General features: G+C 38.9%; 2 protein-coding genes across 2 annotated transcripts; both read right to left on the reverse strand.

Annotated features, from left to right (window-relative positions):
- Positions 1–5,170: 5,170 nt before the first annotated feature.
- Positions 5,171–28,148, reverse strand: PTGER3 (prostaglandin E receptor 3). The gene is made up of 2 exons (XM_070746154.1): positions 27,042–28,148; positions 5,171–9,073 (listed from the first exon to the last, which is right to left on the reverse strand). The coding sequence occupies exons 1-2, from the start codon at positions 27,900–27,902 to the stop codon at positions 8,786–8,788; spliced, it is 1,149 nt and encodes a 382-aa protein (XP_070602255.1). The 5' UTR covers positions 27,903–28,148; the 3' UTR covers positions 5,171–8,785.
- Positions 28,149–32,067: 3,919 nt separating this feature from the next.
- ZRANB2 (zinc finger RANBP2-type containing 2) lies at positions 32,068–53,751 on the reverse strand. The gene is given in 11 exon segments (XM_070746155.1): positions 32,068–33,724; positions 34,153–34,297; positions 34,299–34,314; positions 38,902–38,982; positions 43,755–43,930; positions 46,207–46,344; positions 47,854–47,930; positions 49,724–49,806; positions 50,225–50,333; positions 50,419–50,471; positions 53,602–53,751. Coding segments are annotated over 11 exon segments (1,056 nt in total). The 5' UTR covers positions 53,658–53,751; the 3' UTR covers positions 32,068–33,602.
- Between the last annotated feature and the right edge of the window lie 18,338 nt (positions 53,752–72,089).

Here is a 72,089-nt window from a genome sequence, read left to right on the forward strand (position 1 = left end):
GCACATCACTTCCACTGCTTCGTTGACTGGACATGGGGTGGAGATGTACAACTGGGTATCATCGGCATATTGATGATACCTCACCCCATGCCCTTGGATGATCTCACCCAGTGGTTTCATGTAGATATTAAATAGCAGGGGGGAGAGGACCGACCCCTGAGGCACCCCACAAGGGAGAAACCTCGGGGTCGACCCCTGACCCCCCACTAACACCGACTGCGACCGACCGGAGAGGTAGGAGGAGAACCACTGAAGAACAGTGCCTCCCACTCCCAACCCCTCCAGCCGGCGCAGAAGGATACCATGGTCGATGGTATCGAAAGCCGCTGAGAGGTCAAGGAGCACCAGGACAGAGGACAAGCCCCTGTCCCGGGCCCGCCAGAGATCATCCATCAACGCGACCAAAGCAGTTTCCGTGCTGTAGCCGGGCCTGAATCCAGACTGCTGAGGACCTAGATAATCGGCTTCATCCAAGGACCGCTGGAGTTGAAGTGCCACCACCTTCTCGACAACCTTCCCCATGAAGGGAAGGTTGGAGACTGGACGGTAGTTATTAAGCACGGCTGGGTCCAGGGAAGGGTCCCTTCCAACACAAGTAATAAATAAACTAAATCCTGTCTTAATAATCTTGCAGATTTTTTTTAAAAAAACTCTTCCAGCTATAGTACCAAGATGGAATATGGAATCAGAATTAGAAGCAACCCTCTTTGGAACCAGAGTTTTATGCAATTATTGCCTGGTGTCCCTCCTTCCCTTGGTGGTGAATGTTGTTGAAATGGTGGTAGGAGATTAACTATGAAATTGTTGGATGAAGTGGATTTCCTGAACCCATATCGGTCAGGTTTCTGGCTGGGAAAAGAAAGAGACAGCATTGGTTGTTCTGGTTGATACATTCTGTTGCGACATGGATGTGATAGTGCCCCATCCCGAGCATTTTGGACTTTTAAAGAGTCTTGGTATTTTTATTCTGCTTTATGTGTTCTTCATTATTTAAGAACCTATTATTGTTTTTCATTTTTATATGTAAATATATATAACAAGTCTATTATCAGATGTTTCCTTCCTGGCCTTATGGCTGTAATAAATTGATTTGATGGGAAATAAGAAAAGTGTTGGATTTCAATAGATTTCAAAATAGGTTTCCCATTTGATTAGTATATTGCATAATCTCATTAAAATCACAGCGTTAAATCTAGATGTACATATGCATAGATTTATGGGTTTGAGATTTAAATAAATCATGATTTGTTTTCAGTGAATTTCCTTTCAGAATGACTAAATATAAAAATCCATTACTTTCCCAACGATAGTTCCTTACTTTCATAGCAAATATGTAGTATATACTAGTACATACAAGTACAGTGGTACCTCAAGATACGAACCCCTCGTCTTACGAACAACTCGTGATACGAACCCGGGGTTCAGAAAAATTTTGCCTCTTCTTATGAACTTTTTTCGAGTTACGAACCGGCATTCGGAGACTGCTGGGAAGCCGCGCGGCTGTTTTAAAAGGTGACAGCCGGGTGGCGGGGCTTCCCAGAAGCCTCCCGAACGCCGGTTCGTAACTCAAACAAAGTTCGTAAGAAGAGGCAAAATTTTTCTGAACCCCGGGTTCGGTTCGGGAGGTTGCTGGGAAGCCCCCCAGCCCGGCTGTCACCTTTTAAAACAGCCGCGCCGCTTCCCAGCTGTCTCCCGAAGCCGAATGCGGAAGTTCGGCTTTGGCGTTCGGCTTCAGGAGACAGCTGGGAAGCGGCACAGCTGTTTTAAAAGGTCGCAGCCGGCCTGGGGGGCTTGCCAGCACCCCCCCGAACCCCAAACCCGGGTTCGGGGTGGTGCTGTGAAGCCCCCCAGGCCGGCTGCGACCTTTTAAAACAGCCGCGCCGCTTCCCAGCTGTCTCCCAAAGCCGAACGTGGAAGTTCGGCTTTAGCGTTCGGCTTCAGGAGACAGCTGGGAAGCGGCACGGCTGTTTTAAAAGGTCGCAGCCGGCCTGGGGGGCTTCACAGCACCCCCCGAACCCCGAACCCAGGTCCGGGGGGTGCTGGCAAGCCCCCCAGGCCGGCTGCGACCTTTTAAAACAGCCGCGCCGCTTCCCAGCTGTCTCCTGAAGCCGAACGCCAAAGCCGAACTTCCGCATTCGGCTTCAGGAGACAGCTGGGAAGCGGCGCGGCTGTTTTAAAAGGTCGCAGCCGGCCTGGGGGGCTTGCCAGCACCCCCCGAACCCCGAACCCGGGTTCGGGGGGGTGCTGGGAAGCCCCCCAGGCCGGCTGTCACCTTTTAAAACAGCCGCGCCGCTTCCCAGCAGTCGCCGAAAGCCGTTTTTTTGTGGGGGGTTTTTGGTTGCACGGATTGACTTTACATTGTTTCCTATGGGAAACAATGTTTCGTCTTACGAACCTTTCGTCTTACGAACCTCCTCCTTGCACCAATTAAGTTCGTATCATGAGGTATTACTGTATATACTAGTGGTGTTTCAATTTCCCATTAGAAATGTAATTTAAGGATATAGTTAAGTGTCTCTCATAGTTATTTTTGTAGTTCATGTGTTATGGAAATATGTTTATTGTTTGTCTAGAGGATTTTTAAGTTCTGATACCTTAAAAATCCTTAAGAGTTGAGAGGTACATTGCAGGAAAGAAGGTTCATGTTGCATATGTAAATAACAGCTGTCTTTCAGCATTTCTGCAAAACTCAGACTTTTAATATCCAATGAAAATATCCAGTGAACACAAGAAGGGGGCACAATCTGAGGTTAGTTGGGGCAAAGATCAGAAGCAACATGATAAAATATTATTTTACTGAAAGAGTAGTAGATGCTTGGAACAAACTTCCAGCAGACATGGTTGGTAAATCCACAGTAAATGAATTTAAACCCGCCTGGGATAAACATATATCCATCCTAAGATAAAATACAGGAAATAGTATAGATGGACCATGCGGTCTTTTTCTGCCGTCAAGCTTCTATGTTTCTATGTTTCAATGATTTGATTTTTCCAATCACTGTAGGAGGATTTTCTCATGCCAGGATGGTATTTTCATACAAAAATTCTTAGAATGGACTTTTCAGAGATGAGAATTAAAGCTTTCATAAACATTAATGTATTGTGATTTTGACCATTCTGTATTAAAGTATGCTGTATACCCATGATGGTGAACCTATTTATTTATGTATTTGTTTGTTTGTTTGTTTATTTATTTATTATTTATTTATTATTTAGATTTGTATGCCACCCCTCTCCACAGACTCGGGGCAGCTCACAACAAAATGAAACAATTCATAACAAATCTAAATTATAGTTTAAAATATTTAAGAACCCCATTTACTAAACAAACATACATACAAACATACCATTCATAAACTGTATATGCCCAGGGGAGATGTCTCAGTTCCCCCATGCCTGACGACAAAGGTGGGTTTTAAGGAGCTTACGAAAGGCAAGGAGAGTAGGGGCAGTTCTAATCTCTGGGGGGAGTTGGTTCCAGAGGGCCGGGGCCACCACAGAGAAGGCTCTTCCCCTGGGGCCCGCCAACCGACATTGTTTAGTTGATGGGACCCGGAGAAAGCCCACTCTGTGGGACCTAATCGGTCGCTGGGATTCATGCGGCAGAAGGCGGTCTCGGAGATATTCTGGTCCAATGCCTATGGCATGTGTGCCGGAATGGCAGGCAGAGCCATATCTCCAGACATGTGAGCCCTCACCCGTTGCTCTTCTTGGTTCCCGTATGCCAGCCAGTTGGTATTCATGTATGCGGGCATAGTTCCCTCTAAGCTGAGCAGTGAGCAATCGCTCACTTAAAAATCATCATCAACTCAGAGTTTTCCAAACCTGCCCAGAAGCCAAGAGGGAACGAGTGAGAGGGAAGGAGAGAGAGAGGAAGAGAGGAAGAGAGAGAAACAGATAGAAAAAAGAGGGGAAGGAAAAGAGAAAGAAAAAGAATGGGAGTAAGGAAGAGAGAAAGAAAATCAAAATCTAGTTTGAAACTAGCTCAACTATTTAAGTGGCATTTTGATATTGATAGAGTTGCCCTATTATGAGCTCACTGTTATAGACACACAGTACAGTATTTTATTTTGAAATTCTCTGAGGCAAAACAGGGTGGGTTTTTTGTTTGTTTGTTTGTTTGTTTATTTATTTATTAATTAATTATTTCTGTGCCGCCAAGTCCCGAAGGGACTGCCGCTCAGACACTATACTTTTCCGCCCCCCCCCCCAAAAAAAAATTAGAGGGAACACTGTATGCGGGAGCATAAGAAACTGAAAGAGCAGCTGCCCAGTGTGCATGTACGCGCTGGGAAGATGATCTTCCAGTTTCTGGTGTGTGCATACGCACCGTTCAGCTGTTCTTCATACATGCATGCACGCTAGAAACCAGAGGTCCAGGAGGCTGATGGGCATGTGTGTACCAGAAGGTAAACTTCCCACATGCGCATGCGCTCCGGGGCAGTTGTTCTCCCAGTTTCTGGCACGCATGTGCACACTCCTGTTTCAGCACTTGGTGCCGAAAAGATCCACCAACACTGCTGTATATTATACTTATTCATATACAGGAGGTGGACCAAAAAATGGAAACACTTGACTTTTTGGCATCATGTTTGAACATGTTCAAATGAATCCAAACTTGACATATTTTAATGTTTTTTTAAAAAATTCTGTTATTTAATATGTTGTTTTAAACTACCTTTTTTTTTTTTACAGAAATTTAAAGAAATTGGTTATAACCTTCTAGAAATGGCAGACCTCTCAGACTTTCAAAGAGGCCAAATTGTTGGTGCTCGAATGGCAGGCGCTTGTGTAACAGAAAGTGCTCGAATGTTTGGCATTTCAAGAGGTCATGTCTCAAAAGTAATGACTGCTTTTGAAAGAGAAGGGGAAATGTCCTCAGCCAAGCACAGGTCTGGTCAAAAGCAAAGTTGTCTGAGAGAGACCGCCGGACTCTAAAGCAAATTGTTAGAGCAGATCGCAAGACCACAGCTCCTAAAATCACTGCAGAGCTTAATAGACACGTACAGAACCCAGTTTCCACAAAAACTGTTCGAAGGGAGCTTCACAAATCTGGATTCCATGGAAGAGCTGCAAGGTGTTTCCATTTTATTGTCCACCCCCTGTACTTTTCTGTGCATTTCTAGAAAGAAGATTGCCACACCACATATAATTAATCACAGATGATTAGTTTTTTTCATCCACAGGTCTGTTTATTAAATATATTTCATTCAAGGACACATTGCTTTCATAAATCAGCTTAAATATATAAAACTTTAAAATACATATAATACAACAAATTGACACTGTAAACCATTAAATAAAAACAGCAACTTAACACATTGCATGCAAGCACACCAAAAACCAAATTCCAAGTGGGATTAAAAAAAAATAGGCAGCAATTTTAAAAATGGGACCTGGGAAATGGAATTTCCAAAACCTATTATTTACAATTAAGTTCTCAAAATTCTATATGTTAGCAATAGGTTCAAAATAGACCTGTGCAATAAAATCCACATACTTGTTTCTCTTTGCAACAATGATAAAGAATACTATAAACATGACTGTCATTAACTAAGTACTGCTATACATAGCAACATAGACACACACCTTTTTAAACCTCTCAACTTAGATTAACAAAATAAAATAGCTGCATACATATAACATATTTTAGCTTAACATGACGTGATTCCTATAACTTGCTTAAAAAAAAAATCTAGATTCCTATGAATGCTAAATCATAAACCAGACAGCATATTTTAGCCAATTATGTGAGCCTTTGAGTATATTTTAAAATGTCATACATTTTTTTTAAAAGAGGCTAGTAAACAGGGTAAGTTTTATGCACAAGGGACTGGACATTATCTTTTTAATGAATACAAAAAGAGAAATGGAACTTGTTTCACAACCACATACATAACATAAAAGAAGCAATGAGTTAAGTGCCCTATGAAAATTTACATTGGAAGATAACAACAATTCTTCATAAATGCTAGATATGCCCAGACAATTCACAACCTGTTAGATCATCATTTGAAAGTTATTTATTGATATAAACAGAAAAACAGAATGGCCCAGGGCAAAAAACCCAACAACCCATCAGCTATTCCAACTTAAATATATTTCCATTATATTCTCCTCTATTCATTTTACTCTTCCAGTTGTTATTCTTCATTGTGTGATTATTAATATATTCTATCTTTCATTCTTATTTGAGATGTTCAGATTTTAATGGTATTTTAGGGGTATTTTAAAACACACTTTTACTTGTTTGCCACTTATTTGGCAGTTGTTCCATTTTGGCTACAATTCTATCAACTTTCAATATTCAGTACTCTACTGCTAGCCAAATAAATATAATTATTTTTCCCAAGACTCTCTTCTAATTTTACAGTACAAGAACAATTTCACTCCTAAACCCTCATTTATTTATGGAATTCCCATATAAATACAGACAGACTCCAACACAAATTGTGTCATATTCCATATGAGTTTTGTTTCATATGCATCGTATGACTATATAAAGGAGCAAGCTGCCTGCTAGTGAACCAAACAGCTGAGATAACTTATTATTGATGATTGGCCTTGAATAGACCTAGGAAGATATAACTCCACATTTTGGACAATAACCCTGACAGGCTCCAGATCTTTCTCATTTATTGTTTTGAATAAATGACAAGAATAGTAAGAACAGTACAACTCAACTGGCATTAATTTAGAATTGTGTAACTCTGGGAGGATGATTAATAATTGTTCTTCGGTCTGCAGAGTAAGCCTCCCTCAGTACCCTGTTTCTTTGAAAATAATTTTTGTACGGAGAGCTAAATCGTAGTTTGAAAAACAGGATTAATGGGAAAGTGTTTATAACACTTGGTTGTAAACTGTGGTAAGCAGAATTATGCTGGAATGGAGTGTTTGTTTAGGTGTTAAAAGCACAAGTGAAGGAGAAAGTTAATCTGTTGCTGAAAATCAGTTGTATTTTCAGAGTCCTGTTTCACTTTGTTGAGCAATGTAGATTATGAGCAAAACTTTTTCAAATTATTTCTGTGCTGCTGTTATTTATGTTCCTTGCTTCCAGCCTATCTGTCTCTAACTATCTTTTTGAAGTTTGTGGTATATTCTTTTTTCTAGCCAATCCAGAGGCTGACCTGAGCATTGGAACTTGGTTATGATTCCCATATATCACTATCTTTGGCTAAAAATAGTGAAATCCAACTCCAAGTCATCTGGAGCACATCATACATTGGAATCCTCAAAAATGACCATAATTTGGATTTGCGTCATAGAAAATAAAAAATTTTCTTTCAGAAAGACATGGCCAATGTACCTTATTAATGCCTAAAAATAAACATTCCTTGATTACATGGGCAAATTAATCTGGTTTTCTTAACAATAAATGCATTTCTACTTCTTTCCACAAGGTATTTTTCAGATTTCCAAATCTAACCTACAATGCTGTTTTTTGTTTCTTTTCTAGCTTTTAATTATTTCTTTTGAACAATATGTGAATGTTGTTCATGTCTACGTGCCTGCTTACTTCTCTAAGAACTAAATTCTATGGAGTCCATGCGTTATGCCAACATGTACATATTATGCAATGTAGAGTTCTCTAATTTAGTTTACTTAAGTTTTAGATTATAACTACTGCAATACATGGCCATCTGCCCAGTGATTGTATTGTCTAGGGGTGAATGAATTCAAAAGAATTGGAAGATGCCACATATAGATAGTCTAATTAATCCACATTTTTCTAATGGTCTATCTTATTTAGAAGGATGTGTAGTAAAAATTATACTTAATTTGCAAAATTAATATTGGATTAAAACATCACATGAAATATTTTAATTATAGTATGAGCCTATTATATTAACTATATTTAATAAAAATTATACACATATGTTAATATATATGTAATATGGATTGATATCTAGACACATTCATCTTTGAAATAATCGAGATTTTAGCCTGGTATTTCTATATTGATTTCAACAGAATATGAATTTGACTGTTTTAATTGGACCCAAGTGATGCAATACAGTCAGTAGGCATATAAAATAAATGGGCAATTTAATATAATTACTGAGAAAAAAGATCAGATATGTACTACTACATAAACAACTACGTCAGAATAATCTCTATTTGGAATTCAGCAACATATAAATATAATGGTATCATAAAATAGCTTACACAACACAGTAACATTTGGTTGGTTTAACATTTTTCTTTTGGCTGGGTTCTTAAAATACCTCTGAGCCCCAAAATCACACACTGACTTGGTGCAAGTTTGGAATCAGTCACATGTCCAATCAGATCCTCAATAGAACACTCTCAAATTTGGCAAGTTTTTACTAAATATAAAATTTGACACATCTGCAATATTGCACAGGTCCTGGACCTTATTTTTCAGACCCAGGAAACATGATTATTCCATGATGCCCCTGATATTGCAATAGCTTATTTATAGTTCTTGCCCCCAAATGTTCAAAAATGCAATGTTGATTACCAGAATTATTTTAATTGCTGGTGATTTCATGGACACACCATTTTCTTGGCAGCATTCGAGAACTTATTGGGCATGGCCACTTTCTGCCATTTTTTTTTAAAAAAATCCTAGTCTGGAGTCTTCATCTAATCAGGTTTACCCCTGCTTAGATCAATTTAAATTAGTAAATTTTAAAAAAAGAACTCCACTTAACCTTAGCTTCTCCGCAATTAATTTACAGACACAAATGGACATGTGCCAGATGTCCAGATTCACAGTAAGGAGAACACTTAAGCTAAAGAAAGTACTGATATGAAAGTTGATTCAAACTGTGGTGCGTCTGATTTTGTTGGGTAAAATGATACATTGCCCTTTCCATTTGTCCCGAGGGTAGCATGAAATGTCACGGGCTACCTGGTAACACTTCTGCACGAAGATCTTCCTAAGTAGCAAGTAAACCCAGGGGTCCAGGATCTGATTCAGTGAAGCCAAGCGGATATGGGTTAAGGAGAAATTGCATTCTGGCTGCTGTTCTGCACTTTGGGTTTGGTTACAGGATGCTCTGCATTGATTCAAAGGGTTGGGGTTAAAAGTCACGTTCAATATTGCCACCTGAAAAAAGAGCAAAAAGAAGTATGCTATTATCACTCAAGGCAATACTTTAAATCATTCTTTTACATAATATATTTTGCTTGTGCCCATAATTGAGACTAACATTCCTGTGGCTAAGTGAAACATTTGTTAAATAAATTTGCCCCATTTTATGACCTTTCATGCCCACAACTGTTAAGTGAATCACTGCAGTTAAGTTAATGACACAGTTGTTAAATGAATTTGGTTTCCCCATTGACTTTGCTTATAAGAACATCACAAAAGGGCATCACGTGACCTCAGGACATGACAACCATCATAAATATAAGTCAGTTGGCAATCGCCTGAATTTTCGTCACGTGGCTGTGAGGATGCTGCAATGCTCAGAAGTGTGAAAAATGGTCATAAGTTACTTTTTTTCAGTGCTGTTGTAACTTTGAATTATCAAAGTGAACTAACTGTGTAAGTTGAGACCACCTGTATAATAGTGCTATAAGGAATATTCTTCTGGGTTCAGTTCCAAGTGGATGCATGGAAGTTGCTTGGAAAGGTTTAATGGAGGACAGGAGCACATGGCATGAGTTCCTGAACTGAAAAGGTGGATCACATGCTTCCAGATGTTGGGTGAAGAGAAAAAGGGGCCCAAGATGCTGAGTTTCTTGTTTTATGCCCTCTCTTGGGCCACGCCCCGGGGGCCTCCTACTCCTGTGCAAGAAATGCACTCTGATTGGCTGTCAGATTCTCCATGGTGCCATGCAGGGGCAACTTTGTAGGCTGTGTTTTTGAATCCAAGTTTGGCTGAGTCTTGCTAGGTGATGGTGTAATGAAAGGGCTTTGGGCAATTCCTAATATGGCTGTCTGAAGGAGGTAGATCTTTGTTATGTAGAATAGACTGGTCCAGGCTATTAACAAAGGTGGGGGGAATGAATGAGCTAGGCCATTCTTTGATAGCAGATTGACAAAGATGGGGCTACTAAGAGTGAGTCTTTTTTTTTCTGCCTATAAGCATGTTTCCGGGGATATGCTATATAACATTCTGCCTTTTTAATATTTCCTAGGATATTTCATTTTTCTAGGAGAGGGGTGGGTGCCAGACTCCTACAACAATTAATAATATTAAGAGAGAACAATACTGTATTTCTGAATCTTGTGGGGAATGAATTAAAGAAGCACAATAGGACCGAGTAGCTCATTCAGTGATACACATTCTTCAAAAATTCTTCCTCAAGTTCCTTTGAGGCTAGTCTGAATGCAGAACCAAGAAAATTTAATTGCTCTAAAATTTAGTGTGAACTTTGATACATCAAAGCCAGAAGATCCTAAAGAAAGCCACAAAGAATCTACTCTAAGTCTTGTTTTTGTGGAACAAGAAAGGCATTTTGCGAGTTGAGGGGTTTGTGTCTGCTTATCTGTACCATCTTGTTTAACACACTGCTTTCAAGATGGGCAATCAGATAACTTGTATACCCTACCTTAGTTTCCTTTGCCAGAAACAGATACTGAGAAAACAGAAAAATATATAGTTATTATGACTAATTAACTACTATAATATTATCTTTCATTTGTCCAATCTTTTAAAACTGGTAGCCATCATAGGAAGTTGTAACAATTCACTCTACATAGTATTAAGTAGTAGTATTAAGTAGGGCCAGGCATTATTATACTTGGAGGGAGATCACAAAGTATTTCAAGGCAACAAAATACGGTGAAGTAAAAAAAAAAATCTATCAGGGATAAATCCCTTCTGCCAAAAATGTTTACAGATAGAATTGATTACAGAGGTGATGACTACACCATTGGAAGACTTGAAAAGACATGTTAGAATATCTTGGGATCATCTTGGAGAAGATCTTTGTGGTTGCTACAAAGAACTTGATAGAACAGGAATGTATAAAGTTTCCAGAAGGTGTGCTTGACTAGAAGGAAAATGTTTTCCCCTTTCCTTTGTTTTCAGTTACATCTTTTTCTGCTTTGCTAGCAAGTATCAGAATCTAAAATTGGGAAGGAGGAGATGGAATTCTCCTTATCCGTTTTCTTAATTCTCCTTTTATTGATAACTTTCTGAACCACATACACTTCTTTCCTTATAGGGCAGTTACTCCAGCCCTTCAGTAACTTTTGGTTGCTTTTTTCTAATACTTTCTCCAGTAGAATAGCAGAAAGAATAATTATAATTGTATTATATTTATATAGCTGCCTATATTAAATACATGACTTTGAGCTTATGGCAGTTAAAATACAAAATAATCCATAGTTTTTAATATTACATAAGTTAGAAAAACCTTGCCAATTAAAAAATATTTTTATTTTAACCCATCTAAATTCAGTCCTGTTATAAATCCAAAGTCTTCAGGGATAATCAATTTTAAAAAGAAATTCATTATTTCCAAATTACTACTTTTCTCTCAACTATATTTCAAATAAAGATATTTTGCAGGTTTTAAATCATTATGAAAACCAACTGAATCAGTAAAGAAATCATAGTGGAAGAAATAAATACATTCATATTTAATTATAACCACTCTCAGGGGGAAATTGCCTTTTCAGTTTGAATCATGAAAAAAAAATTAGCTTCTAGAAAATTATTAATCTAGTTTTAATGTCAAATTCCAGCTCCGTTAATGAGCCACATATCTGACAAACTGTATAATATCCTCAGGAAAATTAACTTTCTATTAACACCCATCATTCTAACTCTTTAAAATCTGAAGACTAAATAGGATTATCTCGTCGTTTGTCGTGACTCAGGAGAAGAGCCTTCTCTGTGGCAGCCCCGGTCCTCTAGAACCAACTCCCCCCAGAGATTAGAATTGCCCTCACCCTCCTCGCCTTTCGTAAGCTTCTTAAAACCCACCTTTGCCATCAGGCATGGGGGAACTGAGATACTCTTTCCCCATAGGCCTTTACAATTTATGCATGGTATGTTTGTATGTATGTTTGGTTTTATAATAAGGGTTTTTTAGTTGTTTTAATATTGGATTGTTATATGCTGTCTTTATTACTGTTGTTAGCCGCCCCGAGTCTACAGAGAGGGGCGGCATACAAATCCAATAAATAATAATAATAATAATAATAATAATAATAATAATAATAATAATAATAATATACCAGCGATGGACAACCTTTTCAGCAATGAGTGCTCAAATTGGAATGCACGCACCGGAGCCCTGGAAACCCAAAGACTGGCTGGCTGGCGCGCATGCCAGCCACCTGGTCTTTGGGTTTCTAACACTGGGTGCCAGTTTTGGGCACTCAGTGCCAAAGAGGTTCACCATCACTTCATGCCAGAAACCAGAAAAGCAGCTGGTCATGGTGCATGTCCCCACAGAGAGGGCTCTGCATGCCACCTCTGGGACCAGGGGTGGGCAGCAGGTGGGACGGGGTGGAACACAGTTACACTGGCGGAAATGAAGCTGTATGCCCAGCTCCAGCTGACTATCCCCCCCACCTCATCCTCTTCCTGTTCCTCGGAAAGCAGCAGGGAGACTAGCACCGGCAGGAGTTGCAGGGGGCCCTTTTCCTCCTGCCTCTTTTCTCAATAGCTGATCAGCACCCATTTGCCTAGCTACCCAGCCTGAGGCAGGGGTGACCCAGGAAGGAGAGTGCACGAAATGCGAAGCAAATTGTCACCCCAGAGAGCGACACTGGTGAGGTTGCAAGTCGAGGACTTAACAGTTCACTTGAACGATGATGATCGTTCAAGCCACTCCCACCTGGTCACATGGCCGGCAAGCCACTCCTATCCAGTCACATGACAATCAAGCCACACCCACAAAATAAGCCATACCCATAGTGTGGCAGTAAAAAATTTGGCTGCCCATTACTGTATGGCACGTGTGCCAAAAGTTCACCACCATAGTCCTATACCCTTAAATGGATCCTCAGTCCATTTTATCATAACCATGAAATTATATCAGTTAGATATAAACTTGCAGTTTCATTCTATTTCAGGAAGATAAGGAATATATTCCGATAAAAAGCTAAGTATACTGTATTTATTTTTCCATGAATTATTTGACATTCGCTTTTTTTTTTACCCTCAAGTACTTTCTGTAATTCTCCATTTCCTTCATAATCACTGGAAGCACAGCTGCCTTTTAATTTAATTCTACATGAAAGGGATAAAGGTAAATATAACCAGAGTTCAGACTATCAGATTCTATTGTTACGTAATCTTTCTATTAAGAAATTTGTTACAGAATATTCTGAACGGCTATTTTTTGTAACTACTATTAATCCAACTGTATTCTGTTCAAATAAATTAATACAATATAATACTGTATTACAGGTATCATGCAATGAAGCAAACCAGAGGCTATATTTAATTCCTGTCATGCAGAGATCACCTGCTCTCCTGCCTTCTTTCTTTCCCGCCTCCCTACAAATAAAAGCATTAAGTCATCATGTTGACAAATTTTTGAAACCCATTTTTTGTTATTAATTGCGCATGACTGTACAGTGGTACCTCTACTTAAGAACTTAATTAATTCGGTGACCAGGTTCTTAAGTAGACGTAAGTAGAAGCAATTTTCCTCATAGGAATCAATGTAAAAGCAAATAATGTGTGCAAACCCATTAGGAAAGAAATAAAAGCTCGGAATTTTGGTGGGAGGAGGAGGAGGAAGAAGAGGAGGAGGACAGTTGCTGCCCAGAGCGAAGGGAGCATTTCTTTTCTCTGGGTGGTGGCAGAGGTTTATTCCCTCTCCAAGCGCCCAGAGAAAGGAAAATGCTTTGTTCGCTCTGGACTGCCAAAGCCTCCTTAAGCACCACCAAAAGGCTCCTCTGGCAGGCCAGAAAAGCCCGAGATGGCAGGGATTAAAGGGGGAATGGCAGGAAACTGGCTGGGGTTTCGTGCCGCTCTCATATTTCCTGGGAAATTTTTACAGGTTCAGGTTCTTAAGTAGAAAATGGTACTTAAGATGAGGCAAAAAAAATCTTGAACACCCGGTTCTTATCTACAAAAGTTCTTAAGTAGAGGCGTTCTTAAGTATAGGTACTACTGTATATTGTACCTATGCACTAGCTGTGTTTGTGTAACATCTTTACATTGGTTACACCTGGGGCATGATGTCATGCAATAGCCAGTCAACTACAAGATTACCCAAGAGCAGTTTTCATTAAAAACATGCCCAGGGCTGCTTTGGCGAAAGGATCCTCCCCTATTCAGCAATGTCATGCAAACACAGTCAAAAGGTGTAGAACAGTTGCACAGCCATGCCAAATCAGTCTTCTGACAAAAAGAGGAGAATGTAAGGATACAAGCAGCCAGATTTTCTGTTACGAAATGCACTCAAGTGCAATGGCCCTCAGGCATCAACAAAGTTGCACCTCACATTAATTACAGGAAATGCTTACATCCAGCAGTTGTTCCAAATGAGAAAAAGAATCCCTCCTGCCCAGTTTCTGAAAATACTTCATGCATTTTCTCTCAGTTCAGTCCAACAATAGCCTGAAAAATATTGCTTCTGAGGACAGTTTGCATAACTTACTTATACAGTATGGTGAATCAAGAATTTGATGGCCACTATCCTAAATTCCAGTCCTGTGCTCTGGATATCAAACCGATTGAAAAGTGTTCGAGGATTAGTAGTGGCATTTAGGCTATTGGTTTGAACTGAGTTTGTCAATTTGGTTGCAAATGTTTTGTCACTCTTTGACGAGACATCTTGTGTTTTGAATTGTGTTCGTCTGTCAGAACACAGGTCTTTAACTACCTTTTTAAAAGACAGACAGACGAGCACAATTGAAAATGCACTGATGATACCTCCTTGAATGGTGATGAAATGTTTGCAAACTAATTGCTAAACTCGGAGCCCAAATCAACAGTCAACCAAACAAATTACTTGCATATGTTTTCTTTTGCCCCCATCCTATTCTTACCTTCTTTAGTTGCCTCATGAACCCGTTTGCTGGGTTGGGTTAGTTCTCTGTTATTGTTTCTTTCTTTCATTTTTTACAAGAATGTATCATGGGATGTCTTATGGAAACTGACTTTGCAGTCAGGGTCCCACCAGAGGGGAACTGGATGATGCTGAAGACGGGGTGGTATAGCATATGCTGTGTTAGGAGTGGGGAAGAGTGAGGTTATAACCAGGGTGAATGGTGATTGCATGTTTTTGGGTGCAGTTGGATTTGGAGTAATGCCATTTTTCTTTTTATAACTCTCCCCTGCTTTCCCCCCAGCCCTATCTGGTATATGCCTTGGTCTGACAAAAGGAAATGGATAAATAATTACCTAAAGCTTTACCGGTATTTTCCTGGCACAAGGATTTTGCAAAGTATTTCATATAGTTAATACCCAACTGCTCATTGGTGTTCCGAATAAGATGCTTGTGTTTCAAGCAATACCTATGGAGTCTCAATTCAACTATGAATTAAATATATTCTCTTCTATTAGCTAATGTAGTTTTTATTAAAATATTTATGATTCTTCCAGGAAGCTCCTCCAAAGTGATATAAGACTTGGAAATTAAATTACCGGTAATCTCATATGAATTTTTTTATAACCATCAAATTAAGCACAAACCATCTTTAAAATAAACTAGGAAAATTAGGATGCTTGGCTGCAAGCAGGAAGAGGGAGATTGTGATCCCGCTATATAGAGCACTGGTGAGACCACATTTGGAATACTGTGTTCAGTTCTGGAGACCTCACCTACAAAAAGATATTGACAAAATTGAACAGCTCCAAAGACGGGCTACAAGAATGGTGGAAGGTCTTAAGCATAAAACGTATCAGGAAAGACTTAATGAACTCAATCTGTATAGTCTGGAGGACAGAAGGAAAAGGGGGAATGTGATCAAAACATTTAAATATGTTAAAGGGTTAAATAAGGTTCAGGAGGGAAGTGTTTTTAATAGGAAAGTGAACACAAGAACAAGGGGACACAATCTGAAGTTAGTTGGGGGTAAAATCAAAAGCAACATGAGAAAATATTATTTTACTGAAAGAGTAGTAGATCCTTGGAATAAACTTCCAGCAGACATGGTTGGTAAATCCACAGTAACTGAATTTAAACATGCCTGGGATAAACATATATCCATCCTAGGATAAAATATAGGAAATAGTATAAGGGCAGACTAGATGGACCATGAGGTCTTTTTCTGCCGTCAATCTTCTATGTTTCTATTAATTCTACATAAAAATCCATAAAAATGAGTGGGATGAAACAAAATACAGGTAGTCCTTGATTACAACAGTTCATTTAGTGACTGTTCAAAGTTACCATAGCACTGAAAAGTAACCTATGACCATTTTTTTAAACTTAAGAAGCACTTTGTAGCAGCCTCATGACCATGTGATCAAAATTCAGATGCTTGGCAACTGGTTCACATTTATCACCATTGCTGTGTCCCAAGTTCATATGATCACATTTTGTAATCTTTTTGACAAACAAAATCAATGAGAAAGCCAGATTCACTTAACAACTCCTTTACTAATTGATCAACTGCAATGATTCATTTACCAACTGCAACAAGAAAATTTGTAAAATGGGGCAAAAGCTATTTAACAAATGCCTCACTTAACAGACATTTGGGGCTCTATTGTGGTCGTAGGTTGAGGACTACTTGTATAAAACCTAACGTTGTTTAAAACTCATTTAGAGTATATTTTACATTGTGTAGTGTACCTTCCATCTTTATGCATCATTTAAAACTAAAGGAAAGAAGAAAGGGAGAAGGAGAAGAAGAGGAAAAAGGCCCTCATCTGTTTTGGTGAGGAAGTCCCTAATTTGGACTTGGCTACAGAAAAAATATTAACAAAAGATGAGATTAGGAGAAGAAATAAAGTGTAGCCAATGCAAAATATGCTAGGAGTCAAAAAATCACAACAAAAAAATTGGTTGCACAAATCTGGGGAAAATAACCAAGGTACCGTATTAGCACAGTGATTACCATGTTTCCCTGAAAATAAGACCCTGTCTTATATTTTTGAACCCCAAAATATGCATTTGGCTTTATTTTTGGGGAATTCTTACTATTTTGGGGTGTGTGAAACAAGATAGGGCTCCTTTTTGTCTTAAGGCTGAGCATGAATTTAAATATTTTCAGGGAGGGCTTATTTTTGGGGAAGGGTTTATTTTCAGAGGGCTTATCTTCAGGGGATAGTTTATTTTCGGGGAAACATGGCCCGGTACATTAAAGAAGCAGGATTGGAATATTATGGTTTGAACATCAAATATTCCTGGATGATATAGAATAGAATAAAATTTTATTGGCCAAGTGTGATTGGACACACAAGGAATTTGTCTTGGTGCATATGCTCTCAGCGTACATATTTGGGGAAAGCAAGGAGTTTGATAACATGAGGCACAGCTACAAGACAATGATTTTTTTGCACATTAAAAGTGAGCTCCAGCTTTTAGCAGCTCCAACATTTGGTCATAGTTTTCCCATTGCTGTTCTGTTCATTCTGGAAATTTTATTTTACTTGAAAAAAAAGACTTGAAACTTTTTCTATTAATATGAATGACTAAATTTATTACTTTTTTTTACCTCAGAGTTTGAGGATAATGTGGAGATAAAGTGGTAGATTTGAGTTATGGAAATTATGGGAATTAAATTATGGGAACTTTTTTGTCCTCGAGGTACCTAAGTTTCCTTCACCCAGTCAGAAAAAGTCTCTTTTCTTTGTTGCCAACTTTTATCTCATATAAATTTTAACTGCCACAGGGTAAGGTTGCTGCTAGCACCAAATTACCGGTACACAAGAATTTTTTATAACAGCAAATGATCAAAGTTAATTTAGGAGACATGTATTTTTCCATTTGGATATCAACCTGCCAAATTCTCAATGAGAAACATTCTATGTTTCACTGAGGCTCTGGTTTCTATAGTGAAAGTCAGCATCTGTAGGAAATGTCAATATTCATACCAAAAGATAAAACCTTTTGGTGTTTGACATGTTTAAGAGTGTTCTTGTGTCACATCTACTAGTTATTAGCTGATTTAATGATTCAGCCAACATTTTGAAATGCAAAGGAGAATAATGAAAACAGCTGCTTATTTGCCTGTCTGATTGAAGTTGCAGTGTTATATGTGTGTATTAAATAGTCATTTCAAGAGCTTTAACTCAGTGCATGACAGATAGAATAGAATAGAATTGTTTATTGGCCAAGTGTGATTGGACACACAAGGAATTTGTCTTGGTGCATATGCTCTCAGTGTATATAAAAGAAAATATAGATTTGTCAAGAATCATGTGGTACAACACTTAATGATTGTCATAAAAAAATAACACGCTCAATCAGAATCATCTTAAGTCACCCGTATCGTTTAAAGAGATAAAAATAAATCTATTTTCAGATCATATTCTGGGTATTCTAGTTATCTATAAACATCCTTCAAGGTTCTCAAGAATTAATTGAGAGTCTACGGGGAGGGGCGTCATACAAATCTAATAAACAAACAAACAATAAAACTAGAACTGTAAAGACTGTTTTGTTAAATTCTAACCACATATTAGGATATATGTTTTCGGGATGAGGCTACAATGGATGAAGAATATAATTGATTAAATGTATACAAAAATAAATATATTTAGCTTTTAGGGTCTGGGAGATACCTACAATGAGTCAAAATTTCCTTATATGCTGAACCCTTTGTATACAACATCATGAGGAATGTGTAACAACGGTGGAGTTGGCACTGCAGCACACACAGTCTATCATTAGCTTTTGTCTTACCAATGGTAAGGAAAAATAGTCTCCAGAAATGTCATGTAATTCTTAAAGTTGTTGGATTGGAACAAGGAAGATCCATCCTCAGCCATGGAAAATAAATGAGTGATTTTGGGCTAGCTACTCTTTCAGCCCATCCTAGCTCACAAGATCATTGTTGTAGAGGAAAAGGAATGCATACAACATACATATGCATATGCTCTGAGTTCCTGGAGGAAAAGTGAGATATAAATATAACCTTATTTTGATCAAATAATTGGAAAAATGAGGTATAAATTAATAAAGTGGAACTGCAAAAAAAAAAAGGGCATGTAGTATACAGTAGTTCAAGCCAGACATATACATCTTATGGTCAAGGACATATTTCTGTCATACATATGAATGTAAGTATAAAATACCCTGCTCAAAAAATAAAGGGAACACTTAAACAACACAATATAACTCCAGGTAAATCAAACTGTCCAGTTAGGAAGCAACACTGATTGACAATCAATTTCAGATGCTATTGTATACAGTGTTTCCTCGATTTTTGCGGGTTCGAACTTCGCGAAAAGTCTATACCACGGTTTTTCAAAAATATTAATTAAAAAATACTTTGCGGTTTCCCCCCCCCTATACCACGTTTTTTCCTGCCCAATGACATCATATATCATCACCAAACTTTTGTCCACCTTTAATAAATATTTTTTTAAATAAAGAAACATGGTGAGTAATAATCTAAATGGTTGCTAAGGGAATGGGAAATTGCAATTTAGGGGTTTAAAGTGTTAAGGGAAGGCTTATGATACTGTTCATAGCCAAAAATAGTGTATTTACTTCCGCATCTCTACTTCACGGAAATTCAACTTTCGTGGGCGGTCTCGGAATGCATCCCCCACGAAAATCGAGGGAACACTGTACATTCAACTTTGTACGGAATAAAGTATTCAGTGAGAATATTTCATTCATTCAGATCTAGGATGTGCTATTTGAGTGTCCCTTTATTTTTTTTTGAACAGTATAGTATCATTTATAATGCAATCATCTTAATTCATCAAATCTATTGACAGTGTTTATCATAACCTTTAGGAAGCGCAACATTTCTTAGGCCTGCAGGGTCAGTTTACATAGCATCAGGGTTGGGTTCTAACTTAGTGCGCATGCGTAGCACCAAAAAACTCCCCCGAAAAAGCAAAAAACAAGATGGCGACTACATGCCAGAAACTCAGCTTCTGCACATGCTCAGAAGAAAATAAAAAAATATTTAAAAATAATTAAGTTTTTTCACATTTTTAAAAAATGGCAGTGCCCACGGACCGGCACTGACTGAATGGGTTACATGATGGCATCGTAATGTCACCAGTGGGTTGCTACTGATTTGGGTGAACTGGTCCGAACCAGGAGGAACCCACCTCTGAATGGCACAAGGGAAATGTCAGAATGAAATCATGGTTTCCTATGATATAACAGTCATTAGTCTCATTCGAGATGGTGATGAGGTTGAGGTTGAACAACTGGCCCTGTACTGGAACAATCTGGAGCTGAACACACTTAAAATTGTAGAAATGATACTGGATTTTAGATGAAGGCCTCCTATTCTACCACTTCTTACAATATTAGACAAGCCAGTATCAATAGTAGAGACATTAATGTTTCTGGGTTCTATAATCTCTCAGGAATTGAAATGGACACTTAACATCAAAGATGTCACCAAAAAAGTCCAACAAAGAATGTTCTTCCTACACCAACTCAGAAAGCTCAGACTGCCCAAGTGAGGTGCTGGGCCAGCTATTTCCTTTAGTAGTTTCCACCAGAATGTGAAAACAATGTGAAATACGTGTAGTCCTGTCCTGGCTATAATGGAATCAAGGTGAGCAAGGCATTTTATGCTAGAAGTACAGATGTAATATTATTCTATCCTAACATATATGCTACATTGGTATGCTACATCGGCTCCACCCAAGGAGCTGCTGATATAGTTCTATAGAGGAATGACTTCTATAACTGTCTGATTTGGTACAGCAACCAAACAGGACAGGTACAGGCTTCAACAAATAGTTAGCACTGCAGAAAAACAATTGCAACCTACTGAGGACTTGTATAGTGCATGAGCCAGAAAGAGAGCTGAAAAAATATCTATAGACTTTTCACATCCTAGAAATAAATTGTTTCAACTCCTCCTCTCAAGACACCACTATAGGGTTTTATTGCATGCTAAACAACTACACACAAGATCCCCCCCATGTTATCACTCTGCTAAATATTGTACTTAATTCACACAGCATTGTCTTATGCCTAAGAATATTTACCCATGTAGTAGGACTGTATTGTTATCATATTTCTCATCTTTCCTATTATCTTCTTCTATTGGTATATTATTATTATCACTTTGTTCCTTGTATGTACACCGACAGCTTATGCACTGGAGACAAATTCCTTGTGTGTCCTATCACACATGGCCAATAAGAGTCTATTAGTACTAGTACCGCTACTGCTGTTGCTGATTACTTAGTATTATTACTGTTATTGTTATTGCTATTGTTACACAAGAAATTAAACAATGTCGTTTGGCAGGACCCAGGAGAAGAGCCTTCTCTGTGGCGGCCCCGACCCTCTGGAACCAGCTCCCCCCAGATAACAGAGTTTCCCCCACCCTCCTTGCCTTTTGCAAGCTCCTTAAAACACACCTCTGTTGTCAGGCATGGGGGAATTGAAATTTTTCCCTTCCCCCTAGGCTTATAGAATTTATACATGGTATGCTTGTATATATGATTGGTTTTTTAAATTGGGGTTTTTTAGATTATTTTTAATATTAGATTTGTTTACATTGTCTTTTTTATTGTTGTTAGCCGCCCCGAGTCTTCGGAGAGGGGCGGCATACAAACCAAATAAATAAATAAATGAATGAATGAATGAATGAACAAACAAACAAACAAACAAACAAGACTTAAAACTACCATTAAAATATTTAGACTAAACAGGAAGTATCAGTCACATATATAGGCTAGTAGGCATTAGTGTCTGAATGCTCTCGCAAATCATTAGGTGTGCAATTTTATTTTTTCTGTGCCAAGAGCTGTACTTTGCCTCTGAATGGCACATTTCAGGGGGGGAAAAATAGATGGAGCAAGTTCAAATAGCCTGTCTTAAATCTACAAGCCATATTCATTATAATTTGTAAAGATTGGAAAATCACAATTTTACAATTTGCAATATTTGCAGGGGTATACATGTGTCAAATGAAGAAGGCAGTGTTGTGCCAATACAGTGCAAAATCTGTCCCTTTTATATGAGTGCCATGACGTCAGATACACATACAATGGGGTGGAGCTTTGGCTGTGATGCTGCTTTTAGCATTTTAATGAAAACATCAGATTATGCAGATGTCTCTGTTTACAGTCAAATTTGTACTGAGTAAAAAAAGAGCTGCTTCCCTGCAAAACCTGGAGGCTAGTCAAGATTAGAAAGCTAATTCATCTGTCAAAATGAATACAAGGTGCCATAATAGTCATAAATGGAATAAAATGCCACGAATGACATTTTGTTGTACTTATTTGTACAAATATCCCAAGCAATTTTTTTTTTTTTGCTGTCACTGGTAGCGAAACCATTTTGAAGCGATGTGTGTAAATTCAGTTTTTCTTTGCAAAGTGCTGCTAGGTTTGGAGAAAAGGCAAAATATTTAGTTTAATACAGATTATGCTTGCTGAATAATATAAACAGAGAGACATTCAGATTTAAAAACTCTCATTTATTTTTAGTCCAAATTAATCTATAACTGAAGTATAGTCAAACTGACTAGCTCTATGATTAAATTATCCTGCGATTTCTATGAAAAGAGAGATGGGACTGGGAACAAGTGGAAATGTGCCACAATGGACTGCAGACTAATCCACTCACTAAGCCTCATTAAAAACTTTTTCTCTGCTACTTCAAGGTCAAAAGTAACACAATTAGGAAGTTAACAACTGAAGATAAGCTGTTTCATGTATTTATTTATTAAATAAACTTTCCTGTAAATAGCTCCCCATGAGTTAAGAGCAAAAACTGCAGATTAAAATGCACAACTCTCTCAGGAGTAGAAAACAGGTGATGTTTGGTCATGGTTTGCGACCCTGAGAAGGTTAAAAGCAGATTGGAGAGAGGTTACAAATTTGGGGTGGGGTGCTTGTGAGCAACACCACTGTTAGAACTTGCCTCAACTGTTCCTAGGAAAGACAACATCCAGCTTGCCTCAGCAAAGCTTACAATGAGTTTTGATGAGCGTCCAATGCTAATGTTTGGGAAGATTGATTGACAGTTAATTACTTCTACTGTGGCCTTTCCTATACAGTACTTGCAATTTTTGGCGTACGTTTGGAAACAAAGTTTAGCATTTCTGCCCACTGTTCAGATTTCATCTACTGTATTGTATAAATAGCAATAGCACTTAGACTTATATACCACTTCACAGTGCTTTACATCCCCCTCTAAATGGTTTATAGAATCAGCATATTGCCCCCAACAATCTGGCTCCTCATTTTATTGACCTCCAAAGGATGGAAGGCTGAGTTAAACTTGTGTGGGTAACAATTGAAGTCCTGGCAGTGAGTACAGTTAGCCTGCAATATTGCATTCTAAGCACTGAGTCACCGGGGCTCTTAATCCTTATTGTGAACTGAACACAAGAACAAGGTGGCACAATCTGAGGTTAGTTGGGGGAAAGATCAGAAGCAACGTGAGAAAATATTATTTTACTGAAAGAGTAGTAGATGCTTGGAACAAACTTCCAGCAGACTGAATTTAAACATGCCTGGAATAAACATATATCTATCCTAAGATAAAATATAGGAAATAGTATAAGAGCAGACTAGATGGACCATTAGGTCTTTTTCTGCCATAAATCTTCTATGTTTCTATTTTAACCCTTTTAATTAAAAACACTTTTAAAATTTATTATCTTATTTATCATGAAAATATTTTATAAGTTGCAAACTTTACCATTGTTTTGACATACAGATTACATTACTGTATTTCTATTCTTATCGCATAGAATCTTATTATATTTAATATAGCTAGCCAATTCCGAAAGACTCTCTGCAGATATGTTCACAACAAAGCCCAAAATTTCTGTTGCTAAGAAAGGCAGTTAAGTGAGTTTTGCCCTCTTTTATGACTTTTCTTTTTTTTTTTGCAGTTGTTAAGCGAATCAGTGGTTAAGTGATCATTTCATAAGGCTGTTAACTTAGCTCCTGCATTGACTTAGCTTGTGGGAAGGTTATAAATGATGATTAGATGATCTAACAATAGTGTACCTGTCATAAATATATGCCAGTGGCCAAGCAACACCAAATTTCGATCATATGACCATGGAGATGCTGCAATAGTTGTAAGTATGGAAAGTATGGAAAAGTCATTTTTCTAGTGCCATTGCAACTTTAAACAGTAACTAAATGAATTCTTATTAAGTTGAGGACTACTTGTGGTAAAAGCAAGTGGTATATTTATTTCTTCAAAACTTTCTTCCAATAAAATAATTAGTTTATTTGAATGAGTTACATAAATTACCATATTTTTCAGACTAAGATGCACTGGTGTATAAGGTGTATCAAGATTTCAAAGAGGTAAGAAAGAAAAAAAGTTTTTGTCCTCTCCGGCCTCCAGGAACACTCTGTGAGCCTCCCAAACCCTCTGGTGCAACCAATTTTTTTGGTAAAAATGGGCTCATTTTTCACCCTTTGGGAGGCCAAAAGTGACTGTATTCAGTGTATAAGATGCACTGACCTTTCCACCCTCTTCAGGGAGGGGGGAATTGTGGCTTATATTCCCAAAAGGTGGTATTTTGACATTTTAGGAGTTATGGCATTATCCAGTTTGAGAATCTCTGGAATAAGGTAACAAAATTAAAGCATGTGGCTTGGGCAGAACAGTTGTTAATGTGCCAAAGAAAGGATGCTACCACTTGCCTTCTAGGGAGGCCATTCTTGGACCCAAACTTGTTAACAACTCTTGTCCAGTCTCAGACATGCTCTTTCTGAGGAAGAAGGTATTTGGACTTCAGCTTCAGGGGACCCTGGATGAAGTGGATTATTTGAACCCTTTTCAAACTGGGTTCAGATTGGAGTGGCACCCAGATGGCCTTGTAAATGATCTTTGGAGGGCTTGGAACAGGTTCAATCATCCTGGGTCTCCTAAATCTCAGTACTAGTACTAAATCCTTTTAGTCTGTTTCTGGGGTGGGAAGAGGGAGTGACTATTTGGGGGTAGTTCTCAATTTTTCTCCTTGGCCACCAGTTCCACTCAGTGTTAGTAGATCCACGTCCTAGACCCCTACAATATGGTTTCTCACCTGTTGGGTGAAATCAACCACTGGATGAAATCATTCAGTGACAGTATGGGATCATCATCTGCCCATCCCATCAGACTGGATAGAATAAGCACATTGTATGTCCCTTCCCTTAAATATGGCCATTTTGCAGTTCTGAGACAGCATGCTTTTCCATTGAAGCCCCTGACTTAGGAAACACCATTCCCTTGAGATCCAACAGTCCCTTCCCTACTTTTAAGCTGGGACAAGAGAAGGTTGTAGTAGAAGAGTGTGGTGGACTGCATTGGGCAACCTTGATTCTGGCATCAGATTTGTCCCCCCCCCCTCTTTTTTTTTGGTTGCACACATTGTTCTACTCTTTGGTTGTGAGTTACCTAGAGTCTGATTTTAAGATGGATGGCTTCAATGACTGTCACCTAAATAATTTATGCATTAAAAAAGCTATTCAATATCCTTCCCTATTCATCTGCGGTGTTTTAAAACTTTCAACATCCCCCAATATAATAAGAATTATCATGAACTGATTTGCACATCGTGCTATGATTATTTCTAGCCTGCAGATCCAATGGCTGAAATGCTATCTAGTGTTCACATCCTTTTCTTTTAACTTCTGTTAATTTAATACAAAGAGTTAAATTAAGGTAAAACCAACCAGGTATTCAGTGTTGATCAGTTAGGCCTTTTCATTCTCTGAATGTACCTTATAGAATAGTTATACAGGAAAAGCTTTGTGGGGCTTAAAAGCTTTCATGTAGAACCGTGATGGCAAACCTGTGGCACATGGAGCCATATCAGAGGGCATGCAAGACTATGTCATGTTTCAGGTCCAGCATTCATGCGCATGCTGGCCAGCTGATTTTCGGCCTTGGGAAAGGCTGTTCATCCTCCAGTCATTGTGCTGGTTTTTTTTTCACTCTGGAACTTTAGGAAACTTCCCTGAACATTTCGGAGTGCAAAACCCAACACAATAACAAATGGGAAGTGCACTTTCCTGAATGTCCAGTTTGCACATTTGGGCATTTATTTTCATCTATAAGGCTTCAGAAAGGCCTCCGCACATGGGGGGGGGCAGTACGCCCACACAGGGGAGTACACATGTGGGGGGGGAGGGAAGGGGTGTGGCACATACATCCAAACACACCTTTTTGGCACACGGACCAAAAAAGATTCGCCATCACTGATATAGAACATTCAAAAGTCTGGTGCTCTGTCTTCATTTTCTTTAAATAAAGATATATATAAAGCACCAGCATAATGCAATGCAATTGCTTCATTCCTATACAGATTAAGTCAACTCGGTTTGGTAGCAAAGCACATACTTTGCAAAGAATAAATCACAGACTCGAAGCATAGTTTTAACTTATTACCGAGGTCTTCCCTGAGACTCTGGAAAATCACAGTTAGGAGGTCAACAAATAGTCTGACCTGTTTTCAAGTACTTCCCCATTTTTCTTTTGAAAGAAGCCATTGAAGTTATAGAATATACAACCGCCTCATTTTCACCTTGGGTAAAGCATTTCCTATTTTTTCCCAAAGATCTGCAATACCAAGCTTAAATCTCAAAAAGACCAGGATGAAAACAACAAAATGAGGACTGATATGAGGGTTAAATTGAAATTAACTACAGCCACTTTCGGTTATAATCATTTCTAGCTAAACACAATCAGAAATGTGCATATAGTTCATCTCAAAAGATGTTTGGACATAATTTTAATAAAGCTAAACACAGGACAGGGTTTAATATAAACAGAAAAATTACATTGACCAAAGTTGCATGGAACACTAACTAATAATGAACTTAACGTTTTGTTAAGATGTCATCTCTTTCCTCTCACATTTTTAAATATAAAGACATATCAGAGCATTGTAAAAAAAATATTTGGGACATATGTGGTAACAAGTTATGCACTATTGCCAGTTTTCTCTAATTGGATGCTTCCCTGTAAATTAGATTTACTACAATTTATAGCCTAGCTAGCTTTGTGCCAACTCTGTAGCAACTGGACACACCGAAGAAACCTACCAAAAGTGGGGACCAACAAGCAAGGAGGACACACATGATTCCCAGCAACTGGATAAAGGTTTCCATGGTAATCCTGCCCCACTGCTTCCTTGATCGGGATGTTGAGCTCTTGGACCAGCAGCGAAACACCAGTGCAGTTATGGTCGCCATGTTGCACGCCAAAGTAACAGCGAGGGAAAAGAGACCCAAGAAAGCAAACGTAGAAGCAAAAACAGCATTGCCCACAGGGGCATTTTCATGATCTTTCATGCTGATGAAGCACCAGGTGCCCGGCCACTGAAGCGTATACTTCCCAATGCCCATCATGGGCAAGAGAGCAAAGGCAAAACTGGTCAGCCACACACAAAGTAGCACCATCTTGGTCAACCGGGTCTTCATGTGGCCCGTGTACCAGTGGGGGGCCTGGATGGCCAGGGTCCTTTCCACAGCCATGGCACTGGCGATGAAGAGAGGGCAAAGGCCAAACACGGTCATGGCCAAGCCAAAAAAGGCACACAGGTTCTGGGAAGGGTCCACCGCCCACCATTTCCGATTGGCCAAGTAAACTGTGATGACCACGGGGCTGGTCAGCAGTTGCCCGGTGAGGTCCGTCAGGGCCAGAGAACCAATGCCCAGCAAGAACGGCCTCTTCCGATGGTTCTCCTTCTTCTGGTAAGCTCGGTAGGCTAGCAGCATGGCCAGGCCGTTGCCCACCATGCCCGTGATCATCATGGTCAAAGGGAAAGCCACCGAGACAGAGGCGCACTGCTCCGTGAGGGTCTCGCTGCCGTTACCTACGTCCTGGCTCCCGGCGTCGTCGAGGGGGCCCATGGCGAACGGAGTGGAGTTGAGCCGCCCCCCATAAAGCCCGCGGAGAGTCATGTTGCGCGCACGAGGGACGAGAGGAGAAGCCCGAGCGGCGTCAGGGAGCGGAGCGCGAGCCGGTCTCTTTCTTCCATCGTGGCGCTCCCGCCTTTGGCGAGCCGCCCTCGGGGCTCCAAGTGGCTGAGGAAGATAATAATCCGCTGCTCTCTTTAAAAAGGCGCGGAGGCGGAGCTTTCATTCATCGGGCGCTCACTCTTTTCCTTAGCTCTCTAGCTCGCTCTCGGTGAGGAAACTGAACGCTCCCCGCTTTGGCGTCTCTTTTTCTGCCCGCCGCTCCGGTTTCAACTGGAAAAGGCAACCGGCAGCACAAGCGCGAGTGCTCAAAAAGTGTCCAGGACTCCTCGCGGGGCGTGGTGTTTTTCTATAGCCCAGGCACCTTTCCTTTTCCCGCCCATCCCTCTATCCCCGTTTTGGGTACGGTTCGAGGGGTTTTTCTTCCCTGGGTCGTGCGCAGGCCCGCAAAACGCTTGGACCCCCGTTTCCCCCTCCCCCTTTTCTCAATGGCGAAGGGCGGATTGTGCTCCGTGGCTCAAGGGAGCTGTATAAAAAGATGAAGTAGAACGGCCGCTTACAGTGCCCGAAGTCTTGGGATGGCGATGATGTCAGGTTTAAACACCGTCTATGGAGATTCTCAAATCATCCCCGTCACGGTTGTCCCCAAGGTGTTTTTTTTCAAAAGACAACTGGACTCTGAAGCAAAACGTCTTCAAAGAAAAAATATCCAGAAAGCCTAGTTGCCTCTTGAAAAAGCATCACCGGGACAGGCTTAACAACCTTTATATATTAGGTATAATAATAATAATAATAATAATAATAATAATAATAATAATAATAATAATAATAATAATAATAATAATTTGATATTTATAATAAAAAACATACTCAGCTGCTGCAAAAAGATAGCACAGACTGACTGCAAGCATAGATACAATGCTGTGGCACAGATGATCCACTGGAACTTGTGCCAGAACTACCATCTACTATCTACAACTGGTGGGATCATAAGCCCAAAAAAGTTGTAAATGAGCAAGCAAAACTACTGTGGGACTTCTGATTCCAGACTGACCGAAGTTTGGAGCATAATACATCAGACATCATGATTATAGAGAAAAAGAAAGTATGGATCATCCACATCGCAATCCCAGAAGACAGCAAATAGAGAAATTAGTGAAATATGAAGATCTGAAAATTGAGCTGTAACGACTCTGGCATAAAGCCAGTGAAAGTGATCCCAGTGGTCCTTGGCACACTGGGTGCCATGCCAAAAGATCTCAGCAGACATTTGAAAACCATCAGAATTGACAAAATCTCCACCTGTCAACTGCAAAAGGCCACTTTACTGGGGTTGGCACACATAATTCGCTGCTATATCACTCAGTCCTAGGTGCTTGGGAAGCGCCCTATTAGTGATGAAATATGAAATCTAGCAGTTCTAGTTTGCTGTGTTGTATTGTTCAAATAATAATTCAAGTTGGACTTGGGACAGGTTTAACCACCTTTATATACAGTATTATGTAGCATAATTCTGGGTAGAACTAGTAGTCTAGAACTCTCTTAACTTTAGGTAATGGACTATGGGGTGAGCGGTGTGAAAATCTGTGAGGGGATTATGAAGCATGGTTTCTGAGATGTGGGAGTTTTATTAATGCAGTATTGCACTTCAACGGGGTTCTGTACAGAATAGTAATATAGTTTCCATGGTTTGAACTGAGCCCTGTTAAGTCCTTTTTGGTCTGTGGTTGGTGAATTGAGATGGTTGGCTTTTTCCAGTGAGAGCCTCTTTGCAAAACACAGGCTTCTGCTGAGGCCAGATAGCAACAGGAGTTCGTTTTACTTTTCCTTTAGGGGCCTCCTTCTGGCTGTTAGTCTCTGGTGACTGAAGGGGCCGATTACCAGGAAATGTGTATTATGCAGTGCTCAGACATGATGCTGTCACATTGAGTTGCAAGTTTTAAATATTTGCCCTCCTCCTGTACTTCTCATACATCTATTTCTGGCTGCAATTTTGTTTTTAAAGGGCATTTTGAGTAAACATAGCAGTAATGCCACCTAGTGAGGAAAGTTATATCTAATTTGATGTTTTCTTTAGTGCTTTGAAACAGCATTTCATTAATAATGATTAGGCTAATGATTGAGAAACAATTATTCTCGTAGCCCGTCTTTGAGAAACCATTCTCGTAGCCCGTCTTTGGACCCGTTCAATTGACAAAATTGAATGGGTCCAAAGACGGGCTATGAGAATGGTGGAAGGTCTTAACCATAAAACGTATCAGGAAAGACTTAATGAACTCAATCTGTATAGTCTGGAGGACAGAAGGAAAAGGGGGGAACATAATCGAAACATTTAAATATGTAAAAGGGTTAAATAAGGTTCAGGAGGGAAGTGTTTTTAATAGGAAAGTGAACACAAGAACAAGGGGACACAATCTGAAGTTAGTTGGGGGAAAGATCAAAAGCAACGTGAGAAAATATTATTTCACTGAAAGAGTAGTAGATCCTTGGAACAAACTTCCAGCAGACGTGGTTGGTAAATCCACAGTAACTGAATTTAAACACACCTGGGATAAACATATATCCATTGTAAGATAAAATACAGTACAGGAAATAGTATAAGGGCAGACTAGATGGACCATGAGGTCTTTTTCTGCCGTCAGTCTTCTATGTTTCTATGTTATCTGCTGTATAATGCTGAATAGTTAAACAACTGTCTCTGTGGTGCACCCAGAACAATGTAGAAGAGAACGCACTTAAAACTGTATGTGACAGTAGATTTTAGTAGGAGCTCCCCTATTCTATCGCCAACCCAATATCAGCATCAGAGAGCTTCAAGTTTCTGGATTCTATAATCTTTCAAGACTTGAAATGGATTCCTAACATTAGAACCGTCATTAAAAAGCATAACAAAGAATGTTCCTCCAGTGCCTACTATGACAGCTCAGGCTACACAACGAGCTGCTGCTATTGTTCTACAGAGGAATTGAGTTTGTCATTTGTACTTCTATAACTGCCTGATTGGTACAATAATCAGACTTCAATGGAGTTCGGACTGGAGAAAAAACAAAAACATTGCAACCAGCCTGCCTTCGACTGAGGAGATGTATACTGCACGAGCCAGAAAGAGCTGGGAAAATATCTACAGAACCCTCACATCCTGGACACAAACTGTTTCAACTCTTCTCAGAAGCTTTGCCACTATAGAGCATTGCATACCAAATTGATGCAAAATGCAGAGTCACGTGCAATAACAGGTATACCAAGGTATGTCTGTATTACTCCATCTTTACGTGAGCTGCATTGGTTGCCAGTCAGTCTCTGAACGTAATGATGGCCGCAGTGTCCCAGAGTGATGTGATCCACTTTTAAGACCTTCTGACAAACAAACCCAATGAGGAAATCAGATTCACTTAACTGTTAGTAATTTAACAACTGTAGTGATTCACTTAATGAACATGGCAAGAAAAGTTGTAAAATGGGGGCAAGAAAAACACACATCCTATTCTGGCCAAGGACTGAGTCGAAGAGGGGGACTTAAGGCATGACAACAAAGAAACACAATTTGACAGACTCAGTCCTCATTGGCTGAAGGGATGGTGTCATCACATTCTTGGAAGTTAGCTCCACCCACTGTGGACAATGGGGATAAAACTCACTTAACAAATTTTTCATTTGACAACATAAATTTTGGGCTCAATTGTGGCCCTATGTTGAGGACTATCTGTACAGGGTATCTAAATAATCATCTTTTTAATTCTAGTCCCAAATTTCTAAAATTCAATGAAATAATTTGAGAAAATGTTAAAAAAATAATTTCTACCAATTAATATACTTTGTATCCTTTGAAAAAAATCAAATTCATTTGCATTTATAAAAAAACATTTTTGATGTTTTGTTTTTTACTTGATTATCAACTCTTGTTATACCTGATTGCATTTAATATGAAGCAGAGAGCATGCTGGCTGGAGAATTCTTGGAGTTGAAGTCCACAAGTCTTAAAGTTGCCAGGTTTGAGGACCCCTGCTCTAGCTCCAGGTTTACTTGTATCAAAAATTCAACTAAATTTAAATTGTTTCAAGTCATAATATTGAACAAAAAAATGAAATGAACTGCAATCTATACAACATCTGGCATTGTTTGAACAGAAAGAACATAAACTACAAATGAATGACATTTTTAAAACAGGCATGCTTTATTTACACATCCACAGAATTGGATCTTCATATAACCAAAACAATTTGAATCCAAGCCAAATGAAACCCATAATTTCCCTTTAGTTATTCTAGCCTATCATATGCTGAGATTAAAACTTGTTAGGTACAATACTGTGAATAAAAGCACAAGAATAGCAAATTGTTAACATGTAGCATTTAGCAAATCTGGCTTTCACATTTTTTTTTAGACTTTCAAAAAGTCAGAGAGGCACAGTTACAAGACTATTTGTATTTGTGCAATCTATGCTACAATTTAGCACACGAAAGAGGATACCTAAGAGGAAGCAATATAGGATTACAAGCATATTTTTCTGCAAAATTTATCCAAATATTCACACAGCAAAGCCTTATTGCTATGTCACTTATCAGCCCCACCCCCGTCAACTTTAAGATGTCCATGAAAAGGGGGGGGGGAGATTTGATGACAGTTCTGCTCCATTTGCCATTGAGCAGTTTGCTTTACGAAGCAGATCTTCCAAAATGCAAGATATTGAAGGCATAGCCTATTCCTTAGATTTGTTTATTTCCCTTTAACATACTTACCTTGGATGTGACTGAAGATGACAAATACATTTCCCCCCAATCAGTTTAAGAGTGGTCAGTACTTAACAAATACATTTGATAGTAAAACAAAAATGAAGCATGAAACATGTTAAGCCATGAATTAGTTGAAACAGACTTGAGGTTTTAGGATTTCTACTCTCTTGTATAAACCATTTCAAGAACAATGCTTGTCCAAATCATACCAATTTGGCTACTTTGTAGATGTAAATTCATCAAGTTGTTTTTGTTGTTTTCCAAAGATGGTATTCTGGCCAGAACAGGCCTGTGTAGGATTGGACTAATGCTAGGTTTTACACACAGGGTTTTTCTTAATTATTGCAGCAGTTTTACCAAATGACACTAGTTTCTTTCCATATTTTATCTGCAGCATAATGCAGCTATTAATTTGCTGAGTCAATAAAGAGTGCAGGACACTGGAATCAAATGTTACATGCCTTGTGTAATACTGTACATCATAAAATTCTGCAGAAAATTATAAAGAATTTATTTTGCAAAGTATCCAGGAAATAATTTATACGAAGTTTCTTCTCAGTTAGAAATCACAACCTATTAAAAAGAGTTGTTCCTCTAGAGAATTATCCTACTCTGAAACGGAGATACATTCCTGCCTACCAATAAGAAACTAAGAAAAATTAGACTAAACTTTTTCAGAAACTAGATTTTGAATTTACTTGATGACATAGCAACAGATCAGGATGATATTTGGTTGATATTTTCAAACTAGATTAAATTAAAATTATCTGTTAAAGTTTAAACACAATTAAAAAAACCCCATGTTTGCCTTTCTGGGATCAATGTATGGCTTAAAATATTTCATTACATGTTTTATGAGTTAAATTAGTTGCAGTTTTCCATTAAACATGCATCTCTATTAGCAGGATGTACCATTTCTGACCAAATAAAACATCAACTTTTTAATATTGTCTCATGCAATGGACTGGTTTGTGGGTTTTTTGTGTGTATGTATGTTTGAATTTTGTACATTATTTCTTTTTGGAACTTGTACGAGATCCAGAATGAGAGGAACCAGAGGATGACCTGCGGTTTCTGAAAGATAAAAAATGAGAGAAAGCATGCAAACAAATAAGTTTTAAGTGCTATGAATGTCACAGGGAATGAAAAAAAGAGGAAGAGACAGTAGGGTTTGAAATATACTTATTGGGACTTCATCTTTGCAGCTTAGTAGTTCATATAATTAAGACCCTTCAATTAAGAAGAGTTTGCATTTTTAAAAATGCATCTTCACAGGAGTGCTAAAAGAAATCACTTTTTCTGCATTGCGTGTGTATGATTATCTTTAAGATTGGTAATTAAAGGTAGCAAGAATATATATAAAGCCACAGCTAGACAGAATAAAATGGCTCTCACCCCACATACACAAACACAACATACACACAGCTTAAAATATTCTTCTCCTTGATCCTTCCAAAATCAGCATTTAAAGAACAACCATTCTTATTCTACAAAACCCAAACCTTTCAGGTGACAGTGATCTTGTTCGTCTTTTTTTGCGATCACCAGAAGAAGATCTAGATCTGCTTCTCTTTCTGCTTCTCTCAGTGGAGGATGATGAATGAGAGCTTGAGTAAGTTCTTTTCCTTGGGTTTGGAGAACCCCTGACGGACCTGGAGCTGGATCTTTATTAAGAAATAAATCAGACTTAATCCTAGCATAAACAAAAATGCAATACTCTACATCAAATGCAGAAATATAAATTCAGATTCAAAAAATAGATTAGTGTATGAATACTTACTGCCACGTTAACAGGGATCTAAACTCGAACCATTTTAAATAGTATTTGTCTAGGACCACATCAATAGCCTGTCCAGAACTGACTACACAATATAAAAAGCCCCTTTATGCTGGTATAATTATTGGTTTTCAGTAAAGTAATAGCTAGCTTGAATATTAAGATAAAGAAATAATGGATATACACATTACTCATATGCTGAAGAAAAATTAGGGGGTAATTTGAATAATGCAATATGCTATATATTTAATAAACTCTTGAAAACGAATATCTGATGAAAATGTTACGCTGAATTGATGGCAACAGTCGTTTATATACTGTTAACATCAAGAATATATTGGCATAGGTAGTCCTCAACTTACAACTGTTCATTTAAGCATCAGCTCAAAATGATGACAGCCTTGGAAAAAATGACTTGATGTTAACCTTCCTTGATGTTATGACCATCTGTGGCCATGATTGCAATTTGGGCACTTGGCAACAGATTTGCATTGCAGTGTCTTGTGGTCATGGGTGTGCAGCTTTCAACCTTTCCAGGGGCTACCAACAAGCATAATCAATAGGGGAAGCAGGATTTCCTTAACAATTGTCATGATTCACCCAACCATGCGATTTGCTTAACAGTGGCAGTAAAACTGGTTGCAAAACTGGGCTGATCACATGATGACTTGCTTAATGAGTTATCGCTTAGTGACTAACATTTGGGTCTTACTTGTGATCGCACATCAAGGATTACCTGTAAGAGGTTTGCATTTGCAAATACAGGCAAGTAAAAAGCCCTTTGTTTGTGGCAGTTATTTCAGCATCAATAGGTATAAAGCTCAGAGATATAAAGCAGTATCATTTCAGATTGATCATTTACCCTCAAGAGCATATAATTGTTCAAACGAAAGGAAAACATCTGCTTTCTGGCTGCCAATTCTTGATAGAAAATATTTGGCCACATTACCATATTTCCCAGAAAATAAGATCAGGCCTTATATTAATTTTTGCTCCAAAAGAAGCATTAGGCCTTATTTTCAGGTGATGTCTTATTTTCAGGAAAATATGGTACTGAAAGTATCCATCCAGTTGACAACTGGTTGGCAAAATTTTGGGGTTGGGGTTATATTACAAACATCCTGGAAAATCATGGTAGGGCTTGCGACTTACTTTCTAATTTTCAGGAAAACACAGTAGTAAATATGGGGGGAAATTATATAGAAAAAGTCAGATTAATGATTTTTGTGCCTTGCAGTTTTGGAGTTAGCTTTTTATTTTCTCAATTTTTTTTTAAAAAAAAATAAAAACAAAATTTAGAAAGTTAACTGAATTAACATGTATCCATTAGATTACAGGAAGTCCTCAACATAACAACAGTTCAGAATTACGACAGCCTTGGAAAGTGTGCTTTATGCCCATCCTTTCTGACTGTCGGAAAAACACTGCACCACTACTCCCGCAGTCACGTGATCACAAACTGGGTGCTTGGCAACTTTTTCACACGTACATGACCAATTGCCAAAAGCTCCATAGTCATGTGATCACCATTTGCTGACTTCTCCATAACCTCATTGTGGAATGTGGCAGGGAAGGTTGCAAATTCTGCCGCATGAGTCCCAGCGACCGGTTAGGTCCCACAGAGTCGGCCTTCTCCAGGTCCCGTCAACTAGACAGTGTCGTTGGCGGAACCTAGGGGAAGAGCCTTCTCTGTGGGGCCCCAGCCCTCTGGAATCAGCTCCCCCTGGAGATTCACACTGCCCCCACCCTCCTCGCCTTCCGTAAGAATCCTAAGACTCATTTATGCCGCCAGGCATGGGGCGATCAGACCTTAGCCCCCTGGCTGACGAATGTTATGTATGGTTGTTCTATGAATGGGCATGATTGATTTTTAATATAGTTAATGATTTTAGAGTAGTTTATTTAGTTTTAATTAATTGGATTTAGCATATTGTATTTTATTGTTCTTTTTTAGATAGGTAGATAGATAGATAGATAGATAGATAGATAGATAGATAGATAGATAGATAGATAGATAGATAGATAGACAGATAGACAGACAGACAGACAGACAGTTGTTAGCCGCCCCGAGGCTGCAGAGAGGGGCGGCATACAAATCCAATAAATAAATAAAATAAATAAATAAATAAAAGATAGATAGATGCTGCCTGCTAAAAAGACTTCCATTTGTCGCTGGGGGCTGGCTGCCAAAGTCAACGCTCTTTGGAGGGTACAGAAACAGAACTGAAGAAGATGCAGAAATGGAGATCAAATCTTGAATGCTTGAGTTCCCTGAAGCCCTCCTGCCATAGAGGGAACTAATCTCTGGCTTTGTACAGAATCCACTCAAATCCTGAAAATATAAGCTCCATTCCTGCTCCCTTCCCAGAGTAGTTCCTCCATGTATGGAGGAAACCAGAACACTTTGGATAGGCTGCCGAAATGGACTTCAAATCCTGACTATTTGAGCTATGTATCACGCATTCTGCCAGTGGAATAGGCAGAAAAGCTGAACTCCTTAAGCAGACAAATCTTTCAGCCATCCCAAAGACACGAACGAGCCAAAATTCAAGCAGAGATGGAGAATAAGGGCGGAATGAGCCCGTAGTGCTTAGGGTGGGTGGGGGAAACCCAACACAGACCATGTAGGTTTCTTCACTTGGGGGGGCGATCTTCCTGCTTGGATTGTGTCAGAGTGGTTTTCAGTTTTTGAGTGGAAGAACCCCCATTAGGCTCTGCCTGCCTAATGACCCATGAGATCTCTTAATGACTGCAACTGGGAAGGTGGCTGCAGAACGAAGCAGTCATGTGATGTCTCACTTAAAAACTGTTTCGCTCAACAACCAAGTTTCCAGTCCCAAATGGGGTCCTAAGTCAAGAACTACCTGTAAAACAAAATAGAAACAATGAGCTGAAGCCAACTTTACTTATATTTGACATCAAGTTTAGCTCAGTCTCTAAAGAGACTATAGTGATAAGGATTGGATTCTGAAACCACCCTAATATTCTAATTTCTCATTAAAAAAATGAAAATCATTTTGCTGCTAAGCACTTTTATCTATCATTTATCAAACTCTGAACTTCAGACTAAATATTGCTTAACTGTATATCGCTTATCTACAAAAAAGCTGGGCACAACAAATTTTAGTCCTTAGTGAATTAACAGATAAACTTGCACATAAAATTTTAGAAATCACTTCTACCCAGCATGCTTGCACACCAATGAATTCCCAAGTGATCAGAAGCTTATATAATCTTTACAAGGTACAAAGTTTAAAAAATGTTATTTTTTTAACATTCAAATTCTTACTTGGTAAGTCCCACAGTCACTATGAAACTGAAGCAAAAAACAGATGTAATATTTCAGAAACATACATCAAACATAATTAACCATTGAATAGAAAAGATATTTGGGCACAACCCCCCAATTTCCAGAGTGAAAATCTGTGGGAACATTTCAAATCTGCAGTACAAGCAAGACCTAAAATATTTTAAGCTAGATAGCCTGTTTAAGGAAGAGTGAGAAAACATTCCAAAATCAAGAGGAAAAAACCTCTTAGGAAAGATTTGGAAGCTTTCTCCCAAAGAACATTATAAAGTGCTGACTAGTACAATGTATAACCTTCTGCATCTATCATATTCACTGTTTCTCATTTTGAATGTATAAAGTGTGTATGCATTCAAATATGCAGAAAAAGTTTTGTTTAGCAATGTACAATGCAGATTTTGTCAGCTTCTGTTCACTCATGGATTCATACAATTTGCCTAGCAATGCTTAAAACGTTGCATGGAATTCTGTTAGAATTACTTCTTTAAAATCCTATCCTATACTGTAGGCAACCATATTAACTAAAAATATTTTCAGACAGATTTGGGGAAGACAAAAATCAGACTGGCAAGGCAGTATTTTAGCTATATGTGTTTTAGACATGGGGAAAATTATCTATGGGTATACATTTTCATATAATTACTATTCATTATTTCCTATTTTTCTTTTGAAATACAAACCACCAGAAATAGGGAAAAAGTTTTGTTATTTTAAGATTGAATATTCAACGTTCAGCATTTATGTGTATGGTTTACCTTACAATATAGATAACACCTGCTAAATGGTAAATTGAATTTACACATACATTTTAGTTGGTTAGATTTCCTGCTTTTCCTCTAAAAAGCTCAAATAATTATCACACCATTCCCCTATAATTTTCATAAGTCTCCTGTAAAGATTCTCTCTGAAGGAGATCGGTGGTTCAAAAATGTGAAAAATAAATTAAAACAATAAACACCTTCACTCTCCCAATTTTTAAACACTTTCTTGGAGAATTTGTTATAATCATTTTGCTACTTTAGTAAATATAATTTCATTTGTTACCAAAACAATATTAAAAGAAGTACATTTGTAGCAAATGCTTATAATAAAGTAGGATGGATGGTGACTTCTTCATCTCTCTCTCCCTCTCTCCCTCTGACAAGCACAGCTTGCTACCTCATTCACCTTGATTTCGACCCACGAGATCTAGAACGTTCTCTGGAAGTGGAATGAGACCGTGACCTTGAACTGGAAGAGCTTCTGGACCTGAAACAACATGAAGATTTATTTTTTTCTTTTGGGGAAAAAAGAAAAACAATAATCCAATGAATTTAAGTTTTTAATTTAACAGTATTTGACAATAACATTATTTTATTTCCTTCACCTCATTGGGACATTTTTCAGAGTTATTCAAAGAAGCAAACAAAAATCTGATTTGGAATTAAACAGCTGTTTGATTTAATAGCAAGAGCACAAACTTAAGTGAGCACGGCTCATTTTTATCTATCTTCCAGGTCATGTTATAAGTTGCTTTTTGAAATGTTTTTCCCAAATAATTTTTCATATATTATGTTTGGAATTTATCATGAGAAGATAAGCTTATTGTCTTTTTGAAATTCAGTCAATAAATAATAACAATAAAACATTACAATTTGTGGCAATTCCACCATTGAAAGATTTGGTCATGTTTCATCACAAGGTTGTGCCCAATTTTTAGTATGATTTTGCTTTGGTTGTTAAGATAATTCAACTTTCCCCATTAACTTTGATTGCCAGAAGCTGACTAGAAAGGTCGCAAATGCTGACATCACATTACCTTGGGACATTGCAACAATCATAAGTACATGACGGCTGCTAAGTGCCCAAATCACAATCCTGTGACTATGGGGATGCTGTGCTGGTCGTAAGTGCAAGGATTTTTCAATGCTATTACAACTGGTTGCTAAATGAATGGCTATAGGTTGAGGACTACCTGTAAATTTTAATTATATTCTCTTGAAAAGATTTATCTTAAAAACTATAAGACCATTTCCAATGGATTTTGATGTGTAAGTCACAGGCAAAAATGAATCTTGTAAGTTAGTAGGAATTGCACAATTCAAAACAGACAAGTCAAGTAAAAGTTACCTATATTCCACAATACTTTGAAAGAAACTTATTTACAATTCAATAACTCTTGATGAAAAGCAGGTTGCATGAATTTAAGTGGGATTTGTTCTGACATAATCTGATTTTACATATTTAGAAGTAAATGTCAGAAGTAAATGACAATACTCTATGAGATTTCCTTTTTAAATAAATGAGTGTTTTCTTAGTTGTAATTAATTTCGATTCCAGACATAGTGGCTAGAGTTTAATAAGTTATTTTCAACATTTATCCATTATCATTTGGAAAAAATGTTTGTAGAAAATCTGGAACATTGCTGATTTATGATATTTGATTTGCCTATCAAATTCAAGGGATATCTAGACTCATGTATCGCATATCTAATTAAGAGGCATCATATCTAATTCAGAGTCAACAGACATAAAGTCTCAGTGGGAGAAAAAAATAACCACAAGGGACGAGTTAAATCATGAGTGTCAAACTCGCTGCGTCACGTTGCTGTCATGACACATATTCCAATGTTTTACAAATTTGTGGAGTTGGGGTGGGCGTGGCCTGCGTGTGCCGCATCTGGCCCATGGGCCACCAGTTTGATATCTCTGAGTTAAACAATGATAGCTGTACTTTTTAATGCTCCTTCATATAATCATAATGAAGGTTTAAAGGGGAATTATCAGCTAGTTCAAACCCCTATCAAAGTAGGATCCTAACAGAGCATCAGATGGTCATCTAGACCCATGATGGCCAACCTATGGCATGCATACCACAGGTGGCACACATAACCATATCTGCGGGCATGCCAGCAGTTGCCCTAGATCAGCTCCAGTGCGCATCAGCCAGCTGCGTTTCAGCTGGCCCAGGTCACACCACCCTTCCCCTCCCAGGAGTCTTCACATGGCCCATTTTGGATGCCAGGTAAGTACAGGGCTCAGGTGGAGGCTCTGGGAAGGGGTTTTCGGCCTCCAGATGACTTCTGGGGGGTTGGGGAGGACATTTTCACCTTCCCCGGGCTCCAAGAAAGCCTCTGGAGTCTGGGGAGAGCAAAAAACAGGCTTACTGGAAGTCGGGAAACAGCCTTGGGAGGGCCTCGGGGGGGGGAGGCTGTTTTTGTCCTCCCCAGGCTCCAGGAAAGCCCCTGGAGTCTGTGGAGGGTGAAAAACAGGCCTATGGGCCCACTTGAAGTTGGGAAATAGGCCATTGCTGATCTCCAGAGGGCCTCCAGGGGGTGGGAGAGGCTGTTTTTGCCCTCCCCAGGCTCCAAGAAAGTCTCTGTGTCAACTTGCAAAGCTTTCAAGTTGCCATCTTTTGGAAACTTCACACTCTGGAGCCTGGGAGGGCGAAAAATGAGCTTACTGGAAGTCTGGAAATATGCAGTTTCTGGCCTCCGGAGGCTTCCGGGAGGCCTGCTATGTCCAAAACAGGGTTCGTTGGGGAGGGGTGGACACACACGTGTGGGGCACTGAATTATGGATGTGGGAACGCACACGTACTTTTGGCACCTGAGGGGGGGAAAAGATTCGCCATCACTCAAGCAGACTCTCTTAAACATCTCTAGCAAAGGATTTGTTTAAGCAAATCTACTGCCTATTAAGCCAGTCTGTTCCATTCTTGAGCAGCTTTACATTGTGGAAATTTCTATTTGTCCGATTACCGACAGATGTGCATTGGACCATAACCCTGGGTACCTGCTCGCTATTCAGCCCAATTTCCTTAACCTGGGTCCATTCTAGTTATAAACCAGAGCCTTGAATTCCATATTCATCTAAAAACTTTTCAGATTATATTATAACCAAATGTCCTTTTTCTTGGGAAATCGTAGTATCCAGATGTCTAGATAGCTAAGCTTATTGATCTGACTTAAGAAACTACCGTACGAAATTGAACAAAGATTATAAAGAATTAAACACCTCTAAGCACAATCTCCTTTTTTAGTCAAACACCAAGATCCCCATCCAGACATCCAGAATTCTTGCTTTTCTGGTTATCTGCAAAGCATAGGAATCAGCTAAGTTCAAAAGTTCACTTGCTGAATCAATTTCCTGCCTTTGTTCCTTATCTCTACCAGCTCCTTGACAGTTTACAGCAGTGCCTTACGGAGACTGTTGGATGCAAATATGGATTGATTGAAATCTCTTTTGATCTAAGATTCACACTTGAGTATTCTCTCAAGAAAAATGAAAATTAAAAAAATCTTTAAAAATACTTTTTAAAAATTGTGTCTTTTAATGAGTTAAAAATGAATTCATCATTTCAACAACTGAGAAAAAAATCTGTACCCTATGGAGTATTGTTAGTTAAAATCATTAAGAAACTATTTTTTATTTATTTTTGTAACCAAATAGTTTTGATCAGGATCCTTGATACACTTGCCCTATTACTGATGCCCAACTGTTATTAAAATGTTCGATAACAGTATTTGTTTTCCCTTCAGCTCATGAAAAGATAACTTTATGCAGCATTTTTTAAAAATCATCTATGAACAAATAAGAGTAAAGTCCTTTGGAATTCTATTATTTTTGCAACAATTTTTTCTAATTGATTATATGTTTTATTTTTCTTTCTCAAGTATCAATATTGCTGTCTTCTCCCATTTCCCCTAATTTTAGATCATGACATATAGAGTTAACATGTCGGTCAACGTATTTGCTGATCATGCAAACCAAACCATATTATCTTCTATAACATTGAGAATTTTTTCCCATGTTGTTTGAGTTGTGACAAATTGTATTAAACCTCTAAAAATTAATATTCATCCCTGTAAATTTTTCCACTTGTATGTTAAGCTTATTTATTACTGATTTCCAAATGTAAGCTTCATCTAATAAATCAGAAAAAAGCTATTTACATGCCAATAAAAACCAAGGGTATCCGAGTCTACAAGACAGAGCTCTGAGCTTTAGGTTGTTTCTTAGTTGTACAAATATAGCATTGAATTTCTACGTTATGGGGATGATGATCCAATTAGCGATTTCAGTCTTCCTTCCTTTCCAGCAAGGACTACATCACTGTACTGGAGTTCTTTCCAAAAGTGAAAGGATGTCTTATTTTTATAGAATGTTATGTTTAAATATAATCCAATAGAGAATTTTACTTTGTTTCAATAATATCATTTTAAAAAAGGCCCTGGACTACATTTGTAAGCTGATGAGAATAGTATAAACATGTTTTAAGTCAATGACCCCCTCCCTCAAAATATGGGGACTACAGAATCCTGAAATCAACACATTTTTTCTTAATTGGAGTGTTAATTTTTATCCAACTTAGTTTTGCTTTAGGGATAATTTAAAACGTAACTATATTTGTGTTTGACAGTTTCTTCATATACAACTTTTTATGAATAATTTCATCATAAAACTGATACAAAAGGTGTGTGTGTAATTTTTGGTTAAAAAAAATGCTGCCCAAAACTAGGCTCTTTAACAGGGTTAAAAGAGAAAGGGCTAATGTCTTTATAGAGAGTAATGTTTATTTAGAAGTTTAAATAAACTTAAAATAAGCTCTTCTTCCTTTTAAAATCTAATCCCTTCCCTTAAAATTAAGGATAACTTTACTTTTTAATAAGTTTCTGCCAATAAGTAGATCATTAAATACTTAGATTAATAGCTGCCTCTCACCAGTCCATATTTTGAAGCCATATAATCTCTGAAACACAGCAGGACTATATTTAGCTGGTACAAAAATGCTAAAATTAAGAACCAAATCTTTAATTTTCATGGCTTCTAAACTCACAACTCTCATAAAACTTAGAATAACCACCTCCAATTCACTCATCTCAAATGCTGTTTATCCCTGCAGCTGGATATGTAAGATTGATTAGGCTAACTTAAACTGCAAAAAAATAATGTAAAAGTTAATCACAAAAGAGATGTAAATAAAGAAAGTTAGATACTGACATTTTGTCTGGCGTTACCCTTGACCTGTACCCGTTTACCTGGACCTAGACCTTGAGCTTGAGTGGGAGGATGAGCGAGATGAAGATCGTGAATGAGAAGATCGAGACTTGGAGCGACTTCGTCCAGCAGTGGAAGGCTTCTTATTGGCAGAATCTTCTTCTTCACTACCATCAAGATCATATTTAGAGAGATCAGCATCATCCTCATCTTCATCCTGCAAAACAATGCTGGCAGCTTTTTATGCTCATTAGGAAAAAAGTAGGTATAATAAATCTGATAATAAATACCCAAAGAATGTCCATAACATTTCTCAATAAGGACAAAGACGTTTATGTAGATTCACATGATGTAACACAGATGAATTCTATAAACATTAGATTTAGACGTAAGAGTTGGACATCTTTTAGATTAAACAAACAAACAAACAACCCTGATGTGGCCAACTATGTTTTGACTAATACAATAAAATGCCACAGAATAATCATGTCTGTCTGTCTGTTTACCCCTAATTCCACACAGAATGAATGGTGTAGTTAAAATATAATCTATTAACATCATTTATTTTGAGGGAACATTTATTTTACTTTGAGAGAAAAAATAAACAATCTTTAAATATAAAGTTATTTTTCTTTATTCAACCAGATCAAACTGGTATTAAAAACTAGACTTAAGAAATTATTTAACTGACAGGAATTATAAATTCATGCATACAATCATAATAAATATTAAATTCATACTAGAATAATTGTTTACTCTCATGCAATATTAAGTTACCATGTGTGTGTGTGTGTGTGTGTTTCCTATAGCAGTCCATCTCAATTGACTCATGGCAGCATATGTAATAAGATATAAACACAAATTAAAAATATTTTTTCAACTGATTGTATATTTGCTTAATTTTTGAAAGTTCCCTTGAGGCCCAAACAAAAAGATATTTATTCAAATATACACAATTGTTTTGTAGAACCATTTTTAACTACTCTCCCCAATGATTAATAGCTATTTCATTCCTAAATGTACAAACATATCTTTTATAAGGCATTTAAATAATACAAATAAATAATATAAAAAAAGAGTTGGTAGAGATCTTAGAGGTCTTCTAATCCAACCCACTACTTAGGCAGGAAACCCTACACCACTTCAGACAAGTCTTCTTAAAAACTTCCAATGTTGGAGCATTCAAAACTTCTGGAGGCAAGTTGTTCCACTGATCATTTGTTCTGTCAGGAATTTTCTCCTTAGTTCTAAGTTGCTTCTCTCCTTGATTAGTTTCTACTCATTACTTCTTGTCCTACCCTGGGGTGCTTTGGAGAATAGTTTCACTCCCTCAGCAAACACGAGATATTGGAATACCGCTATCATGTCTCCCCTAGTGATTCCTTTCATTAAACTAGGCATTTAATTTATTTATTTGTATGCCGCCCCTCTCCGCAGACTTGGGGTGGCTAACAACAGTAAAAAGACAATGTAAACAAATCTAATATTAAAAAAAATCTAAAAACCCCAATTTAAGAGATCAGTCATACATACAGTCATACCATACATAAATTTTATAAGCCTAGGGGAAGGGAATATTTCAATTCCCCCATGCCTGACGACAGAGGTGGGTTTTTAAGAGCTTACCCACTTCCTGCAATCATTCTTCATGTTTTAGCTTCCAGTCCCTTAATCATCTTTGTTCCTCTTCTCTGCACTCTTTCTACTCTCCACATCTATTTTACATCACGGAGTCTAAAACTGAATGCATATTCCAAGGATGGCTTACCAAGGCATTATAAAGTGGTATTAACACTTCACGTGATATCTTGATTCTATACCTCTGTCAATGCAGCCTAGAAGTGTGTTGACTTTTTTAGCAGCTGCTGCACACTGCTGCCTCATATTTAAATGGTTGTCCACTAGGACTCCAAGATCTCTCTCATAGTTACTATTATTGAGCAAGTTTCACATATAGTGTGCCAGTGCATTTTGTTCTTCTTGCCTAAATGTAGAACCTTATATTTTTTACCATTGAATTTCATTTTGTTAGATAGCAATATTGAGGACTACACACTGAGTGCTGTGGTCAGCCAGTTACGAATCCATCTGGTGGTGATGTTGTCTAACACACATTTTTCTACTTTATCTAGTAGTAGTAGTAGTAGTAGTGATAAAGTATTATTTACTTTATCAAATGCCTTATTGAAGTTTAAGTAAATTATATCGACAGTATTCCTCTGATCCACTAATTTTGTCACTTTGTCAAATAATCAATCAGAATGCAATAATTTACTGAAGACTGATCTAATTATATATTATTTTCTATAGACATTTCTAAAAAGTCCAGCATTCAAAGGACCTTGCATGTTACTTACCATAAGAAATAAAAGGGCTAGTGTCCCATTTTGCTGAATAAGGTAAATTATCTCTGACAGATTAGAGCTGAGAAGTTAAGGTTAATACCATTCCGCACATTTATCTATGAATTACACCTTTGATATTTTCTTTTACCTCATCTAATTTATACTTAGACAGATCTCCATCCTCATCCTCCTCTTCTTCCCCTTCAGATTCCTTATCTTCAACTTCCTTTAAAATAGATGCAGGACCAACAGGTTTCCCTCTATATTTTTTCTTTTTGCGGCCAAACTATAAAGAAAAACAAACATAAATTTAAGTTATTAGAGTATGCATACCTAGGAATTAAGAGACATTGCCTTATTGCAGAATATGCATACAGTTTTTCATGCACAAATGACTCTTATTACCTGGAAACAAAACAATCCAGGTTTTTTTGTTGAGTTAAATAGATCTAACTGTGGCACAAACCCAGCTATATGTAGTTTAAGATGAATTCTTAAACTTAATAGAGGCGTGTACATGTTAATTTTGCTGAGCTAAAATTTTCAATCCTTTTTACAAATGTCTGGGTATATGTATGTATAATAGGTGCAGGCAAGAGGTGAGTTTGTATGTGAAAAAATTATCTGCTTTTATATGAAGGATCCATGGAATTAATACTAAATTTTTGCCTACTTTGCATTGCTTTGGTTTCTCACCAATAAATATGTATATTTAAAATGCAAAATAAAGTCTCATGTATACATTGCCTGGTGGAAAAAATATTTCCAGAATAGTGTAAAAAATTTTAACCATTTTTTCCTGCTTACTCCTTTTGCTTAAATTCAACACAATTATCCTCTCAAGCAAACAGAGTAACTTGGTATTTGAATTAATGGGAGGACTGCTTAGATGTAACCTATCTGGATAAAGAATCTAGTTTTATGCAACATTTTCCATCCTAGATGTGGTTCTCCAGAGCTATCTAAGGCTGCGAACATGGAATAGTAACATCCTAAAATAGGGAAATTATGAAATATATCACAGTACCAATTTTTACCAAATAAAAATTAAATTTGGTAATTGTACTCCATGCTTTTATGACTTGTTCAATGCCTCAGGAATTTATTCCTACATATTAAAGATATTAAAGCTAAGCCTTATGATGTAATATAGCCTATGACAGTGATGGCAAACCTATGGCATGGGTGCCACAGAGCCATATCTGCTGGCAGGCGGAGCCATTGCCGTAACTCAGCTCCAACGTGCATGTGTCTATCGGCCAGCTGATTTTTGGCTTGCAAAGGCTCTGGGAGGGCTTTTCTAATTCCAGAGAGCCTCCAGGGGGATGGGGAGGGCCTTTTTACCCTCCCCCGGCTCCAGGGAAGCCTTTGGAGCCTGGGGAGGGTGAAACATGAGCCTACTGGGCCCACCAGAAGTTGGGAAACAGACTGTTTCTGGCCTCCAGAGGGCCTCTGGGGTTTGGAGGAAGCTGTTTTCACCTTCCCCAGGCATTGAATTATGGGTGTGCACAATAGCGTGCACACACGCTTTTGGTACCTGAGGGGAAAAAAGTTTGCCCTCACTGCCCTATGAGGTTACTTTTAAAACCTTCTTTTGCTAATTTAATAATAATAATTTGTTAGATTTGTATGCTGCCCCTCTCTGAAGAATGTATTATTTTAGCATAAATATATAAATGACATTTTCAGAGCTATATTTATAAATTAGGGCTAAAGGAATGCATTTAGGAATGAGTTTTCCCATTTGTATATTTTATAAGTAACATTTCATTATATAGAAGTATGTATCACTTACCTCATCATATTCCCCATCGGACTCTTCACGTTCTATATATTCAACATTCTCTCTTTCATTGAAGCCCCCACCATATCCTACAAAAAAAAAGTTTCCAACAACTAAATCAATACTCAACGATATGACATGTTATTTTATAGTAAGTAAAAATAACAGCAGAGATTTCTATGTAAGTGCTTATTAGTTTGCATAAAAGGCTGTGAAAATTGAGACACACAGAAGTATGAGAGCTATCCAGGTTGGATAAAAATTTATGTTTTTTTAAATTTAAATGAAACAAATATTTTTTATCAAATTTATTTTCATAAAATACTTTTGGAGTAAAAATCTATCTAAAGATAATTTTCTATTTAAGATACATTAATAATTTAGTTTATTCAGCATGAAATGGAGCTTAGTTATGTAGCATGATGCTGTATAGAGTTGATTTAAATCAAGCCTTTTAAATCATGATTTAAATTGTGATTTAAATCAAATCCACCCTGGAGCTATCTATATACTATTTCATTAGTTTTACTGTGCAGTTAAATTAAAATATACAGAAGCAATGGCATAGTCAACAGAACTTCCCGGCAGTTAGTTGAAACTAATCTAAGTCAAGGCAGCTGACAGAGTGGGGTTGTGGTACAAGACTCTAAGAGTCTCAGAGAGAAAGAACAAATTGGAAACAAAATTATGTTATTTGAGCTCAATTATATGGACAGAAACCGTTCCACGAACCAGCTGAGATGCACATTTTTCAGCCCCACAAATTCCAACTGTTTAGATAGTACTGTTAAGGCTATAAATGTAAATCACATCTTGAGCAGCATGCATATAATATACAAACAATTCACATCAAACTTGGTGTTAGATGCAACATCTGCCACTGTAGGAAACATTTTCATATGTTGAAATCCTTTTCGCCCCCCTTTAAAATCACCATCTGTCATGGTGTATTAAAAAACATTTACAGTTATGGACATCCTCTTAAATGCACATTAGGAAGACAAAGATTTCTCCCCAATACTGCAGTCCCTGTGGGCCCCTCAAAACTATTTCCACAAATTATCAGTAGCTGCACATGACATAGGAATAAATTTTAGCATAAAAGCATTAAGGACTTTCCTTAAATTTACTCTAAATCAAAATTAGCAAATGTCAATAGGAAGCTGTGTTTTGTGTATGCAATATTATTTCTGTGCTCCACAAGGCATCTTTTCCACCCAACTGATGCAAAGGTTTCAGTTACAAAGGATTGTGGCTTTCTGTGTCTTGAGCATTTTTTGAAATCTAGAACAAGGAAAATGCAGATAGGCATTCTTTCACACTATTCAACACCATGATGGTAATTTTTAAACTTAAAACTTCAAGCTATCCCACATTTCCCCAACATCTATCTCAATTAAAAATAAGTTTCAACTTTTCCGACGCCCCTCAAAGGCTGAATTGCCACATCGGGCAATGTTTATGGTTCTCACCTCAATCCACTTGTTTTGAAAAATAAAGGGACGCACCACCAGAGATCTTAGGAAATATTTAACATTCCACGTGCTAAATATTTCTTAATACAGAGAAAGGACCACTCCATGAAGCCACTGGTATGATTTGATCTGAATGCCTCAGAAATCTATTAGCAAATTTATCTTGATCAAATTTATAAACTAATCATCTTTTATTAAATTGGTTGTCCCTAAATTAATTTAATGTTAATCTAATGACTTTTTCCTTTGCATAGAATCAGACTGATTCAATATGATAGCCCAGCTTAGAAACCTGCAACAAATTAGTATGACATTCCAAATGAATCAACTCAGTTATTTGAGCCAGATCTCTGCAATTCTATTTGGTACAGAATATTTTCTAAAGTATGTTTAACTAAGATTCTTACCTGTTCTTTCTTCGAGTTTGGCATACTTTGGAGTGTTGCACATATTGCATTCTGACCTCCGGGCCCAATTAACATTACCACATCTTTGGGAACAAAAACACATTCGTTTAAAAATTGAAAATAATATGAGTACAGCAATTAGCAAGGTAAATATTATCTTACACCTGAAGAACTGGAAAGTTTAAAGTAATTTTTAATTGAAAGAGCAGAGTTTTTCTTTTATATTTCAGATAACAAATAGCATTTAAATGCCAAGCAAAACATATGTAATTTTTTTTTTGGCACATATACGTGTGTTTGTGTGTCACAGTAAACCCAAGGGTACTTATTTGGCAATAAGATTTTCCGTATTCAATGAACTATCCTTATGAGTAAATAACTGTCAGAACAGGTTGAACAAATTATAAAAGAGGCACAAATGGATAATATCAGCAAAACCCCCTAAAATAAAGGACAATAACATTAATCTAAGAATAAATTCAAGTTTCAAGATCAACGTACGTTTTACATTGCCAGTCATTAGCACTAAAAAGACCACGGCTCTTTTCAGCAAGGGTCTTCCCTATCTCAGTACCTCCAGCTTTCATCATTTTAGCTTCTGTAGTTTTTTCTGAAAATAGAAAACAGGCAATCAATTTCCTGTACGTTTAAATTTTGGAACAGTCCCATGAAAATAAACAAGTTGATATAGTCACCTCGACCACATCTGTTACAGCTGGTTCTTCTAGCAAAATTAACATTACCACATCTGCAAATAAAAGAAACATTATTTTAAGAACTTTCGATGCAATTAACAGTTCCACATTTTGGTTCAAACTTATGAAAATTAGCTATGAACTCATCCAAACTCACACTTTTAAAGATGATTTATAAACAAATATTTGTACTCACATACAAAATAACTGCCATTTCCTTTAATTACACTGATCTATAAGGAGAAAGCCTTGGAAATGAAAGTAGCTTAATTTTACCAGAATTGGTAAAAAAGAAAAAAAAATAAAGGAAAATTAAATCCTGAGTATTAATTGGCTCCAGTTTCCAAGAAACTTCAGGTCATTCAAAATGACGATGTGAGATTATGCTCCCTAACTTTTCTGCAAAATGTGATATACCAATGAGAATGGTGCCACACCAATCATTGTAAATTTATCCTTTTATTGATACCAATAACATAGCTTTCCCTCCCTTTATTGATTTTTCATGTAACATTTTCATGTTTTTTGCATGAAAAACTGAAAGCTCTAACATCAGATTAACAAGGTTCTATCTTTATTCAGTATATAAACAGAGCTTTTGTGCTTTTCTCTTGTGAACTGCAATAGGATCATTCCTGGGCAGATGATTGGTTTGGTTCTCTCCACACCATTGGGAATGTGAAAGGCACTGACTTTTTTTTTTTAGCCAATGATCTCATTGTCTCAAAGTCTCAAAGTGAAGATAAATTCATACATTTCCATCCATTTTCATTGTTTTACCCTACTTTGTAGAGAAGTTACAAGGCATCATGATTGTTAGACACCTCCCTCCGTTGTAGGCAAATAGACTCACCTGTAAATAAATTGTTATTGTGAAATTTCTTGAAAACTTTAGTCAACCAGCACCTTTACCACTGGCTTTCTAATTCATATCAAAGCATGTAAGAATTAACACATTTTGGAGATTATTAATTTCTTCAAATTTGTAGGCCAGCGTTATCTACCACTACCTATTCTCCCACTTTAAGCAGAAAGATCATATAGCCAGTTATAAAATGATTTGACATTTTTTAGAAGCATGTAATACAACTAAATCCAAATGCAAATGGATATGAATCAGAAGGTACTTTGAAAAGCTTTACTTTATATTTCTAAATTACCCAGTTCATTCCCTATGTAATGCATTAAGGTGTTAAAAAGATGATGACTCAATATAATAATTCACTTTGCAGGTTGAAGAAATGCAATCAGTGAGTTGATAAATAAATAAAATACAGTTGTAAATACTCAACCTATTAATAGAAGTGTTATTTTATAGATAATACGAGACTATAACTGTAGTTACTGAGTTGTAAAGGAAAGATACTGTGGGGAAAAAGTATAGAAACATGTAAGTTACAAAAATTGTATTAATATAAATTGTAGATACCAATTGCTGTAAGAGAACCCTAGGGGTTGGTTACATTGTATAGTTGTTTGCTGCTGTTTAATGTTTCTGTCTTTTTGTTTCTGTTGGTGGTTTTTTTCCTTGTTTTTTGTATTTCCTTTATAAAAAATGTAAATAACCTAATAAAGGTTTTTTAAAAAAAGGAGAAGAAATGCAATCAGTGAGTTGAAAAATAAATAAAATACTGTTGCAAATATTCAACTTATTATATGTTGGTATATGTTATAATATGTTATTATGTTATCAACTTTATATCATATATATTTTCTTTTATGTACACTGAGAGCACATGAACCAAAGACAAATTCCTTGTGTGTCCAATCACACTTGACCAATAAAGAATTCTATCTACAGTATCTATTAATAGAAATGTTATTTTATATATAATACGAGACTATAATTGTAGTTACTGAGTTGCAAAGGAAAGATACTATTGGAAAACAAAGTATAGAAACATGTAAGTTTCTATTAATATAAAATTATATTAATACTACATCAATAATAATATGCAGTAAATATTACAAATTGTATTAATATAAATTGTCAATACCAATTGCTGTAAGAGAACCCTGGGGTTGGTTACATTGTATAGTTCTTTGCTGCTGTTTAATGTTTCTGTCTTTTTGTTTCTGTTGGTGGTTTTTTTCCTTGTTTTTTGTATTTCCTTTAAAAAAAATGTAAATAACCTAATAAAATTATATATATACTGTATTTTTAAAAAATGATCAAATGTGATACTGTTCAGGTCCAGCCACGAGTTGCATTGGCATTCTTCAGTCTTGAAAGACCACGGTATCATGCTCTGGATTCCTCAGAGCATGAAGCCTGGGTAGGTTAGGGTGTGAGTGATATTGAAATATATGTATTATATATATATGCATGCCGCCAGGCTTGGGGTCATTAAACCCCTGCCTCTGGCCATTGAATATGTAGGAGGTTGTAGTGTGTATTCAAATGTTTGATTTTTAAATGTTTTAGCTTTTTAAAATATTTTAAATTAATTATTTATGTTAATTGGATTTAGATGTGTATTACTGTATATACTGTGTTTTTTATTGAAATGTGGTGAGCCGCCCCGAGTCCAGGGACGGCATATAAGTCCAATTAAAATAAATTACACACAAACACATATATATACAGAGAGAGGGGGGGGGGGAGAGAGAGAAATACAATCAGTGAAACGATGGATCCATTGCGCATTCATTTTCTCTCCCCCTCTCTACACACACACACACATATTTCATTATCAGCAAAAATGTTACATATATATATCATTATTATTTCATTATCAGCAAAAATCCATTGCGCATTTAAAAAAAAATAAACCTCAATTTTCTCCCAGACAGCTGGCTACAGAAGTTATTTATTCATAGTACTCTTACTACTTCTCTCATTGTCCCCAGATATATCTTATGCCGGGATCCTTCCTTGGGAATGTCAAGCTGGTGGTTTCTGACCTTGCTACGGCCGTTTGGAAGGTGGAGGCCTGAACGAAGAATCGCAGTGATCGCGACTAACGCGGGGCTACATGTGGGTCTCCCTAAAAATCGGCCGCCATTGCGAAGGGAGGGAGGGGAGGGAGAAAATAAAGGGGGGGAGGGGCAAAAAACCCGCCCGTTCCCTGCTTCGTCTCGTGGTCCCACGCTAGGCAAGGCCTCGAAGACCGCCCGGATCCCTCCCGCGGCTCCAACGGTCCGAAAACCCCAGCCGGTTTCCTCCCGTCCTGGCTTCCTTACTTCTTGTCGGGGCAGATCCAGTCTCCGTCGCTGACACGGAAATTCTTAGTCGACATCTCGGCCTTCGGGAACGGCCCAAAGCCTTTTCCGCTCGGGCGCCTTTCCGGACGAGCCCGAAGGAGGCAGCGGCTTGGCTTTCGGCGGTGATTGGCCAGAGATTGCGGGAGGGGGGGCCTCGCGGCAAATAGAGCTGGCCTCACGATGGCCTGTTTCTCCTGTGACGGGTTTTCTCGGTAATGTTTTTATTTTTATTTTTATTTTGGCCGGCGCGTTAGCCGCTCGTCGGAGAGTTATGGAAAATGCCTCGAAAAGATTCAGAAACGAAGGTAGAAATAATAATAAGAGGTCATCAGGCATTCCATTAGCCGACTCTGAAACGACAATATCGGGCGAAGGACGGGAAGTTTAGAGAGCGACCTCTAGCATTTGGAGGACTTTATGGCACTGGGATATGTTTGACATGGGAAGTTATTTTGGGCTTCTATGTAAAGTACAGTACAGTACTGGCTTTTGATTAGGGAGCCTGGCATTTTTCAACCTCAGCAACTTTAAAATGCGTCTATATGCTGTTGTAATGTGTTGTTGGATGGTCCTTAATATTAAATATTAAAAATATGCCTGTTGATGAAGTAACGGCACAATATGGAGCAACGACGTGGTTGAAAATTATGTATACAGTGGTCCCTCGACTTGCGCGTTCTCGATTAGCGCGAAACGCTGCAACGCGGTTTTTCAAAAAATATTATTTAAAAAATAAAATATTAAAATATTATTTAAAAAAAAATTTTTTTTTTTAAATTTTTTTTTTATTCTGTTCCCTGAATGGAGACCGCCGGCCGCTCAATCGGGCCGGCAGGGAATAGAATGGAGCCTTCCGCGGCGGGGCTGGTAAGGGGGGGAGCCGAGGGGGGAGCCGAGCCCAGCCCCGTGGCATTCGCTTTCCTCCCGCCGGCAGCCGACTGATCGTGGGCTCCTTCGCAACCTCGGAGAGCTTCCTGGTTTTCGTGAGCTTTCATGCCCCGGAAGCTCTCCGAGGTTGCGAAGGAGCCCACAATCAGTCTCGGCTGCGGGTGGGAGGAAGGCGAATCCCCCGTGGGCTCCGTTACATTTTCCGCTGCCAGCCAGGCCATGCTGGCGGCAGCGGAACAATCGCTGGGTGGAAGGCGTGCTCGGCTCTGCCGCTCCAGCCGCTTTCGGCCGAGCCTCCCCGGCCAAGCAGCCAGGGAAGTCGAGCCAGGCGTGGCGGCGGCAGCGCTGCTTCTCCGGTCGCCCGGTCCTCTCCTGCCTCCTGCGCCGATGTTCCCCGCTGCGACGGAAGGCAGTCGCTTGGCTAGGGAGGCTCGGCCGAAAGCGGCTGGAGCGGCAGAGCCGAGCACGCCTTCCACCCAGGGAGTCCTGCCCTTTCATCCCCGCCGACCACAGGGGCGAGGGGTGGGGATGAAGGGGCAGGACTTCCCGGGCGGAAGGCGTGCTCGGCTCTGCCGCTCCAGCCGCTTTCGGCCGAGCCTCCCTAGCCAAGCGACTGCCTTCCGTCGCAGCGGGGAACATCGGCGCAGGAGGCAGGAGGACCGGGCGACCGGAGAAGCAGCGCTGCCGCCGCCACGCCTGGCTCGACTTCCCTGGCTTCTCGGCCGAAAGGGGCTGGAGCGGCAGAGCCGAGCATGCCTTCCGCCCGGGAAGTCCTGCCCCTTCATCCCCACCCCTCGCCCCTGTGGCCGGCTCATCCAGGGGGGCGTGTGTGGACTGGCAAGCGGCAAGCGGGAAGACCAAGGGAAGGTTCCTTCAGCCGCCCAACACCTGATCCGCTCCGCAGCGCGGCAGCAGCGAGGAGCCGAAGATGGGGTTTCCCCTTTGCCTTTACCCCATCTTCGGCTCCTCGCTGCTTCCGCGCTGCGGAGCAGATCAGCTGTTGGGCGGCTGAAGGAATCTTCCCTTGGTCTTCCCCACCGCCCACACGCAAACTCCACCATCTGCGCATGTGCGGCCATGAAAAAAATGGCGCACATGCGCAGATGGTGGTTTTACTTCCGCATCCAATATAACGCGGAAATCGGTTAGCGCGGGAGGTCTTGGAACGTAACCCCCGCGCTAACCGAGAGATCACTGTATACGTCTTATAGACTAGGGGTCTACAACCTTAAAGACTCATTTGGACCTGTTTCCCACAGGAAAAAAAAAACATCGAGAGCCACAAACCCTGGATGGGCATGGCCACCTCGACCTCCCTTCCTCCCACCCAATTGCATGATAGAAACATAGAAGATTGACAGCAGAAAAAGACTCATGGTCCATCTAGTCTGCCCTTATACCATTTCCTGTATTTTATCTTAGGATGGATGGATGTTTATCCCAGGCATGTTTAAATTCAGTTACTGTGGATTTACCAACCACGTCTGCTGGAAGTTTGTTCCAAGCATCTACTACTCTTTCAGTAAAATAATATTTTTTCACGTTACTTCTAATCTTGCCCAACTACCTCAGATTTTGCCCGCTTGTTCTTCACTTTCCTATTAAAAACCCTTCTCCCATGAACCTTATTTAATCTTTTAACATATTTAAATGTTTCGACCATGTCCCGCCTTTCCCTTCTGTCCTCCAGACCAGTGTTTCCCAACCTTGGCAACTTGAAAATATCTGCACTTCAACTCCCAGAATTCCCCAGCCAGTGAATTCTGGCTGGTGAATTCTGGGAGTTGAAGTCCAGATATCTTCAAGTTGCCAAGGATGGGAAACACTGCTCCAGACTATACAGATTGAGTTCATTAAGTCTTTCCTGATAAGTTTTATGCTTAAGACCTTCCACCATTTTTATAGCCCGTCTTTGGACCCGTTCAATTTTATCAATATCTTTTTGTAGGAGAGGTCTCCATGATCCCCTAATCATGCCTACCCAGCTGTTCATTAGGGCAGACAACTGGTTGTTAAAAAACACCGAGAGCCACAAAACCCTTTTGACCATCTATCTCCCACCCTCTCTCCCTCCCTCCCTCTCTCTGTAACTCTGTATCTCCCCCCCATCCCCACCTCTCTGTCCCCTCTCTCTATCTCTGTGTATTTCTCTCTGACTCTCTCTCCCCATCTCTCTTTTGCCCTCCCTTCCCCCCTCTCCCCCCCCCCTCTCTCTCTCCATCTCTCCCCTCTGTCTCTCTCCCATGTTTCTCCCATGCCTCTCTCTGTATGTCTCTCTATGTCTTTCTAAATCCCCCCCCTGTAAAGTTGCAAAGGATACAGAGAAGAAAAAGGCAGGTGAGAGAAGAAAGGATTTTTATTTTCTCAGTCAGCTCTTTTATAATGAACTGTTATCTCTACTCCTACTTCAGTGCACATGCGCAGTGTTACAAGATGAAGTAACATATAATAAGCAGGTGTAATGACAAAGCTGTAGACAGTTTATAGAAAACCTTGACAGCAGATAAGAAAATATGTTTTAATTATACCAGCTAGTGCAGATGATATCAGTCAGCACCTCCTCCTTAGAGCAATTTGCCCCAAGGTTGAACCTTCCAAGGTCTACTCAAATCTCTATGCCAGCAAAGTTTAAGCAAAAATCTTGCTAAATCCTGCCAACGGAATGAAATGAACCAAATATTCGTATGTAGGCTGAATATTCATATGTAGGCCTTGACATAGGGCAGTGATGGCGAACCTTTTTTTCCTTGGGTGCCGAAAGAGCATGGGCGCATGCTATCGCACATGCGTGAGTGCCCACACCCATATTTCAATACCTGGGGAAGGCAAAAACAGCTTCCTTCGCCTCCCGGAGGCCCTCTGGAGGCCAGAAATGGCCTGTTTTCCAATTTCTGGGGCCCACAGTAGGCTTGTGCTCCCCCCCGGGGGAAGGTGAAAATGTCAGAAATAGACGATATATTACAGTCCGTGTGAACCATAATAAATCATTTCTGGAGGTCGGTGGATTAAAAGAAAGAATTTGCTTTCAAACAAGGTTTCTTTTTATTATAAAAGTAGAAAAACAAAGTATGCCATAGGAGGCATATAAAATGCATCTTCACATCATGGCAGCTAACAAAGAAGAGAGCAATACAATCAGTGTTCCCTCTAATTTTTTTTTGGGGGGGGCGGAAAAGTATAGTGTCTGAGCGGCAGTCCCTTTGGGACTGGGCGGCACAGAAATAATAAACAAACAAACAAATAAACAAACAAATAAACAAACAAACAAACAAACAAATAAAAAACCCACCCTGTTTTGCCTCAGAGAATTTCAAAATAAAATACTGTACTGTGTGTCTATAACAGTGATCTCATAATAGGGCAACTCTATCAATATCAAAATGCCACTTAAATAGTTGAGCTAGTTTCAAACTAGATTTTGATTTTCTTTCTCTCTTCCTTACTCCCATTCTTTTTCTTTCTCTTTTCCTTCCTCTCTTCTATCTGTTTCTCTCTCTTCCTCTCTCTCTCCTACCCTCTCACTCTTTCCCTCTCGGCTTCTGGGCAGGTTTGGAAAACTCTGAGTTGATTATGATTTTTAAGTGAGCGATTGTTCACTACTCAGCTTAGAGCGAACTATGAATACACTATGGAGAATCTCAGGAGGACGGATGTGATGACGTGGCAGGATTTTACATCATAATAGGAGGAGTTAATAAAACACACACTGTTAACTATTTAATTACTGAATAACTCTGAATGTCTCTGAATGTCTCTGGGGCTGTCAATACTCAGCGTGACAGAAAATGCCCTCCCCCATCCTCTCAGAGGCTCTCTGGAAACAAAAAAAACCCCTCCCAGAGCCTCTGTGTGAGTCAAAAATCACCTCCCTGGCACACACATGCATGTTGGAGCTGAGCTAGGGCAACAGCTCGCGTGCCAGCAGATATGGCTCCATGTGCCACCCGTAGCACCCATGCCATAGGTTCGCCATCGCTGACATAGGGCATGCCCATCTATGCAATCTCTGACCCACACAAAGAATACTACATCTCTCTGTGTTTTTCACTTTGTATATTTCTCTCTCCGCTCTCTGATTCTGATATGAGGCGTAAGCAGGCCGTGAGGCACTCTCACAGCACCTTGTACAGCACAGTGAACTTCAGTGCGCTTCACAATGGGGGAGATGGAATCCCCCCTCCTCCTGGAGCCCATTACAACATGGAGCCACAATGCGACCCTGTCCCACTCACCCCTAGCAACAGGATGCGGTTTACAGTTCTTAGTCCAAAGCAGCAGGAGGCAAAGGCTGCCTTGAGCACAAATGTGGCATGAAGGCAAATATATAGGGATTGGATACTGTAGCCTAGAGGATAATTCTCTGCCTTACAAGGCAAAGACTGCAGGTTCAAGTCCCAGTGGGTATGGCTAGCTGATGAGGCCAAAATAAGGCCGAAATAGATCTATCCTAGTCTCACTTAATTTTCAAATTCAGCAAAAAAAACATGTGTCACACACACACACACACACACACACACACACACACACTTATTTATTTATTTATTTATTTGTTTGTTTGTTTGTCCAATACACAAATACATAGGAAGAAAAATAGACATGTAGTAATATATATAAGGGTAAAAGTGAACTTAGAGGAGAGGATAAATGAAAGGAAGAAAATATATATGATAAGTGAGATAAAGGAAAGACAATTGGACAGGGGACAAAAGGCACACCAGTGCACTTATGTACGCCCCTTACTGGCCTCTTAGGAACCTGGAGAGGTCAATCGTGGAGAGTCTAAGGGAGAAATGTTGGGGGTTAGAGGTTGACACAATTGAGTCCGGTAATGAGTTCCACCCTTCGATAACTCGATTGTTGAAATCATATTTTTTACAGTCAAGTTTGGAGCGGTTCGTATTAAGTTTGAATTTGTTGCATGCTCTTGTGTTGTTGCGGTTGAAGCTGAAGTAGTCATTGACCGGTAGGACGTTGCAGCATATGATCTTGTGGGCAATACTCAAATCGTGTTTTAGGCGCCGTAGTTCTAGGCTTTCTAGGCCCAGGATTGTTAGTCTATTTTTGTAGGATATTCTGTTTCGAGTGGAGGAGTGAAGGGCTCTTCTGGTGAAATATGTTTGGACATTTTCAAGGGTGTTGATGTCTGAGATATATAGGACATTTTGCTCTAAGGCTCCAGTGACCCTCCTCTTCCTCCTCCCACTCCTCCTCTCGTGATCCCCTTGCTGGCTGTGGCAAGGCTGGGAGGGTGCGTACAAACAGGAAGAACCTCCTTAAGTGAGCAACTGGGTTAAGCAAAAGCGCACACTAAGGTGGGCAGGCACTCGCTTGAGGAGGTGCTTGTGTGCACCCTCTGAGCCCCACCACAGCTGGCCAGATGGTCGCAAGAGAAGAAGGAGTGGAAGGAGGAGGAGGGTCGTTCGAAGGGAAGCCTCAACCATGGCTTATGCTCATTCCTCAGCCAGCCCGGATTTCCAAATAGTTGTCAAAAAGAAAGAAAAGGAGTAGCGAAGAGCCTCAAGGAGAGCTTGCTGGGTTTCTGAGGGAGAAGAAACAGATACAGAAAAACATACACAAAAATATTGGCTTTAAATTGAAAAGCATCCTCCAGGCAGCAAAAGTTCCCCATGCACATTTTAAAGTCACAACTGGGTGCTGCGGGCCTGTCCCCCTTTCTGCCATTCCGTCCTCCTGGATCCCATGCCCACCCCATAATCCTTCACAATAGCAAAGTTAGAATCAGTCGCAGCCGAGTTAGGCAACCACATGTCACACCAACACTCCACAGTCTGCATTGGCTGCCGACCGGTTTCCGGTCACAATTCAAAGTGTTGGTTTTTTGTTTTTTTTTATATATATTTTTTTATTTTATTTATATGACTTACAAACATTTAGACATCAAACAATGCAACATTAAACATTTACACTTAATATATTTACAAGATTTATTTTTTAACAATTCTATTTACTGTACCTTTTTCTTGATTTCCACCCAGTTGTAAATTTTTTCCCACACTTTGTAATAGTCCTTATTTTGTTGATTTTGAATTTCGTATGTTAATTTGCTAAATTTGGCGCAGTCTAATATTTTTTTAATTACCGTTTCTTTGTTTGGAATCTTATCTTGTTTCCAGACTTGTGCATATGCTAATCTTGCAGCAGTAAGTAAGTGATTTATTAAGTAGTAATTTTCTTTGCTATGTTTGCCTCTAATTATGCCTAATAAATACATTTCCGGTTTTATTTCAATTTTATAGCCCAATATTTCTTCCATCCATGCCCTAATTTGAATCCAATTTTTTTTTGCTTCGTTACATTGCCACCATATGTGGTAGTATGTTCCCACTTCTTTTTTACACTTCCAACATTTGTTACTAATGTTTACATTCATTTTGGCTAGGCGTGCTGGCGCATAATGCCATCGGAAGAACATTTTATAAAGATTTTCTTTATATGGTGTTGACAAAGTCATCTTATAATTAACTGACCATAGTTTTTCCCAGTCTTCTAGCTGAATTGCATATCCAAAGTTGGTCATCCAAGATATCATGTTAGGTTTAACAATTTCTTCGATGTTTTCATAGTTTAATAGATAAATATACATTTTGGTTATAAATTTTTTGTCAGATCCTGTCAATATTTTGTCTATTTCATTTTGTTTATTACATATTCCAAATTGTACCAAGTCCCTTTTATATCTGCTTTGAATTTGGTAATATGGAAGCCAATCTATTACTATACCTTCCTCTTTAAGTCTTTCTCTAGTTTTAAGACTTCCTTTAGTATTTAATAGGGCTTCGTAGGTTATTTTTTGTTCTTGGCTTATTATGTTTGGATGAATTTGAGCTTCTAGAGTGGATAACCATCTGGGAATTTCGTTGTAATGTTTTTTCCTGACTTTCCGCCAGTGTGTCAATAGTGTATTTCGAATTTGGTGTTGTTTAAAGTGAGAATGTTTTGAGTGTTCTTTTTCCCACAAATGTGCGTGCCATCCTTCATTTATATCGTGGCCTTCTATTGTTAGAATTCTAGGATTTTCAAGGTTGACCCATTCTTTAATCCATAGTAATTTAGTGGCTTGGTAGTATATTTCTAAGTTGGGTAAACCGAATCCTCCTCTTGTTCTTAAATCTTGTAGGGCTTTCATGTTTATTCTAGGTTTTTTATTGCACCAGATAAATTTAGATATTATTTTATTTATTTTAGCAAAGAACGATTTGTTTAGTTGTATTGGTGCTGTTTGGAAGAGATAGAGCCACCTTGGAAGTATATTAGACTTTATTGTATTGATCCTTCCCATTAAGGATAGATTTAACTTTGACCATTTTTCTAAATCTTCTTTTGTTTTTGTTAATAATTTTGTATAATTTAGTTCTTTCAGTGAAGAATACCTTGTCGTAAACCAAATCCCTAGATATTTAATTTTCTTTTCTATTTGAAAACCTGTTTCTTTTATTAATAATTTGTTTAAGTCTTGATTACAATTCTTGGTTAATATTTTAGTTTTGTTCCTATTTATTTTTAAGCCGGCCACTTTCCCATAGTTCTCTAATTCTTTTACTAAATATATCATTGAGCTAACTGGATTCTCTAAGAAGAAGACCAGATCATCAGCGAAGGCCTGTGTTTTATAAATTTGTTGTTTAATTTGGGTGCCCTGTATTGATGATTCCCCTCTAATTCGGTTTAATAGTATTTCTATAGACATTATATATATTAAGGGAGATAGTGGACAGCCTTGTCTCACTCCTTTTTTAATATCGAATGTATTGGTTAAATCTCCATTTATAATTATCCTTGCCTTTTGTTTGGAGTATATTTTATTTATTGTATTTTCAAAGTTCTCTCCTAAATCCATAGTATTTATTAATTTTTTGAAAAAGTTCCAATTGAGGTTATCGAAGGCTTTCTCAGCATCTAGAAATAGCATTGCAAACTCCTTATCATTATGGCTTTCATAATATTCTAGCATATTTAATGTAATTCTTATATTATTTCTAATTTGTCTGTTAGGTAAGAAACCATTCTGATCAGAGTGTATTATTTTGTTTAATATTTTTTTAAATCTGTCTGCTATTATTGCCATATAGATTTTGTAGTCTACATTTAACAGGGATATTGGTCTATAATTCTTAATATACTTTGGATCTGTGTCTTCTTTATGTATCAGCGTTATGTTAGCTTCTTGCCATGATACCGGGCATTCTCCGTTCGTTAACATTTTATTATAAATTTCTAATAATAATTCTCCCGTTACATGGAATGTTGCTTTATAGAATTCAATTGGGAAGCCATCTGGGCCTGGTGTTTTATTATTATTCTGTTTCATAATTGTTCTTTCCAATTCTTCTTTTGTTATTTCTTTGTTTAATATTTCTTTATCTTCTTTACTTATTAAATTGATTTTACATGTCTCTAAATATTTTAATATATCTTCTTCCTTAATATTTTCTTCACTATACAATTCTTTATAGTATTCTAATGCAATTTCTTTCTTTTTTTTTAACTGGTAATGTGTTATTTCTTTTTTATCTGTTAATTGTTGGATTAATTTCTTCTCTCTTTCTTGCCTCAATTTATACGATAGCCATCTGCCAGGTTTATTTGCGTGCTCAAATTGATTTTGTTTTACTTCTCTTAGTTTCTTAGTTACTTCTTCTATCTCTATTAATTCTAGTTTGTGTTTTATCAGCATAATTTGTTGCCTTATATTTGGGTTTCCTGGGTCTTTTTGGGATTCTTTTTCTAATTTTCCTAATTTAAATATCCACTCTTTTTGATTTTGTCTTTTTTCCTTGTTTTTTCTTGATTTATAGGCTATTGTTAAGCCTCTTTGATAGGCTTTTGCTGTATCCCATAAATTCTGGAGGGAGGTATCTGGATTGTTATTTTCTTTTAAAAATAATTTCATTTCTCTTTCAATCCAATCTATATATTCTTGTTCTTTTAATAATTGTAGATCTAATCTCCAACTCCTATTTTTTTTCTCCTCCTCATTCCATATAATTTTTATTGGGTTATGATCAGCCCAATCGTTTTTATCAATTTGAATTCGTTTTATTAAGTTTCCTATCTTATTATTAACCCACGCCATATCAATCCTAGACCAACTTTGGTGCGCATTGGAGTAGAATGTATATTCTTTTTTATTTTGGTTCCTTGTTCTCCAACAATCCCTCAGGTTTAATTCTTCACACATCTGATCAAACGTATTTGGCAGTACTTTTCTTTTTTTATATCGATTTTTATTAGCACTTTTGTAATCCTTAATGGGATCAATAATACCGTTAAAGTCACCTATCATGCAAATGTCTTCTACTTCTAATTCAATCAGTTTCTGGTGCAAGTTATAGAAGAATTTTTTTAAATTTTTATTTGGTGCATAAATTACTACTAATGATACAAATACATTAACAATTTTAACTGTCATGATTAAAGTTCTTCCCTTTTTATCTGCATATATTTTCCTTGGATCTAATTCTTTTTTAACGTAAACTGCAATCCCTCTTTTTTTGTTATGTGATAAGGACGTAAATACTTTCCCAATTTTCTCATTTTCTAATTGCTTTTCATTTTTTTGTGGAATGTGTACTTCCTGTAGACAAACAATGTCTAAATTTTGTTTTTGTAATTTATTGAATATACTATTTCTTTTCATAAATGAGTTTAAGCCATTTACATTAATTGAGATTAATTTAATTTCTGTTCCCATCCCCCTTTAATTCCTTATTTGTCTTCTGTTTGTCCTGTTTTCTTTCTGTGCTCTTGTCAATATTCTTTCTTCCTCCTGTACTATATCTTTAGAAGTTCCTTCTTTCCCGCTATCTGATTCTACCTGGGGTTCTTCTATCTCTTTTTGACTTCCTGTTTCCACCCTCTCTTCCGCTATTAATTCATCATAAAATTCTTGTGCCATTAGTTCGTTATTTACTTTTATTTTTTTCCTCTTCCATGTGATAAGCATCCCCTCCGGAATTAACCATCTGAAGGTAATTTTACTTTGATTTAACAAATCTGCCAACGGTCGGTATCCCCTTCGATTGTCCCTTAATTTTTTTGGGATTTGCTTAAGAACTCTGATTTCCTTCCCATTATGAATTATTGCTTCGTCTTTTGTAATTTTCAATATTTCATTTCTAATCTCCTTTTTTACACATCTCACGTGTACTTCCCTAGGAAGCTTATGTTTTCGGGCGTAGTTAGTGTTCACCCTGTAAATCTCATCTATTCCATTAGCTGTTTCTTGTTTATCTTTTTGTAATATATTAGCTATCATTTCTGTCATTGTCTCTACTAAATTCTCATCTTTCTCTTCTTCTACATTTTGGAATCTGACGTAAAATTCTGCTCTATCGACCTCAAAATTAATTATTGATTCTTCTAACTCTCTATTTAATTGCATCAATTTATCATCCATTGTTACTACTTTTTTGTCATTTTGTTCTATTTTCTTTTCAATTTGTTCTATTCTCCTTTCATTTTTTTCCAAAATTTGATGGATTATTTCAATTTTATTGTCCATTTTTTGCATATCTTCCCTCATTGCCTCATGGTTCCTATCTAATTTTTCCTCCAGTTTGAGCATTGTTTCTTGAATTGCCATTAATGCCTCCTGCGTTGTTTGTGGGGTGTTGCTAATATTACCAGTACTGCTGGCCTTTTCTGTTGCTAACATGCTAACTATTGATTTTTGGGTTGAGGGGGAGCCAGATGGTTTTTTTGTATATTTCTGGAAAGTTGCCATTTTAATCTTTTTAATTGATTATTAACTTGAATGACTAATATTTTCTTGGAATCAGATGAGTCTAATATATAGTTAGACTTAAGGTATATAATGCGCAGTTAGACTTTTAATATTGAGCTACTTGTTGATGAGCTGTTATTGTTATTGTTCTTTTCTTATATTCCCCCCCTTTTTCCCCCCTCTTCCTTTACTCCAATAGATCAGTATAATTCATACAATGTAATTCAATATATTCAATAGTAATATTAATATTATTAAGCTAATATATATATTCTAAGTATAGATATTGTAGATATGTTATAGCTGAGATAGAAATAGGAATACAGATTAATTACTTATTTCGTTGTATCGTTAATACCATTCACTTCATAGGGATTCAATTCATCCAGAAAATAATAATAATCAACCTTTCTATTTGTTGTGGGGTTTTACCTAATTCTTCGTCCTTAGATTTTTAAGTTCACATTCAGGTTCAGTATATCAGAGTTCAATCAGGGTTCAATCAAGGTTCAATCAGAGTTCAATCAAAGTTCGGTCAAATTTCTTTTTCTTCCGCTATAAATCCCAGCGACCGATTAGGTCCCACAGAGTGGGCCTTCTCCGGGTCCCGTCAACTAAACAATGTCGGTTGGCGGGCCCCAGGGGAAGAGCCTTCTCTGTGGCGGCACCGGCCCTCTGGAACCAACTCCCCCCGGAGATTAGAACTGCCCCTACTCTTCCTGCCTTCCGTAAACTCCTTAAAACCCACCTTTGCCGTCAGGCATGGGGGAACTGAAACATCTCCCCCTGGGCACGTTTAATTTATGCATGGTATGTCTGTGTGTGTGACTGTTAGCATATGGGTTTTTTTAAATATTTAAATATTTTAAATTTGTCTGATTGCTTATGATTTGTTTTTACATGTTGTGAGCCGCCCCGAGTCTTCGGAGAGGGGCGGCATACAAATCTAAGTAATAATAAATAAATAAATAAATAAATAGCAAGTCATCAGTTAATCCGTTAATCAGGGAGAAAGTTAATTAGTGAATCAGTTAGTCAGTTTTTTCGATTTAGGGAAGGTAAAGAGGAGAGAAAAGAGATATAAATAAGTGCTTAGTTAAGCTAACTTCCTCCTCCCCCGATGTTCCTCTTCTCTGCACCTTCTTTTGGCTCTTTCCGCTTATCTCGTCAGCTTCTGCAGGCTCCTTCGTCACTTCCAAGCACACTCCACCGCTGCTGTTTATTTATTCCTCTGGTCGTGGACCTCAGCTCTTTACCATTTGTTCTTTAAGCTTCTTTAAACTCTGGAGCACTTCTTCCCTTTTCCGATCTCTCAGCAACCTCCGTATCTCCGTGTCTCGTCACTACCGCTGTAATTCTGTAGTTCCTGCAGTCTCCGTCGTTTGGCTCTTTTTTTTTCAAAAGTTAGTATTCTCCACCGTTTCTTTTAGTCACAAAACTCACAAACTCACAAACAGTTGTTAAGTTAATTAAGTTGTTTTTCAGGTTTCTCCTCCACGGGGTGCTTGTTAGTCCACTCCTATTGTTTTAGGTTTTAACTCCAAACGTCTTCCGGGTCTTCCAGGTTTCTCAGTAGAAATTTTTTTTTTTTTAGTCTTTTCTCCCCCACCGCTGAGTAGCCGCTAACCAACTTTGGTGGGTCCCACGCTGCTGCTCTCTCTTAACTTAATCTTCCATTAATTTGACTATATATATTTTTGTTATCATACTTGGGTTCTTCTTCTTTGTAAATAGGATTGTAGTTACACTCTCTTGCTTCCTCTGTTACGCTGGGCTGTCACAGCACTAACGTCACCATGTTGTTTGGTGACTCTCTTGCTTCGAGGTTTGCGAGGTTCTCACTCCTGCACACGGGGTGCTTGCTTCACACCTCCGTGCTAGGAGGAACCCTCGCTACTTCAGCCACCTCTCCAACGTGGTTGCGTCGAAATTCAGCCAAATTTCAACCCCCCGAACTGCAAAATCAGGCTTGGGAGAGCGGAGCTCTGCTCTCGCACGCCTGCTCGCCGTAGACCCGCCCCCCTCAAAGTGTTGGTTATGACCTATAAAGCCCTTCATGGCATCGGACCAGAATATCTCCGGGACCGTCTTCTGCCGCACAAATCCCAGCGACCAGTTAGGTCCCACAGAGTTGGCCTTCTCCGGGTCCTGTTGACTAAACAATGTCGTTTGGCGGGACCCAGGGGAAAAGCCTTCTCTGTGGCGGCCCCGACCCTCTGGAACCAACTCCCCCCAGATATCAGAGTTGCCCCCACCCTCCTTGCCTTTCGTAAGCTCCTTAAAACCCACCTCTGTCGTCAGCCATGGGGGAATTGAGATATTCCCTTCCCCCTAGGCTTATAAAATTTATGCATAGTATGTCTGTATGTATGATTGGTTTCTTAAATTGGAGTTTTTTACATTACTTTTAATATTAGATTTGTTCATATTGTCTTTTTATTGTTGTTAGCCGCCCCGAGTCTACAGAGAGGAGTGGCATACAAACAAACAAACAAACAAACAAACAAACAAACAAACAAAGAATGAGGTGCTTGGGAAACAGCCCCAGTAGCTTCTCCACCCCCCACCATTGCCCTTATCTTCTCAGGCTAGGCAAGAAGTGACTGGGAGGAGAGGGGCAGGGCAGAGCCGGTCAGTGATGGCATCACCTGACAGGGAGCCACAGCAGAAGGCCCAAAGAGTTGCATGCAGAGCCCCGGTATAGACAATACAGTGGTACCTCGAGATACGAGTTTAATTCGTTCCGGACCTGGGCTCTTAAGTCGAGCAGCTCTTATCTCGAACGACTTTTCCCCATAGGAATTAATGTAAATAATTTTAATTGGTTCCAGCCCTCAAAAAACTCACAAAGTTAGTCTAAATTATGCAGAAAGACATGTTTTTAATGAAGAAATGTACATGTACATATAAATGAATAATGAAGTTTCTTTCACTTAACTTGTAAACTTTCTTAAACTTTTAAATTTACATATGTTCAACTTCTCTGCCACCCAATCCTGTAGGACAGAGGTCCCCAACCCTTTTTGCACCAGGGCCTGGCTTTAAGCGATCAAGAGAGGAATGGGTGAATGAATGGACGGAGGGTGGGAAGGAAGGAAGGAAAGAGGGAAGGGACAGGAACAGAGGAAGGAAGCAAGGAAACTTATGAAAGGGGAGAGTAAGAGAGGAATGAGTGAAGGGAGGGAGGGAGGGAAGAAGGTGGGAAGGAGAAAGAAAAGAAGAAATAGAGGAAGGGAAGGTAAAAGAGAGAAAGAAGAAGAGCAAGAAAGCAAGCAAGCAAGCAAGCAAGCAAGCAAGCAAGCAAGCAAGCAAGAAAGAAAGAAAGAAAGAAAGAAAGAAAGAAAGAAAGAAAGAAAGAAAGGGGGAAGGGACAGGAACAGAGGAAGGAAGCAAGGAAACTTATGAAAGGGGAGAGTAAGAGAGGAATGAGTGAAGGGAGGGAGGGAAGAAGGTGGGAAGGAGAAAGAAAAGAAGAAATAGAGGAAGGGAAGGTAAAAGAGAGAAAGAAAAAGAGCAAGAAAGAAAGAAAAGAAAGAAAGAAAGGGGGAAGGGACAGGAACAGAGGAAGGAAGCAAGGAAACTTATGAAAGGGGAGAGTAAGAGAGGAATGAGTGGAGGGAGGGAGGGAGGGAAGAAGGTGGGAAGGAGAAAGAAAAGAAGAAATAGAAGGGAAGGTAAAAGAGAGAAAGAAAAAGAGCAAGAAAGAAAGCTGCAAGCCCCCCCCCGAGCCCCCCAGGCCGGCTGCAACCTTTTAAAACACGCGCGCCGCTTCGCAGCTGTCTCCTGAAGCCGAACGCGGAAGTTAGCGTTTGGCTTCAGGAGACAGCTCCTTGGCGCTTGTATCTCGAATTTGGGCTTGTAAGTAGAACAAAAATATCTCTCCCCTCCCAGCTCTTATCTCGAGTTGCTCTTAAGTAGAGCAGCTCTTATGTCGGGGTTCCACTGTATAATGAGAAATGAGACACACTGGACTAGAATTAGACATTGGAATTAAAATTGCTGGAAGAAATAGCAGTAATTTCAAGCAACCTGATGCACCTGGACAGCTGGAAGAGAGAAAGACTCCTGTTGAAGGAAATGAGTGCTGAAATATACTGGTAATAAAGATACAGTGGTACCTCAAGATACGAACCCCTCGTCTTACGAACAACTCGTGATACGAACCCGGGGTTCAGAAAAATTTTGCCTCTTCTTACGAACTTATTTCGAGTTACGAACCGGCGTTCGGAGACTGCTGGGAAGCCGCGCAGATGTTTTAAAAGGTAACAGCCGGGCGGCGGGGCTTCCCAGAAGCCTCCCGAATGCCGGTTCGTAACTCGAACAAAGTTCGTAAGAAGAGGCAAAATTTTGCTGAACCCCGGGTTTGGTTCGGGAGGTTGCTGGGAAGCCCCCCAGGCCGGCTGCGACCTTTTAAAACACCCGCGCCACTTCGCAGCTGTCTCCCGAAGCCGAACGCGGAAGTTCGGCTTTAGCGTTCGGCTTCAGGAGACAGCTGCGAAGCGGCGCGGGTGTTTTAAAAGGTCGCAGCCGGCCTGGGGGGCTTGCCAGCAGGGGTTCGGGGGGGGGTGCTGGGAAGCCCCCCAGGCCGGCTGCGACCTTTTAAAACACCCGCGCCGCTTTGCAGCTGTTTCCCGAAGCCGAACGCGGAAGTTCGGCTTTAGCCTTCGGCTTCAGGAGACAGCTGGGAAGCGGCGCGGGTGTTTTAAAAGGTCGCAGCCGGCCTGGGGGGCTTCCCAGCACCCCCCCGAACCCCGAACTTTTGCCGAACTTCCGGGTTCGGGGTTCGGGGGGTGCTGGGAAGCCCCCCAGGCTGGCTGCGACCTTTTAAAACACCTGCGCCGCTTTGCAGCTGTTTCCCGAAGCCGAACGCGGAAGTTCGGCTTTAGCCTTCGGCTTCAGGAGACAGCTGGGAAGCGGCGCGGGTGTTTTAAAAGGTCGCAGCCTGCCTGGGGGGCTTCCCAGCACCCCCCCAACCCCGAACTTTTGCCAAACTTCCAGGTTTGGGGTTCGGGGGGTGCTTGGAAGCCCCCCAGGCTGGCTGCGACCTTTTAAAACACCCGCGCCACTTCGCAGCTGTCTCCCGAAGCCGAAAACGGAAGTTCGGCTTTAGTGTTCGGCTTCGGGAGACAGCTGCGAAACGGCGCGGGTGTTTTAAAAGGTCGCAGCCGGCCTGGGGGGCTTGCCAGCACCCCCCGAACCCCTAACCCGGGTTCAGGGGGTGCTGGCAAGCCCCCCAGGCTGGCTGCGACCTTTTAAAACACCCGCGCCGCTTCGCAGCTGTCTCCTGAAGCCGAACATGCAAGTTTGGCTTTGCCGTTCGGCTTCAGGAGACAGATGGGAAGCGGCGCGGCTCTTTTAAAAGGTCGCAGCCAGCTTGGGGGGCTTCCCAACACCCCCCGAACCCCGAACCCGGGTTCGGGGGGGTGCTGGCAAGCCCCCCAGGCCGGCTGTCACCTTTTAAAACAGCCGCGCGGCTTCCCAGCAGTCGCCGAAAGCCGTTTTTTTGCGGGGGGTTTTTTGGTTGCACAGATTAATTGACTTTACATTGTTTCCTATGGGAAACAATGTTTCGTCTTACGAACCTTTCGTCTTACGAACCTCTTCCTTGCACCAATTAAGTTCGTATCATGAGGTATTACTGTACATCTTATTAAGGCTACAGTTCCTCTACCTTTAATGTCCCAGTAGACGTCATTCCACTGAAGTAAGATCAGCCCCTACTTGCCTTTGATCAAATGTTTCTATCAACTTTGGGTACCATGGTGAGAGAAACAAGTGATTCTTAGGGATGCCTGTCTTTCCCACAATCTTGTGTTTTATCTTTTTTGTTTTTCTCTTTTCACTTAGTTTTTATTGTTTTTTGTGTATTGTACACTTCCCAGGGTCACATTTTATGAGATGGGCAGCTGCATAAATTTTTTTAAACAAACCAACAAATTCAATAATAACATGTGTCAGTGAGACACTTTTTTTCTAAATTGGCTGAACAAAGATCCTTTTGAATGGTGGTGCTTAAGAAAATTGGTAAAAAATATTCACGACTGCTTAAAGATGCGCAAGAAGACTTTTCAGTGCTAATTGATTTCACAAGCATAAATCTACAAGGATTGGAAGCAGTAAATAAAAGTAATGTGCATTTCATCCTGAGGACTCATAAGCACTTGAGGGATGGAAGCAACAGGGGGAAGGATGAGCAGAAACAAATCTGTGTTGGGGGGAGAGAACTGGAGTTAAAAGTTTGCTTAGAAATATAATTTTTACAGTCTTTCCTGCACTGGACAAGGAAAGGGGCAAATGTTTGTTCTCTCAGATTACTAGAGAAAATGAGAAATCAATTGGTTCTTGTTTTTCTTTGTGTTTTTGCTTTTGCAAATGAGCAATTCTCAGATCAACAGCTGAACCAAAGCCCAATAATCCTTCTTCCAAATACTGTGTTTCACTTTTCTGAACAATAGCTCAGGGACAAGCACATTCAGACATGCTTAAATTGAGAGGAGCTGGTATGTCAGAGAGTTACAAAACTGCATTATATTGCAGGAAAATACAAATATGAAAAAAAAAATGCAAAAGCAAACTAGAAAAAACTACACCGACACTTTTCATGTTGAGGACCTGTGCTAACCAACTAATAAATAAATGAGATATAACAAACTTAAGATCTAAAAAAGAAAAGAAACTGAAATAATGTTGACGAAATTACCCATCACTAGAATAATTAAGCCCTTCTCAGGCAACCTTGCAGCAGATGGCAGCTCTTAATTGGCCATGACTGATCTCCAAAATGTTAAGCTGGGTTAGACTTGGTTAGTACATAGAGATAAAAATTCTGGAAAAT

The sequence above is a fragment of the Erythrolamprus reginae genome, chromosome 3 (genome assembly GCF_031021105.1).
Source record: "Erythrolamprus reginae isolate rEryReg1 chromosome 3, rEryReg1.hap1, whole genome shotgun sequence".
Taxonomy (NCBI): Eukaryota; Metazoa; Chordata; class Lepidosauria; order Squamata; family Dipsadidae; genus Erythrolamprus; species Erythrolamprus reginae.

Excerpts from the sequence above, each read along its gene's own strand:
- PTGER3 (XM_070746154.1), bottom strand. The coding sequence starts at position 27,902 with ATGACTCTCCGCGGGCTTTATGGGGGGCGGCTCAACTCCACTCCGTTC. Across the intron at positions 9,074-27,041 it reads CTTGTTGGTCCCCACTTTTG|GTGGCAATATTGAACGTGAC; the intron begins GTAGGTTTCTTC and ends CTCTTTTTTCAG.